At 35.3% G+C, this 72,089-nt stretch overlaps 7 protein-coding genes across 7 annotated transcripts; 4 read left to right on the top strand and 3 right to left on the bottom strand.

Moving 5' to 3' along the window:
- The first annotated feature begins 685 nt into the window (after nt 1–685).
- On the top strand, nt 686–2,107 carry LOC119665984 (uncharacterized protein K02A2.6-like). The gene has a single exon (XM_038075244.1). It carries the CDS (start codon nt 686–688, stop codon nt 2,105–2,107), a length of 1,422 nt encoding a protein of 473 aa, XP_037931172.1.
- A 17,686-nt stretch (nt 2,108–19,793) lies between these two features.
- On the top strand, nt 19,794–21,935 carry LOC119665983. Its single transcript, XM_038075243.1, has 2 exons — nt 19,794–20,126; nt 21,577–21,935. The coding sequence occupies exons 1-2, from the start codon at nt 19,937–19,939 to the stop codon at nt 21,933–21,935; spliced, it is 549 nt and encodes a 182-aa protein (XP_037931171.1). The 5' UTR covers nt 19,794–19,936.
- Nucleotides 21,936–49,388: 27,453 nt separating this feature from the next.
- LOC119665982 lies at nt 49,389–50,987 on the top strand. Its single transcript, XM_038075242.1, has one exon. It carries the CDS (start codon nt 49,389–49,391, stop codon nt 50,985–50,987), a length of 1,599 nt encoding a protein of 532 aa, XP_037931170.1.
- Nucleotides 50,988–56,376: 5,389 nt separating this feature from the next.
- On the top strand, nt 56,377–57,927 carry LOC119665980. Its single transcript, XM_038075239.1, has one exon. The coding sequence runs from the start codon at nt 56,377–56,379 to the stop codon at nt 57,925–57,927; it is 1,551 nt and encodes a 516-aa protein (XP_037931167.1).
- Nucleotides 57,928–60,408: 2,481 nt separating this feature from the next.
- On the bottom strand, nt 60,409–61,635 carry LOC119665979 (uncharacterized protein K02A2.6-like). The gene has a single exon (XM_038075238.1). It carries the CDS (start codon nt 61,633–61,635, stop codon nt 60,409–60,411), a length of 1,227 nt encoding a protein of 408 aa, XP_037931166.1.
- A 12-nt stretch (nt 61,636–61,647) lies between these two features.
- Nucleotides 61,648–64,241, bottom strand: LOC119665978 (uncharacterized protein K02A2.6-like). Its single transcript, XM_038075236.1, has 3 exons — nt 63,434–64,241; nt 62,285–63,295; nt 61,648–62,228 (listed from the first exon to the last, which is right to left on the bottom strand). Exons 1-3 carry the CDS (start codon nt 64,239–64,241, stop codon nt 61,648–61,650), a joined length of 2,400 nt encoding a protein of 799 aa, XP_037931164.1.
- A 3,514-nt stretch (nt 64,242–67,755) lies between these two features.
- LOC119665977 lies at nt 67,756–68,184 on the bottom strand. The gene has a single exon (XM_038075235.1). The coding sequence runs from the start codon at nt 68,182–68,184 to the stop codon at nt 67,756–67,758; it is 429 nt and encodes a 142-aa protein (XP_037931163.1).
- Between the last annotated feature and the right edge of the window lie 3,905 nt (nt 68,185–72,089).

Here is a 72,089-nt window from a genome sequence, read left to right as displayed (position 1 = left end):
CCCTACTTGAAAAATTTAACGTGGAAGCTGATCGACTAGTGCAAAACAGTATTTGGAAACCTGTTAAGTTTAGCAATTGGGCTTCTCCAATCGTACTTGCACCAAAGCAGGACGGCAGTATTCGTATTTGCGGGGACTTTAAAGTAACTATTAATAGTCAAATCGAAATTGAACGGTTTCCATTAAAGCGCTAATGGGTAAGATAAACTATTATTACAATTACATTCCAAACATGTCGCAAATCGCTGCTCCGATAAATTAGCTTCGCAAGAAAAATATTCTTTTTAATTGGACACACATACATGAAGATGCGTTCAAGTCCTTAAAGAAGCATATAGTGAATGCTACACAATTAGTTCACTTTCAGGAGCACTTACTAATAATCCTCGCTACAGACGCTTCATCATCAGGTATTGGTGCAGTAATTTCGCATATCTTCGCAGATGGCAGCGAACGCCCAATTGCATTCGCATCAAAGATACTCAACGTTCATCAAGTAAAGTACAGTCAAATAGAAAAGGAGGGGCTTGCGATTGTATTTGGCGTTCAAAAATTTCATCAATACTTGTATGGCCGTAAGTTCACTCTATTCACTGACCACAAACCACTGGTGAGTATCTTTAATACAGGAAAACACTTGCCAACAACGACTTCAAATAGACTACAACGGTGGGCAATAATTCTAATGGCCTATCAGTTCGACATAAAATACAAACCTACAGCACAACACGGGAATGCTGACGCCCTTTCAAGACTACCAGAAGGCCCAGGTAACAACTTTGATCAAGAGAACAATTGTTTTGCAGTCGAAGAGCTGGATACCCCAATTGATGCAGAGGTTATCCGATTTCATACAAAGAGGGATGTAACTCTCATGAAAGTTCACCGGTTCATACAACAAGGGTGGCCTACATTCGTAGGACCACAACAAGCAGATATACTACCATATTTCCAACGTAATACTGCTTTAGTTATTATTGATAACATTATTTGCTTACAGGGCTATTCAAATCGGGCTATAATTCCAAAAAAACTGCGCCAACGCGTCCTTGAACTGTTGCATGAAAGCCACTGGGGCATAGTTCGAATGAAACAATTAGGTCGAAGATACTGCTGGTGGCCGGGCATCGACAAAAATATCGAGACACTCGCATCGTCATGCAACATATGTAAAAGAACGTCAGCCAGTCCACCAAAGGAATTTAGCTCGTGGCCCGAAGCTATACGTCCGTGGCAACGTGTCCACATTGACTTCGACGGACCGGTATTCAATCACCATATGTGGCTCGTATGTGTCGACGCATTTTCACAGTATCCGTACATTGTCCAATTGTCAAATACAACCTCTGCTGATACAGTAAAGGCGTTAACATCAATTTTTGCCATAGAAGGTTTGCCGGAAACGTTAGTAAGTGACAACGGTCTACAACTTACATCCTCACAGTTTAAGGAATTTTGCTTGAAAAATGGCATTCAGCATGTCACGACAGCGCTATTTCACCCGGCTTCAAACGGCTTAGCAGAGCGTTTCGTGCGTACTTTTAAGACATCGGCGAAGAAAAACCTTGATGACAGTATGCCAATTAGTGAAGCAGTTATCAAATTTTTAGTGACCTACCGCTCTATGCCAAATACTAACAATAAGTCTCCTGCAGAGTTGCTACACGGCAGAACGGTTCGAACGCTTCTTACACAGATTTTACCGGTTACAAAATCATCAAAAAAGCAACCAGTGACGACAAAATTCGGCAAGGATTGCAAAGTTTTTTTACGCAACTACAGTAGCGGTCCTAAATGGGTCGAAGGAATAATTGAGAAATCTTTGGGAAACAGGGTCTACTTAGTTAAGACACTGACTGGTCAATGTAAGCGTCATCAAAATCAACTTCAAGCGCGCCAGTCAACACCGCCGCAACCAACTGCCTATAAACCATCAAAACAACATCAGCAGTCAACCATCGATGAACCATTAAAACAACAGCAGCAGTCAACCATCAAGGAACCGTCACAACAAGAAACAACTCAAAATTTTCAAGAAACAAATGCAGGTCAACAAATTCTAGAAATACCCACCTCTGTGCGCAGAAGTGAACGCACACGAAAATGAGTATGCCGATTTCAATCAGAAGATTTCAGAACTTAAGGGGTGGATAATGTTATGTATTTGAATTAACCAATTACATACACCAAATCAAACGCCACTGCAAAATCAACCTCACTAGCTAATCACCACGAAACAAGCAACAAATTTCTCTCGCTCTCTATTATATTATATTTTGTAGTTTTATATGTTTTAAATAAAGTTCAGTTCGCTGCAGACTGCATTAATGGTAGCACGTAAATATAACACCTTTAATGACGACAACAAGGCCTTTACTACTCTACTCTTTACTACTCTTACTATTTTAAATTATGTTAATTTGTTACTAAATTGTAAATACAGTCAAACTTCTATAACTTGAATTTTCTATAACTCCAAGGTTTTAGAGAGCAAATTACATTGAATTCTGCGTCCATAACTCGAACTTCTATAATTTGAATTTTTTTATAGCTCGACCAAAAATTTTGTTTCGTGTCGACAGGAATATGGGAAACTACATTCTATAAGTCGAATTTTTTTAAGTATAAATGCATTTTGCTGTTAGGGGAAGTCCTTTTTTCCGAAACAAATGTTTAATGTTTTCTTTCTTGCGCTGCTTCTTTGTGCAAATGCCAGTCGCTGGCAGCATGGTTTAAAGTAAATAAAACATTTTCCAATGCTACTCTTAAAAATTATATTCAGCTTGACAATGAAATTTGTATATCAAGCTTTTCTACAGATGACGATATTATTGAGCACTATAACTCTAAATTACTGGATCCAATTCTAAGCGCAACGAAAAGTATTTGATTGCATTCTTAAGGTGTCATTCTTAAGGTTTTTTTTTTTTGAAATCCATTTATTTTATTACAATCTGTCAGATATAAATAACAATAAGTAATATATATTAATATAAATCGTAATAATAGTTATTACGATCTAAAGAAAGGCGCGTACGGACTATGCCCAGTGACATATTCATATGTATATAAAATAGAAGTGTGTGACCTACATATACATATTTAAAACGTCTCTCGATGTTTTCCTTCTCAGCCTTGTAAAAGTGGAAGGGGACATTAAGTGTGTAACCAGTGGGTTTGGGTGCATATATATGCGATGAGCGTAATTCTTTAAAATACCATACTAGCTATTTCTTCCTTGATTGTCCGAACCTGTAATTGTTTATGCAGCTGTTCATTTATTATATATTAAGGTGCATTTGTGATCATTCGTAGTGTTTTAGATTGAAAACGCTGGATAATTGCCAGGTTTGAATCTGCTGCAGTACCCCATAATTGGGCCCCATAACTCCATATAGGTTTTAGTACAGATTTGTATTAAGCAGTTTATTGTCGAGTGACAGTTTAGAATTTCAGCTGACAAACCAAAATAAGTTTCGTAATTTAAGACCCAGGGCTTTACGATTTTTGAATATGTGTGATTTCCAGGTTAGCTTACTATCCAGATGTGTGCCCAAGTATTTTGTTTCTATAGCTTGTGGTAATTGAGTATTGTTTAGTAAAACAGGCGGGCACGTAGAAAATTTTGTAGTAAATGTTACCTGGACAGATTTTGATTCATTCAGTTTGATACGCCAGTTTTTCATCCAGAGAGCAACATTGTTAAGGCAGGTTTGAAGTTTGGTGGAAGCACGGATTGGGTCACTGTCAACTGATAAAATAGCTGTGTCGTCTGCAAATGTACCGATAACACTCTCATCAGTACGGAAAAGATTCGTAGTATATAAATGATAAAGCATTGGTCCCATAATGCTACCTTAAGGTACTCCTGCTCCTATATCATGAAGTACTGTAGTTTCGTTTCCATACTTAATGAAAAAGTGCCTTGCCAAGAGGTATGATTTTATAAAAATGAAAAAAATAAGAGGTAGGTTCAGTTTATGTTTGAAAAGAAGGCCCATATGCCATACTTGATCAAAAGTTTGTGAAATATCTATAAATGCCGCAGTGCAATATTTTTTACGATCTATTGCACTATGGGTATGTCTGACAAGTCTATGAATTTGTTCCATTGTGCTATGTTTTTGGCGAAAGCCAAATTGATGGTCAGGGATGAGTCTGTTTTGTTGGATAATCGGTGTAAGGCGCTTTAGAAACAGGATTTCCATAATTTTCGACAGGATCGGAAGTAGACTTATTGGACGATATGATTTGACATCTTCTGGGATTTTCTCTGCTTTCGGTATCATGGAGATTTGCGCTATCTTCCACTTTGGCGGAATAAACCCCCTTATTAAATAGATGAATGAGAAATACAAATTCTTTTGGTGGAAGCTGCTGCAATACCATGCCTGTGATTACATCGTGTCCTGGAGCTTTTTTTTGCTTTTAACTTCGTTATTACATCCCTAACTTTATTAATAGTATATCTTTTAACTGGAAGTTCAAGTCAAAGTCATATCGCCTGCTTTAGTTTGTACAACAATGTTTGTTGCTGAATTTCATTCGAGCAATATGGTTTTACTTCATAATGTTTTATCGATTTCCTTATGAGGATCGCAGAGCCACCATTTCCTTTATCATTGGGATGCATTCTGTGATAAAGTTCCTAGTTCGGAATTTTAAAGAAACTACGCGTCGTAAAATGGGTTTCTGATACCAGCATTATGCCGACCTGGTTTATTTTTAAGAATTCTTTTATTTCGACAGTATGTTTTGATAGACCATTGGCGTTCCATATGACTACGACTAAATTAAGAATTTTGTTTAGTCGTCAAGTTGATCAGTAAATTGGTCATTACTACGATTGTTGCATCATTTGCTTCAACAGCGTTGTCATCTCACGGAATTCTTCCACAAAATTATTTGGAATCGGTGAAAGCTTCTCCTCTGTCGCTACTGATGCCTGAGTTCACTATTTGTGCGAATGTTTGTGATGAATGAGAATTCTTGATTTTTGTTTAAAGAAGGAAGAGGATTTTCTTGAATTTGCACTTCCGGCGCCCTAGACCTCATTTGGGGACACATTTTTTTTTTGCAGGTTTTTGTATATTTGACATCCTTTGTAGTTGGCAAATTTCTCTCACATAAAATACATCACTGACATCATTGTATCTGCTTTTCCTTTCGCAATTTACAGAAGCATGGTTTCCAGCGCACTTGATACATTTGGGTTTGCGGTGACAGTATCCTTTTGTGTGCCCATACTGCTGGCAGTTTGCACATTGAGGGATTTCACGTTTCAGGTGATGTTGTTGTGAATTGGAGAACTTTGGTAATTGATATTGAGATATATTAATATTGATATATTAATATAGTATTAGTATATTAATTTTATATTGTAAACCGCCCCTAGAGTTGGTAGTAACGGCTGTATGGAGTGATATTTGCATGCCAATAGAATTGTTGTAGTATTAGTATATTAATTTTATGTTGTAAACCGCCCCTAGAGTTGGTAGTAACGGCTGTATGGCGTGATATTTGCATGCCAATAGAATTGTTGCTAGTTGTTTACACCAAATTTGGGATCGGTAAATATTCTAAATTTGGGGTAAGGCATGCGGTTTTTGTTTTTGAGAAAGGTAGAACAGTTGGTTTTGATTCAGCACAAAAGAATGAGTAGAGATTTTTATAAATTAAAAATAAGTGAATTAATTTAATAATATTAAAATTGGATTTAATATAACAATATTGTTGAGAAGAACAATTAAGTATAGTTTATAAATTAAAAATAAGTGAATTAATTTAATAATATTAAAGATTGGATTTTGATATAACAACATTGTTAAGAAGAACAATTAAGTATAGAATATAAAATAGAAATAAGTGAATTAAGTGAATTAACTTGTAATATTAAAAATTGGATGTGATATAACAATATTGTTGAGAAGAACAATTAAGTATATTTTATAAATTAAAAATAAGTGAATTAATTTAATAATATTAAAGATTGGATTTTGATATAACAATATTGCTGAGAAGGACAATTGAGTATAGAAAATAAAATAAACTAAGTGAATTAACTTGTAATATTAAAGATTGGATATTTATTTAACAATACTGTTGAAAGAACATTTAAGTATAGATGTTATAAATAATAAGAACAAATAAGTTGATACTGGCAATACTATTCTTTCTCATGCATATTGTGCATTTTGTTTTCTTATACCTTTTTTACTTTTAGTCTTAATAAACGATTCAACTTAACAGATTATGGGCCTATTGACACGCGGATAAAACAAAAATGCTGAATACTTCGGGTATTTATATTGAACAACTAAGGGGTCGTGAAAAATTTTGATGTCTGGAAAAGACAAATGAAATCGAGTCTAATTATTAAAAGATACTGGAAAGTGGTGTAACATTAGAAAAAGATGATGATACAAACGATCGTGCATTAGCAGAAATCACACTTATGGTGGACCCAAATAATTACAACCACATTGCAGCGGCAAAAACAGCAAAAGATGCTTGGTTTGCGCTTATGAACGCATATGAGGACAAAGGTTTAACAAGAAAGGTAGAATTATTGAAACAACTTGTATATACAAAATTAGAAAACTGCAAATCAGTGCAGGAATACCTAAATGAAATAATAATGACGGCTTTGAAAGTAAACAGCACTGGACTCAATATTGATGATGAGCTCACAGCTTCTTTAATACTTGCTGGTCTGCCTGAAGAGTTTAAACCATTAGTGATGACTGTCGAAAATTGTAAACACAAATTAACAGTCGATAAAGTCAAAAATTTATTAATGCAAGACTCCAAGTTTGATAATAATGAGACAAATTCGGCTTTGTATAGTGGTAACGTGCATAAGAAAAAATTTGTGTATAAAAACACATGCCATAATTGCAAAAAAGAGGGGCATTATGCTAAAAACTGCCCAAATAAAACAACATAGTACAGAAAAAATAAACCGAATAACGGAAGAAAAGGAGACGATAAAATTTTATTTGCAGTAAAAAGAGACAATATCCAAACGTGCATTAAAGCTGTAAAATTGGAATGCGAAAAAAATCAAGAACACATTTCGAAGAATTGGTATGTCGATTCTGGCACGACTAACCACATGACAAACGACGAAAGTTTTTTATTTAATATTCGAAAGATAAAAAACCAATCAATAGTTGTTGCAAATAAAAGTGAAATGCCTGTTAAGAGCGTAGGTGATATGAAAATAGTTCTCTTAGGTGAAATGCAACTCTTAAGAATGTTGAGTATGTGCCAAATTTATGTGCGAATATTTTGTCAGTGCAACAAATAATAAAAACATATAAAAGAATAGTGTTCGAAAAAGATACATGTAAAATTTTTGACAGCAAACGCAATTTAATGTCCACTGCGGTAATAAACAATGGTTTATACAAATTAAATTGCGTGCCATTACGTACTAATAAAAACATGAACAATGTTAAATCACTGATGGTCAAAAATGATTTTAACGTTTGGCATCGCAGAATGGGACATATTTGCAACCAAAGTTTGGCTGATGTCAAATTGCTTTGTAATAATGTTAATTTCGATAAATTCCCATCCGAGAAATGTGTGGTGTGTGTAGAATCAAAACAAACCAGAAAGTTAAATATAAATGAAGGTACGCGGGCAACAGAATTATTAGAACTAGTGCACTCCGACGTACTTGAACCCTTACATACAAAATCATTTTCTGGTTTACGATATTTATTAACATTCATTGATGATTACTCAAGAAAGTTATTTGTATTTCCAATTAAAGAAAAATCCGACGTTTTCAATAAATTTATTGATTTTGAAAATATGGTTGAAAATCAATGTTCTAAAAAGATAAAAACGCTACGCACGGATAACGGTCGCGAATACATTAATAGAAATTTCTCGAATTTTTTAAAAAAATGTGGAATAATTCATCAAACAACAGCACCATATACACCAGAACAAAACGGAGTCGCGGAAAGAATGAGCCGTACAATTGTTGAACGTATACGCTGTAAGTTAACGGTTTAAACGAGCAATATTGGGCAGAAGCAGCTATGACTGCCACATATATTATAAATAGAATACCATGTCGAGAAAAACAAAATTGTCCTGAAGAAATTTGGAGCAATAAAAAACTAACTCTCAAACACTTACGTGTGTTTGGATGCCTAGCTATGGTGCATATACATAACGAAAAGATCACTAAACTTAACCCAAAATCAATAAAGTGTATTATGGCCGGATACTGTGAAAATAGTAAAGCATATCGATTAATAAACCCACAAAAGAAAAAAGTTATTATCAGTAGAGACGTGATTTTTTTTGAAAATGAAAAATATGTAGGAAAAAGTGATTCCCTAGATATATAATAGTTGTTCCTATTATACAAATTGAAAATAACAATTCTGGACAGAATAAAGAGGAGTGCGAATTGCCACTTAAAAATAATGAAAATGAAACCAAAAGGTCTGATGAACACTACAAAGTAATAGATAATACCTCTCCGGAATGCTCTGAGATTCAAGTAATATCCAACGAAGTGGAAGAAGAATCTGACATACGACGTTCGAAGAGAATGGCAAGCAAAAATTTACCATATAATTTTTGTGCTTTAGATTATATATCAAACGATCCTTGTTCATTTGAAGAACTCTGATAAATGGAAAGCAGCTATGCAGAGTGAAATTGACTCGCTTTTACGGAACAAGACATGGAAACTTACTGAGTTGCCGGCTGGTAAAAAAGCAATTCCATCAAAATGGGTTTTTAAAACTAAATTAGATGCTCAAGGTACTCCGGTTTGCAGAAAAGCCAGACTAGTTGCAAAATGTTTCGAGCAAATAGAAGGCATTGAGTACACAGAAACATTTGCTCCGGTGGTAAGATATGAATCAATAAGGTTTCTATTAACGCTCGCCGCCAAAAATGATTTGATTATACACCAAATGGATGCTGTTACAGCATATTTGAATGGAGTTCTCAATGAAGAAATATACATGAAACAGCCGAAGGGTTTTAACGATAGCTCAGGCAAGGTATGTAAACTTTTACGTTCAATATATGGTCTCAAGCAATCAGGACGCGTTTGGAACGAAACGTTAAATCGAGAATTAGATGCAATGGGGTTAAAAAGAAGAGAAGTTGACCAATGTATCTACTACAAAGTAAATAGTAAAAGTATAATATATGTTTCAATTTATGTAGATGATATTCTAATTTTTGCAAACACTCTCAATGAAATTAACACTCTAAAAAGAACTCTAGCCAGTAAATTTGAAATGAAGGATATGGGGGAGGTTTCATCAATTTTAGGTATGAACATCACGCGTGAGAGTGATTGTATTAGAATCGATCAATCAAATTATATAGAAGATATTCTTAAAAGATTTGGCATGCTAGATTGTAACTCATCAGCGATTCCAGTTGACTACAATCAAAAACTTTGCTCTGATATGTCACCAAAAGACAATGAACAAAAACAACAAATGGCTCAGACTCTATACATGCAAGCTGTTGGCTGTTTACTATATGCTGCTCAAATTACGAGACCTGATATAAGTTATGCAGTCAATCTTCTAAGTAGATATAATTCAAATCCAGGAAAGGCTCATTGGGAAGCAGTAAAGCGTGTTATGCGTTATCTCAAGGGAACCACGAAAATTGGACTCGTGTACAAAAAGGAAAAGGATGGTGTAATAGTAGGTTACTGCGACGCAGACTAGGCCGGTGATGTAGATGATCGACGTTCAACGAACGGTTACGTTTTCACCTTTCAATCTGGTGCTATATCCTGGGCTACTAAACGTCAAAAGACGGTTGCGTTGTCTTTAACGGAAGCGGAGTATATGTCACTTGTCGCCGCTATACAAGAATTTATTTGGCTTAAACGACATGAATCCGAACTTGTATTAGGCAATACAAACCACATAGTCATATAATGCGATAATAAGGGCACAATTCAAGTAGCAACAAACAATTCACACTCAAATCGAACCAAACATGTAGACATAAAGTCAAAGTTTGTTCGTCAGAAGATAGAATCAAAGGAGATTGAAATAAAATATTTGCCAACAAACCAAATGATTGCAGACATATTAACAAAAGCTGTTACGACACAAACGCTGAATTTTCTGATGAATGGTTTTGGTCTTGAATGAATTTATGGTTTAATAATATTGTAAACAACATGCATGAGCAAGACAGGAATTCTTTGTTCAGGAAAGGTGTTATAAATAATAAGAACAAATAAGTTGATACCGGCAATACTATTCTTTCTCATGCATTTTGTGCATTTTGTTTTCTTATACCTTTTTTACTTTTAGTCTTAATAAACGATTCAACTTAACAATAGAATATAAAATAAACTAAGTGAATTAACTTGTAATATTAAAGATTAGATAATTATTTAACAATACTGTTGCAAGAACAATTAAGTATAGAATATAAAATAAAATTAAGTGAATTAAGTGTGTTTATAACAAAAATCTAAAAATATTAAAACTAATAGTTTCTTTGCATATAAATTGGTCCTATTGATGACAAATAATTAGCAAAAATACATATTTCTATTGCAAGCAAAACTAAGATGTGATAAAAAATATATTCTAAATATAGAACAAATAACAGTTTGTGTAGCAAAACTAAGATGTGATAAAAAATATATTCTAAATAACAGTTTGTGTAGCCTTATGTCAAATATTCGCATTAATCTTTTTTTTTGTGCTAACTACCGTTTGAGGAAGGTTAGGATCATAACAAGGTGATTCAAATGTAACTGTAGTATACAAGAGTTTCTTAACCAAATAAATATCCTTATTGTTTAGGTTTGGTGCAAGTTCAATAATAAATTCTTATGTTCTTAATTCTTAAGGTGCGCTCACAAAAAATATCACCGCGTATTTTGATGTTCTTTTTGGAAGTTTCTAAAGCAGAAAGTAATATAAACTTATCACAAATAATCGAGACAGTGACTCATTACAAAATTTATAAAAATAAATGTGCCCGACTTAACGTCAGCAAAAATATTTTAATAAAATTATATTATTTTTATGTAAAAAAAGTGAATTTTGGCTTTGTTTTTGAATTTGTTTATTAGTCTCAAATTCACACACATTTACAAACAGCTGATAAAGACAGCAAATAAAGGTCTAAAGCTTAAAATAATGTTGGAAACAGTCAAAAAAACTAAAGCAATTTTAACTTACAAAATCGTGTAATTATGCAATAATATATCTAAATAATTAACTTATGCTATATAACTAAATTAATAAACACAAGAAAGGACGCTCAAAACATTTAATAAATCTTAAGGTAAAAAAAAAAATATTTGAATTCAAACAAAAATCAATTAATTTATTTATAAATTTGAAATTTTAAATAACTAAAAAATAATAAAATAAACCAACTGTAATTATATTGTAAATCAACTGTATGAGCGATTGCGAAAGCGTTTTACGTCGGCACTCTCTAATAAGTGAAAATGGCCTAAATGGCTATATAACACTAAACATAGACAACACTAAAATAATAGATCATTCTTCAACCAAACCTTTAGAAAAAAAAAATTGAAACAAGTATAATGTAACGACACACTTTCTGTCGCTGATGATGCTGAGGTATACTCAGCCGTCGTCCAGGGGTCGTTGCAATATAATTTATTTTTTTTCCAAATCAAAGACAATTTAATACATGTGATTTCCTGATTTATTTATAATTATAATTCAAAAAAAAAAAAGAAAGAAAAAGAAATGTTACAATGTAAATATTATGATGAATTGTACTGTCCTCCTATGGAACCTTCGGGGTTTGACTAAATGATCTCGGCGTTGTATAGTATTTCCGGACAGATGCCGCTCTACTTGGAATTCAAACTTGGAATTTTATTTCGGATTACAGAACATCAAGCTACCTTATAACTCACTACTCGTCAAGACGTATGAACTACCTTGACGTTTATACGATGCTACCAGTCAAGACGTATGAACTACCTTGACGTTTATACAAAACTACTAGTCAAGACGTATGAACTACCTTGTATGAACTACGTTTATACAACACTACTAGTCAAGACGTATGAACTACCTTGACGTTTATACAAAGCTACAAATTTCTAATTCCTTGTTTTCGCAAAGACGTATAACTGCCTTCGAGAGTTTTCCAACAAGTGCCCCTGCTTTTACAATGCGCGTTTATTTATACTCAAACGACCGAAGCTTTTCCTGTAGCACATCGGTACATTTGCCGTTGGTATTTTTGATACTTGTTGTATTTTGTTGCTGTTGTTCGCCTAGGTGTAATTTCTGTGCTTTGTGTTTTCGTGCGTTCTTGAATTCGCCGTGCTTTGTATTTAGTTAAACCAAAGCTTTCATGCTTTGACGTTTCTTGTTTTGTTTACAAACGTGTTTTTTTATATAATGCCGGTGTTTGTGGTTTTATTATTTATATTTATTTATTAATAAATAAATAAAAAAAAGGATTAATAACAAATAATAAAAACAAATAAAAATAAATAAAATATATATATAAATAGTGAATAAATAAGGTGTGTATATTCTTCACTTATTTAAATACATTTTTTTGTTAATTATAATAGTAATTTCAGATGTATTCCGTATGTTACCGATGCAGATGCGGGGTATTACTTGTGAGTTATTTTAATATAATATATATTAAATAAAATTAATCTATTTTATTTTAGATCATATTGAAAATTCTTAGTTTTTTTTTTTTTTTATATAACTTTATATCTTTATTGAATCGCTTTAAATTAAAGCCTAACAATAAGTTTTAGAATCTTAAAGACTAATAACATTACATTACAAATTATTTTATATAAGCATACTATAATGATACATGTAATGTTTTGTAAATTATTTCAAGGGGCCTCTGAATAAGTAGCCAGGGCTTATTTACCAGATATCACGGTGTATAAGTTGAATTAATCAGGATGATCATTAGGAAAGTAGGATGGCGGGTCTATCGTTCCGTTTTAGTCTAGAGGAAGTAGTCATATTAGCAAGAGGTCTAGCCAGCGGATTTACATGGTTTTCAAGATTTGAAATATGTTTCTGCCTTATTCTCTCGAATTCGACTTTAACTATCGGAACTCTTAAATCTAAATGTACGTTTTCATTTCTGATATACCAGGGTGCACCAGTTATCATTCTTAAGATCTTTGCTTGAGCTCTTTGCAGGATTTCTACATTTGACGAACAGGCATTGCCATATAGCTGTAAGCCATACATCCAGATTGGCTTAATAACTTGGTTGTATAACAAGACTTTGTACTCTAAACATAAGGGAGACTGATGACCGATTAGCCAGCAAAGGCTTAAAGCTTTGAGCTTCATTTGAGTCCTTTTTGCTTCAATATGCTTCCGCCAAGTTAAGCGTTTGTCAAGGTGATTACCAAGGTACGTCACTGTTTCTGTTTGCGGAACTACTATTCCATTGAGAGTGATAGTTGGTGATGAGGATCTGTTAAGAGAGAATATTGTGTGACGACATTTTTGCTCATTGACTTTTATTCGCCATAGTGATAACCAGCTTTCAATGGAGTACAAATGATTTTGCAGTTGACTGGAAGCGATTGCGGCATTCTTATGTCGGCACAAAATAGCGGTATCGTCAGCAAATGTTGATATTACTAAAGTGGTATTTGTAGGGATATCTGAAGTAAAGATGAGGTACAAGAATGGACCAAGAACGCTGCCTTTTGGAACTCCTGCAATTATTGGAAAGTCATTAGTTGTGTCCATATTGTACTTTACCTTAAAAGATCTGCCTATCAAGTATGATTGAAGTAGTGCGTGTGAGTTTTGCGGAAGTACTTGTCGTATTTTGTGTAACAGGCCCTCATGCCATACTTTGTCGAACGCTTGTGCCACATCTAAAAAGACACCAGAGCAATATTCTCGATTTTCAAAAGCACTTCTTATTTCGTTAGTTATTCTGTTCACTTGCTCGATAGTACCATGGTTTTGACGAAATCCAAATTGATGGTTTGGGATCAAGTCTCTATCTTGGAGGAAAGGCATAAGTTTTGCAAGGAACACTTTCTCAAATAATTTTGACAGACAAGGCATCAAACTTATAGGTCTATATGATGCGGCTAGTGTTGAATCCTTTCCGGGCTTTTGAACCATTATAATTAACGCTTTTTTCCATTTCGTCGGGATATGTCCAAATTTTATTATGGCGTTAAAAATCTTTGTAATGACTGAGATTGCTACGAAGGGCAGATTTTTTAACATAATTGGAGTTATAGAATCATGTCCAGGTGCTTTTTTGCAGACAAGTTTTTCTTTGATGGTTACCTTGACATCGTTTGCAGAGATTTGTAAGTTTATAATATTATTGTTAATATGTTGAGCTGGTAAATTCAAATTATTGGAGAGATTTGGTTGAAAAATGTGACTGAGATGATTAGCAAATACATTAGCTTTTTCTTCGTAGCTTCGCGCCCATTCACCGCTGGAGTTTCTTAACGGAGGCACTGCTTCAACAGGTGTTTTTATAGTTTGATCAGCCTTCCAGAGTGATCCTTTGTTAGCCGTGTTTGGGGACTGCTTCTTAATATATTCGTATTGTTTGTTTTCTTTGTCTCTTGCAAGAGCGCTCTTTAGTCGATTTACGGCTTCTTTTAATTTAGATTTGGTTGATGGGGATCTATTTTGTTGCCATTTTCGACGAAGTTTTCTTTTTTCGGCTAGAAGTCTTTCGATTTCACTGTTGCTAAAATGCTGCTTTCTTAGCTGAGAATGTAAATTTTGTGGTGTAGAAATTTCGGCAGCTGATGAGAGAATCATGTTGAATACTTGTACTTCATCATCTACCTGGTATTTGTTTTTAATTTTATAATTGGTATGAACGTGAGTACTTACGTATTTCTTAAATTTCAGCCAATTGGTGTTTTGAGTTGTAAGTCTTTGTGGACCTTGAATTAGTTGGGGTTATTCATAAACTATTAGGAAGATTGGAGAATGATCCGATGATAATTCATAACTTGTGTACACCGAAATGGAGTCACGACGAATACCCTTCGTTACAGCGAAATCAATAAGATCTGGGATTTTGTTGTTGTCTGATGGCCAATACGTAGGATGCCCGGGTGATGCGACATCTAGATTGTTGTTCTTGTTTGTTACCACGTTAAAGAGTTTTTGACCTTTAGGATTGCAGAGCCGAGAGCCCCAAAAAGTGTGTTTTGCATTGTAGTCTCCTGCAGCAATGAATTTTTCTCCCAAAGTTTTAAAGAATTCAAGGTACTGCATTTCGTTTAGTATAAAGCGAGGGGGGCAATACACTGCTGATAGGGTAAGATTGTAGGTAAAGCATTGTATGCACACTGAAGTAGCTTGAAGGAAATTTTCAGCACATGAGCTCACAAAATAGTGTTTTAATTTTCTTCGGACTAAGATTCCCGTACCTCCATGTGCTTTGCCGTCAGGATGATTTGTTTTGTAAAATATATAATTCGGTATAAAAAAGTAGTTTTTATTAGTTAAGTGAGTTTCAGATATGAGCATCACATCAACTTTATTTTGGTTTAAAAAATTAAAAATTTCTAATTTATGTTGGCTTATGCCGTTTGCATTCCATGCACATATTTTTATGCTACTCATTACCTGACTAAAATCGCTGACATCAATTGCTATTGCATTTGTATTATTTGGTTGAACATAGTTTGCATGGTTTGCATGAACTGTGAAAACATCATTTCAAAATTACTGCTTGGAGCTTGTTGTACTGGAGTTTGTTGAACTGGGACTTGTTGTTCCTGCTGGGCATTTAACTTTAATACATTCGCATATGTGACGCCTTGAATCGCCCTGTTTGAAGAAGAATCATTGGAGACAGCAGTGTTTGTTGAGAACATATAATTTTTGGGGTCCCGGAGGGCTTGTCTTTTGTAGAGTAGACTTTGTTTAAGATGTTGATAGACTTGACACCCTCTGTAATTTGCGGTATGGTTACCATTGCAGTTACTACATTTTACTACCTTTTTGTCTTTATTATCTTTTTTTTACATTCTGAAGTATGGTGAAGTTCACCACACACAACACACATCGGGCACAGCGTACAATAGGTTTTTGTATGGCCAAACTCCTGGCAGTTGGCGCATTGTACAGGTCCATTCCGTGGGTGAGGGGGTTCCACAGAAACTCTATAGTTTAACAAGTACCTTAATTTGTAGATTGGATGATCTTCATTCTTCTTTAGTTTTGTGACATTTGGCAGCAGCTCAACCTTATACATTGGTTGTGGAATTTTGTCCCTGTTATTTATATTAATAACTGACTTGGCATGAAATCCTAGCACACCAAGAGCTTCTTTTAACTCATCAGTGTTAACGTTAGGATCGATTCCTTTTATGACCACAGAAACACCCTTACTGCTTTTAAGTTGGTACGTGTAGTAGTTCCTATTTTTAGCTTGTAGGTCTCTTACAACGTCACGATAGTTTGCTTCGTTGTCTACTTGAATTTTAGTTTCGTGCACATTACCTTTTGTAAGAGGTACAATATAGAAATTTTTATTTCCTACCAGTTGAGCTAAGTACTCAATAAGTACTTTTGAGCTACGCTCGCGCAAATAAATTGGTGGGGGTTTGAGTGTTTCAGTTGTGGGTTTACTGCTAGTACTTGGTTCATTCTCATTAGCCAGCAAGGAGAAACGATTGTTTCTGAGTGGGGTTGTTGAGGTTTGATCTTCTTGGAATTTGGTGACTTTGTTCACTTTTGGCTTTTCAGGAGTACGCTTTCTTTTGCTCATTATGTTCACATAGCGATCCATACCTGTCTGCATTGCCTGTTGTCTTATTTTAATTTCATCTTTTCTTTGCCTAGTGTTATTTTTGTTGTTTATTGGAGTAGCGTTTGAGCCTGCAGTTGCCTTTTGAGTACTTGCATTGAATCCGTTAACGCGGAGTGTTACATTTTCTTCATTGTATAGGTTTTCAAGCTGCTGTTGAAGCTGGCATATTTGTTGCTGTAAATACTTTGCTTGAGCTACTTTTGGTGTTTCCCTGTTTGGAACACCTGAAGTCGTGTTGGTTAATGGTTCTTTCGAGATGCTTTTTGTTCCATACATTATTGGAACTTGTTCTTCGATTGGTAAATTGTTCTTTAAATTGTCTTTTTTATTATTATTTAATTTAATTTTGTTTGCAATTGCTATTTCACTAGCTATTATTGATACATTTGTTTCAGTTGCTGGTTTATTTAGAGATTTGATTGCAGAATGATCATTTGTTATAGCGTCTTCTGAATTTATCATTATATAGCCATTTACGCCATTTTCACTAACCCGTCTTATTCTTTCACAATCGGTCATACAGTGTTTAGTGATGTATTAACAGTTCTATATCTAATAAAATCAATAAGATTTAAAATATTTATTACTATTTAAAGCGTCCTTTCGAGTATTTATTAGTTTTATTTATTTAGCATAAGTTAACAAGTTAACTACACAATTTACACGATCACTCGAATTACGATATCGTGAGTTGCAATTTGTACAAATTTTTTTTTTTTTGTTCTATTTCCAACACTTTTATTGTTTTTTATTTTAAGCTTTAGAGCTTAATTTGCTGTCTCTATCAGCTGTTTATAGAAGTGTGTGAAATAAACAAATTCAAAAACAAAAGAATTTTGCAAATAAATTCACTTTTTTGCATATCAACAATATAAATATATTAATAATTTAATTTTTGACTTTAAGTCGGGCACTAATATTTTTATAAATTTTGTAAGGAGTCACTGTCTCTATTATTGGAGATAAAAATTTTAAATTACTTTGCACGTTTTGCACTTGAAAAATATCAAAAATACGCAGTGATATTATTTTGCGCGCGCACATAACAAAGTCAATTCAAAAAGGGTGCATATTTATTAATATAAATACCAAATTAAATTTAATAGAAAATATCTCTGTAGATACTATGTAGGTATAATGGCAAAGCTAGCGACGTTAGCGATGATTCTTAAAGTGAGTGAAATTATTTTATATGTTGCGTGTTAAACATAGTGTATTGTGATGTGTAACTAAAATGTCTTTTGAAGTTACTAGTATAGTGTTGGTGTTGTTGCTTGCTTGTTGTTATATTGACACTATGTAGGTTGGAAATATGTGAATATTTCTTTCCTTACAATAACAAAAATAGCTAGTGAAATTGACACCGCTAATAAAATGAAATCAATCAATAATAAAAACGAAAATTTAAAATATAGTTATTCAAACCTACACGCAACAATATTAAATGAAACTAACATAAGCACACGACAGGCACCAATCATACATTGAATCAAACCTCTAATAGATCTATTAAACAAACATGCGCTTAATCAATTCAACTTAAAAGTATTAAATCTAAGTCAAGTAAGAGTTCAACCTACTACATCTGATTCTTACATCAGATGTAAAACAGTAGAAGCTCAAAAATACAGAATTCTACACTTACAAACCGAAAATTGAGCGAAACATTAGTCATATTAAAAAATTTGCATCACTCAACCGATATTGATGAAATCAAAAACGCACTTCTGGAGCTTGAATATACGACTGCATATGTTTGGAACATTAAACGTAGAAGGCCTGGAGAACCTCTTCCCATGTTTATTATCGAACTTGCTCCAAACCTAAACAATAAGGATATTTATTTGATTAACAAACTCTTGTTAATTTACTTTACGCTACAGATATATTGGAACCACCTCACCCGAAACGCGAAGTCCCTCAATGTCCAAACTGCCAGCAGTATGGGCACACAAAAGGATACTGTCACCGCAAACCTTAGTGTATCAAGTGCACTAGAAATCAGATCCAGTGATGTCAAATGTGTTTTATGTGAGGGAAATAATCCTGCCAACTACAAAGGAAGTCAAATATACAAAAACATGCAAAAAAAATGTGTCCCCAAGTAAGGCCTAAGGCCTTCTGGAAGCAGAAATACTGCATCTACCAGTCGGTATGTTGCCTCTTCTGTCACGGCCAAAAGCAGTGACCAGTCAGAACCTAAATCCACAAGGAGAATTCCACCCTCTAAAAAGGCCCATAACGACCGCCGTATGGCTACACGAAAAAACCAAGAGGTTACAATGTACTGGTACGACCGTACAGTGAGGTTGCGAATGACAATCTCATTATAGGTGTCCTGGATAGGAGTGCCGAGGAGGGGAGAATCCCCAAAGACAAATGGAAATGGGTGTCGGCCGCGCTGGTAGACATCTTCCTCCAAGTTTTGGAAGAAAACCCAGGACCTGCTACCTCCTGCGAAGACGCGGGCTGGCACCAAGGACAAGTAAAATTGGTAGCTTGCAAGGATGCGAGATCGGTTGCCTTGTACAAGGCAGCTGTCTCTAAAGTAGGAGAGATCTGGCCTGGAGCCAGACTTGAAGCGGTAGACAAGAAGGATATTCCATCTCGTCCTAGGGCCAGGGTTTGGATTCCAACTAAACAAACTGACCCGAAGCAAATTCTGAAAATAATCAGGATCTGCAACCCCAACCTTCCAACTGGAAATTGGAAGGTGGTAAAATTAGAGGAGCCTGTTGGACCGACCAAACAAGCTGTCCTTGTATTAAATGCGGAGTCATTGAAACCGCTCTCCGAAGCTAAATACGTAATCTTCTATGGCTTCGAGAAACTAAATCTCAAGGTCTATCGTACCGATGCCACGGAAGAACCGGAGAAGATTACGTCTGATCAGCCCTTGCTGGAGGAACCAGCTAAGAACCAATGCTAAGACAGCAGAGTTGTGAGGAAACACAGAGTGAAGACCTCCCAGATCAAATGGAGGTGGACTCGCTCTCTCTGATGTCTGAAGACAAATCGGATGCGGGCTCGGTGACCAGTCTGGGCAACCTATTCGATGAGAGTGGGCTCCTGGACTCGGATGACGAAGCCGATAAAACGGTGGTAGAGGTTCAAGTACCTGATGAAGGTGCTTCAAATTAATCTCCACCACTCTAAAGCTGCTTCAGCAAACCTTCTAATCCACCTTGCACAGGGTGGAGCCGATATTGTTCTGATTCAGGAACCATGGATACTGGAAAACCGGATCTGTGGAATCGGAACAAATGACTATAAACTTATCAGCAACACAGACTCAGGTAGACCTAGATCATGTATGTTAGTTAAAAAGTACATTAATTGTTTCCTTTTGAATAATTTTAGTGATGACGACCAGACTAGTGCTGTTCACATTATTCGAAGTTTTTAAAAATTCGAAGTTCTTCGAATATTCGAATATTCGCATTTCAACGAAGTCTTCGAAGTTGGAAAAAACTTCGAAGTTTTTGTGAATTTTTGTTCTCGAAGTCTTCGAAGTTTAAATGTAGTGAAAAACTTCGAAGACTTCGTAAGCAAAAGGTGAAGTGAGAGCGCACAATGCAAACAAACGTGCATCACACAAATTATTTGAGGGATGAAAGCGTTTGCTTTGTTTGTACGGTTTTATGTTTTTTGTTGTTATTCTATGCAGAAAATTAAAAACATGTTTTTTTGTTTTATTTTATTACATAAAATTTATTTTATTATTTTATTATTAAATATGTATTATAATATATATTATTTTTAAATATGTTATTATTAAATATTTTTTATATTAAATAAAAAATTCACATTTTAAATAACTTATATTTATTATTTATATTTAAAAAATTATATGTATTTATGAAAATTTTTAATATAATATAAAATACATGAAAATTTGATGGAATTTCTTTTATACAATTTTGCTTATACACTAATTTACATTTTATTTAAATACTTCCTTATAATATTATGTATTTCTTTTCCTAGAATAAGGGATTTAAAAATTTTCCATAAACAGTAAAATAACTGTAACTACAACAAAACATTCAAAATTTTATAATGCAAAAATAAATTTGCGCTTACCTGCGTGATCATCACAGCTCATACAGGTCAAATAATTAGGCATTAATGAGCGAAACTCATTTTTCCATAACTAATTTTCAAGGTTTTAATTTGTGATTTTCTTTTTAAAGGAAAATGAAAATTTTTATAAAATTCCATTACTAATAAAATCCATCAATATCAATATTTTCATATTATTACGTATATATTTTATATTATATTAAAAATTTTCATAAATATAATTTTTTAAATATAAATAATAAATATAAGTTATTTAAAATGTGAATTTTTTATTTAATATAAAAAATATTTAATAATAACATATTTAAAAATAATATATATTATAATACATATTTTATAATAAAATAAATTTTATGTAATAAAATAAAACAAAAAAACATGTTTTTAATTTTCTGCATAGAATAACAACAAAAAACATAAAACCGTACAAACAAAGCAAACGCTTTCATCCCTCAAATAATTTGTGTGATGCACGTTTGTTTGCATTGTGCGCTCTCACTTCACCTTTTGCTTACGAAGTCTTCGAAGTCTTCGAAGTTTTTCACTACATTTAAACTTCGAAGACTTCGAGAACAAAAATTCACAAAAACTTCGAAGTTTTTTTCAACTTCGAAGACTTCGTTTACTATTCGAATATTCGAATTTCTTCGAATACTTCGTAAATTCGAATATGAACAGCACTAGACCAGACTGCAGTGAGTTTGGAAATCGACGGCAAAACCGTATGGGTGGTGTCATCATACATGGCCCACGACCATATAGGAAATCCACCACCGGAAATACTTAAGCAGCTCGTGATAACAGCAGCAGAAAGAATGACTGGTGTTGTGATTGGAGCCGATGCAAATGCTCATCACACAATCTGGGGAAGCTCGGACATAAATGAAAGAGGTGAGTCGTTATTCGATTTTATTCTAGATTATAATCTTCATATATGCAATACAGGAGTAGAACCTACTTTTATTATTGCAGGCAGAAAAGAAGTTTTAGATATTACATTAACTGTTGAAAACACAGATCTTGAGATTAAGGATTGAAGAGTTCTTGATGAACACTCATTCTCTGACCATCGTTATATTCAATTCTATATAAATCTACAATGTCCAGTTAAGAAACCTTATCGGAATTACCTTAATACCAACTGGAGTAGATATCGAACCAATTTACTAAATCTACTTCCTCTATATCCTATTGAAGAAGTAGAGACTCCTCAATCGCTAGATAACGTTGTGGAAACCTTCACAAAAGCTTGCAACATAGCCTTGGACCGTTCTTGCCCGCTAAAATCACAGAGGGGAAAGAAAAAGCCATTGTGGTGGTCCGAGGAAATAAGAGATCTTAGAAAATCAAGCAGAAACTTGTTTAACAAGGCCAAGAGAAGTAATCTTAACACTGACTGGGACATCTACAAAGTCAGTCTAAAAATATATAAAAATGAAATAAAAAGAGCCAAAACACGCTCCTGGAAAGCCTTCTGTGAAAGCGTGGAGGGTTGTCAAGGAACAGCAAGGTTTAGGCGCATTCTCTCGAAGAAACCCTCTAATCTAGTCTACTTAAAAGACGAGGTCAATGGGTGGACACATAGCAGCGAAGAATCGGCGGCATTGTTACTGAATATACATTTCCCAGATAGTGACATACCAAATAACCTTGGAATAAACCAGGGGTCTACATGTGACTCATCTGTGGTGAATAATATTGTCACCAGAAGAAAAATTAAATGGAATATAGATAGCTTTCTACCATACAAATCACCGGGCCTGGATGGAATTATACCAGCCCAACTTCATGAAACAAGGGACATCTCTTGCAACTGGCTCACACCAATCTTTAAAGGTTGTCTTTCCTTAGGGCATATACCAGAGAAATGGAAATTGACAAAGGTCGTTTTTATTCCTAAAGCTGGCAAAAGCTCCCATATTACGCCTAAAGATTTTAGACCGATTAGTCTATCCTCTTTCCTCTTAAAAACTTTAGAAAGGCTTTTGGAGCATTTCATTAGGAAAGAGATACCAGATGAAAGGCTTTCAAAATCACAACATGCGTACTGTAAAGGAACTGGGATGATTGAAAACTCAATACAGCATAAAGAATACTCCTTTTGCGCTTTTCTTGATGTGAAAGGGGCTTTCAACAACATCCTTCCTCAAGTAATCGTCAACTCGTTAAGAAAACTAGGAATTGACAATAGAGTAATCGAAGTCATTACCCAACTGCTGGTTGATAGGACAATCGTAGCGCAGTGGAGGGGAACGCTAGTAACTAAGAAAGTTAATAGGGGGACTCCACAAGGAGGAGTACTTTCCCCCCTCTTATGGCTAACTGCAGTTAATGATCTTCTTGTTGATCTAGATAGCGCAGGTTGTCAGGTGGTCGCGTACGCGGATGATCTTTCCTTGATTGCAAGGGGAAAATTTCTGAGTACAATTAGTGAGGTAATGCAGGGTAATCTAAATAAAGTATCCCAATGGGCCCATTGTAGCGGATTATCAATAAATCCAACCAAAACAGAACTAGTGCTCTTTTCTAGGAAATATAAAATTCCGGAATTCACACTACCTATTCTAGGAAGTCAAACTCTGACTCTGAATGATAAAGCCAAATATTTAGGTCTTATAATTGACAGAAAACTGAATTGGGGACCAAATGTTGTTGCACGTACCCAAAAAGCTATGGTTGCCTTTTACTGTTGTAGAGGCGCTATAGGCAAAAGATGGGGACTCTCACCGAAGTCCATTTTATGGATATATAATGTGGTGGTAAAACCAATTCTCTTGTATGGAGTGTTATTTTGGAGAAATACTCTGAATAGGTCAACACTATGCAAGAAATTGGAAAAGGTTCAAAGGACTGCACTGATCACATTAAGCGGAGCGTTAAAATCAACGCCGTCACTTGCCCTGAATGTTATCTTCAATATCTTACCTATCGACATCGCGGCGAAAGGCGAGGTAGCTGGGGCAGCTTTACGTATAAGAGAACTAGGAATTGGAAGCAGTTGTGGATGAATGCAAGACTCCATCCTCAGAGAAATTGATTTCATTCCGGATATAACAGACTACTGTACTACAATTACAATTGTGGACAGAAATCTTGAATTATTTATTCCTTCTAGGGAGACATGGGAAAACTACTCTGTAAAGAGTGATAATCGCCTTAACTTCTTTACAGATGGCTCAAAGTTAGATGGACAAGTAGGAGGAGGAGTATACTGCCCTGAACTAGATCTCAGTATGAGTTTCAGGCTACCGGATCACTGCAGCGTTTTTCAAGCTGAAGTATCTGCTATATTGGAAGTTTCAGATTGGCTGAAACACAATGTCTCTTCCGTTAAATTTATAAACATATTTACTGACAGCCAGGCAGCTATAAAATCCTTAAACTCGTCAACCTTCAACTCGAGGTTAGTACTGAATTGTCTTACATCATTTATGGTGATGGCTGAATATTTTCGGATACGAATTATTTGGGTCCCTGGACATAGGGACATCCAAGGCAACTGTATAGCAGATGAATTAGCAAGACATGGTACGACAGCACAAATTCTTCTGGAAAAAGAAAGTGTGGGTATACCAGTTGCTTCTTGTCGGCACCGAATAAAATTATGGACATACCAAATGTTTGAAAGAAGATGGTCAACAGTAACCAACTGCATAAAAACCAAGGAATTTTGGCCAAAAATAAGTAAGAAAAAATCGGGGGAATTAATCAATCTATCCCGAGCAAATTTATCCAGGATAGTGGGAATTATTACGGGACACTGCCCGTTGGGAGGACATGCCGTGAGACTCAACATCAGGACCTCCTTACATTGTAGACATTGCATGGAGGATGATGAAGAGGAATCACCAACACACCTTCTGCTACAGTGTCCTGCCTTCGCAAGACATAGACTATCCTACTTAGGGTCGCACTTTTTCTATTCATTAAGAGAGCTAGATTCTATTTCCATAGCTCGTGTCAATGGCTTTGTAGCCAATACCAAGTGGTTATAGGGACAGGTGTCAAATTCTTAGGGTATCACAATGGACCTCATGGTCTAAGTGAGTCTTCGGACGGCCCCAGTAACCTAACCTAACCTAACCTAAGGCCTAAGGCACCGGAACTTCAAATTCAAGAAAATCCACTTCCTTTTTTAAACAAAAATCACATCAAGAATTCTCATCCATCACAAATTTTCGCAAAAATAGTGAAGTCAGACATGAGTAGCGAAACAGAGCAAAGCTTTTACCAATTTCAAAAAATTTTGTGGAAGAATTCCGTGAGATGACAACGCTGTTGAAGCAAATGATGCAACAATCGTAGTAATGACCAATTTACTAATCAACTTGACGACTAAACAAAATTCTTAATTTAGTCGTAGTTATATGGAACGCCAATGGTCTATCAAAACATACTGTCGAAATAAAAGAATTCTTAAAAATAAACCAGGTCGACATAATGCTGGTATCAGAAACCCATTTTACGACGCGTAGTTTCTTTAAAATTCCGAACTAGGAACTTTATCACAGAATGCATCCCAATGATAAAGGAAATGGTGGCTCTGCGATCCTCATAAGGAAATTGATAAAACATTATGAAGTAAAACCATATTGCTCGAATGAAATTCAGGCAACAATCATTGTAGTACAAACTAAAGAAGGTGATATGACTTTCTCATCACTCTACAACCCATCGCATCACAGTATTTCGAAGAATATGTACATATAATTTTTTCAGTTGCTTGGATCTAGGTTTCTAGTTGGCGGAGATTTTAATGACAAACACTTAAAATGGGGTTCCCCATATCTCCAAAAGGAAGACAACTTTTCGAAGCAATTAATGTGCTCAATCTCTACATAATTTCAACAGGTGAACAGTGAACCCACATACTGGCCAACGGATAGAAGAAAAATACCTGAGTTAATTGATTTTGCAGTATCAAAGGGGGTATGTATCGAGACAACTAACAGTAAGTCCAATTTCAAATTTTCATCTCACCACTCGCCAATAATAATAACTCTAAATGACTTGTAAAATTATGGAAAAATGTATTCTTTATAACAAAAATACTGATTGAAACAGTTATCGTCAACTAATTACAACTGGTCTAAATACCGAAGTCCAGTTGAAAACTGAATTTGATGTGACTGAAGCAGTAGAACATTTTAACTCATGTATCCAATGGGAATTAACTCCTCCGTTTTCGAAAAGTGTTAAACAAGAATATCCATTTAACATTAGATACCTAATCAAAGAAAAGCGTAGGATGAGAAAACATTGGCAAAAGATGAGATTCCCTGCGGATAAAACTCGCTTATAGGGACAGTAATCGCATGTCCCTATACCACCAAAACCTAAGTGCTTCATGTAATACAAAATACTCCCTCTGAATAGCCATAAAAGAGAACAACGGACCGATTGCTTATCAACCACTTATACGCAAACTAGACAACTCATGGGCTAAAAGCGATATTGAAAAAGCAGAAACATTCGCGTTACATTTGGATCAGGTCTTTAAACCAAATGATAATCAAAATATGCCAGATATCATGAAACAAAGGATAAATTTTTTACAACAGCCTTACCAGTTAGAACTTCCAATTTAAAGATATTCTTTTAATGGAGTTAGGGATGTAATAGCGAAGTTAAAAGTAAAAAAAGCTCCAGGATAAGATTTGATCACAGGTATGACCCTGCAGCTGCTACCACCAAAAGGATTTATATTTCTCACTTATCTACTTAACGCTGTGATAATAAAAGGGTTTATTCCACCACAGTGGATGATAACGCTAATTTCCATGATACCGAAACCAGGGAAAAACCTAGAAGATGTCAAATCATATCGCCCAATAAGTCTACTTTCGATCCTGTCAAAAGTTATGGAAATCCTGTTTCTAAAGCGCTTACACCGATTATTCAACAAAACAGTTTATGTGCTTATGTAATATTAAAAAAAATAAACTAATAATTTATGAAGTTAAAAAAATAATAATTTGAAATGTAAACTATATCTAAGCTAGTATTCTTTAAAAAGTTAAACATAACAAAAAAATATCAGTAACAATAAACTTTCACATGGCGATCCTCTATCCTCTACCTCCACACATCTCTATTCAAACATAGCTTATTATTTTATGAGCGAACGCAACACATTTGGCTAGGTTTTAATTCATGCGTACGAAAAGAGTCCAAGACGAATTTGATTTTTTATGAGATTTAGTACCGACCTTATACAAGTATATTAGGTATCGCTATTAAAACGGTGTTGTCCACAACTTAATGAGATCAAAAATAACAATTTCATCGAAATCAAACTTTTGTCGTTAGCAAATTCGTGCTTACATCCCACAGCACACATGTATTTTCAAAGCTGTTGTTTCATCCCAGCATTCGGGGTACAATAAAAAAGCAATTCCAATTCGCGATCAAACCGCCGAGACTATTGCAAACGCACTGATGACTCAGTGGATCGCTCGCTTTGGTGCACCGTTACGTATTACAACAGATCAATTCAGAAAATGTGAATCTTTCTTGTTCAATCAATTATATGAAGTTATCGTTTACGAACTACGAGTTACTACCCTCAAACCAACGAAATGGTAGAACGCTTCCGATGTACATTAAAAGAAGCTTTAATACATCATCAAAGAACTTCTTGGACAGAAATTTTACCGACTGTATTGTTAGACTTAGGCACAACTTTTAAATCAGACATTGGAGCTTCTGCTACAAACATATTATACGTTAAAAGCTAAACTTGCCTGAAATGATAAAATGATAAGCCACCTTAACAATGAAAGCATAGATCAACACAGTTTCATAGCGAAGCTATAAAAATTAGCATCGCATCATACAGACCGAAATTACTACATACAACCAGTTTTAAACTCAAACGTATTTATACGCAACGATAACGTAAAACCTTTTATACAAGTGCTAAATTGAAACAAGAAATTTAATGTACTGATAAAAAACAAGGAGCAGAACATAAGTATAGACTGTCAAAAACAGCTTTTATAGGTCCCAACACAGACATAGATCTTCGCAATAAATCATTAACAGTCTTCAACACCAAATACAATACTAAAATATTTGACATCAAAAAAGAGAAAACTAAGCGTGTATTCTCGTGTGTGTGCATTATACTGTATTAAATACTATAGAATAAATACAAACTACAAAAATTAAATTTATGTTTTTCATTGAACTTGAACTTGAAGTCCTACCTACTCCCATGTAAGTTATGTTCCCCGTTGTTTATTGCTGTTTCTTACTAATTTCGTTCTTTTGGTTTTGATGCTTATCTTGCTTTTATCGTTGTTGCTGCTATTGTTGTCGCTACTATTCGTTTAAGAATTGTAACTGACGTTACTGCTGCTCACGAATTTGGTATTAATTTGTTGTCTAATGTTGCATTTAAAGTCTGTGGGATTTATTTTAACATGTGATCACTTTTCGATTTTTAATCTCTTTTTATAGTTAAATAAAACTAAAATTTAAATATTAAGGTTAATTTTTTCTTGCCGATAATGGCGTGTCCTTTTATGACGAAAGAAACTATTTAAAAGTTAGACGGATTCGAATAGCAAAGAAAGGACAAAGACAAAAATTTTTTATTTTTAATTTATTGAAATTTGGCTGACCATACAACACTGTTTCGAGTATTGCCAAGTACTCTTCATCAGTGGTGTTTGGAAATAATCGAATTTTATTTAATTAGTTTATAGTCCGTATATAATTTGTTCGGACTGCAAGTGTCAGGCTTAGAACTCGTGTCTGTCAAATTAGAAGCGTTGACTAATCATGTTTATCCACAAATAACCAAGGCTGCACAAACTTTCAATGCTCAAATTCCAGGTTTTGTCACTTATAACGAGCTTATAAACTACAGCTTTATTTGGAAAAACCAACCAAAGCACTTGCCGTGCTTTAAATTAGAACGAGCTTATAAACTACAGCTTTATTTGGAAACACAAGTTCGTTCCAAATAAAGCTGTAGTTTATAAGCTCGTTCTAATTTAAAACACGGCAAGTGCTTTGGTTGGTGTCACTAATTAAATAATAATAAGTGACAAAACCTAGAATTTGAGCAATGAAAGTTTGTGCAGCCTTGGCTATTTGTGGATAAACACGATTAGTCATCGCTTCTAATTTGACAGGCGCGAGTTTTAAGCCTGGCACTTGCAGTCCGAACAAATTATATACGGACTATAAACTAATTAAATAAAATTCGATTATTTCCAAAGACCACTGATGAAGAGTACTTGGCAATACTCGAAACAGCGTTGTATGGTCAGCCAAATTTCAATAAATTAAAAATAAAAAATTTTTGTCTCTGTCCTTTCTTTGCTATTCGAATCCGTCTAACATTTAAATATTTTATTAAAATTATTTAATAATCAGTTTGATTTAGTTTTGAATATTTCGTTTAATAATGATAATAGTTTTGTCTGTTTCTCACTAATCTTTAATTTAACTTCATGATTTTCACGACAATAGTTGTACAATTCAATTTTATTTTACTTTAATTTGATTTTATATTATTATCGACTTAATCAACGATCACCTTTATTAATGATAAGAGTTTAGTTTAAATTAGTTTAACTATTCTTAAGTTTTACTAAAATTTACCAGCGACCGAAAACTTTCACTTAAAAACTACACTTAAAAACACCTCTTGTGCTCTCCCGAACCTGAACTCACTCCACTTGCGACTAGAACTTAACACTAACTGTTTTCTTCTAAAATTTCCACACATATTTTCTACTTTGGAAACTGGGAAAATATTGATCATATGCTTAATGCATGATCGGAAATTTCCATTATTTTTCTGGTATTACGCAGAAAAATAGAATGTAAAGTATTATCCTAATTACATACTGGTAACTGCCAATATTTGGAAAATATGCAGTTCTGCATATAATAAAAGTTGAATTCAATGGCTGAGCTCAATCATATTTAATAACAAAGCTTCCGCGTTGTTTGCAGAATTGACTTTAGTATTTTCTTACGTTATATTACGCACCAAGAAAAATGGTGGAAAAAATGGTAGAATAATGGTGGACTCATATTTTCAGGAATGCCTAATTAAAACATTCCACACATACGATGATTTAGAATTTATATGATGAGCAAAACCAGGCGAACTCTGCTAACCTAGAAACCCATCTCCGAGCGCATTATTACCGCACAATTGAAAAATATATATTACTAAAGCCTTTAACTTCTAGGAGGAGCATAAGGCCGCAACAAATATCTTCCATTCAGTATGATTGGTGGACAGTAGCTTCAACTCTCCACAGCTTTTTAACATTGTGTGACATTTCCATGTCAATTTCCCCTCTCCAAGTGTGTGCATGTCTGCCCCTTCTTCTGCTACCCATCGAGTTCCACTCAGTCGCCATTCTGTGGTGTCACCAGTCAGTATACGCAAAATGTGACCGACCCAGTCCCATTTGCGTTTTTTGATTTCGGTTCTTATAGATGTTTGTTGAGTTAAAATCATAAACGTTCAATTGGAATTGTATTTGACCAAAATACTTTAACGTCATGACTGATTTACGAAAACTTTTAGTGCATTGATGCCGTTTGCCGCAGCATTCCAAGATTAACATCTATATAGTAGACAATATTTTATGTTGGAGTTAAATATTCGTATTTATTTATCGTATTTATATTAATTTAAGCAACCAAACGCTTGTTTTGTCTTGTTTTGTCTTATTAGGTTCTCGATGTCAGCACTAGACTCACCATTTGTTGATATGATGCTTCCAAGATAGCAGACAGACTCTCCATCCTCAAGACAGCAGTTGTTTATAATAAAAGGATATTGGATGTTAGCATTAATGCATATAACTTTTGTTTTGGTAACATTGATTTTAAGTCCCCCTCTGAATGCCGTAGTTACTAAACGATTTAGGTTGCGAGACATGTTACTATATCTGTGTGCCAGCAGACACAAGTCATCGACGTAATTGAGACCACTCAAGCTATCTTGAAGACCACAAGTTATTCCGCCACCTAGGCCCTATGCCTTTGCCAAGATTACGACGATGTTAAACAGCATACGGTAACATTATGGACCCCTGATGAACGTCGGTTTTTATGAGTATTTTGTCGCTTAGATATTTCCCGTGTAGTGCCCGGCAACTGGCAAACTCATGTAGGGCATTGATGAGCCTGATGATCTTTTGCGGCACACTGTTAGGAGCAAGCACGTTTAAAATGACGGTATGACATAATGTATCAAAGCCCTTTTCGAAGTCTATAAATAAGAAATGTAGAGATTTACACATTCTACAGACTGTTTAACGAGTACTCTTAGGCTGAGCCCATTGGAGATTGTAATGAAACATGCGAAAACGTACATCGCGAACTAATAAATACATGTACAGAAGTGCTTGGATTCAAGCAAAACAGCACAGCCGAATAGATGACACCAGAGTGTTGGGTGTTGATTGTAAACCGACAAATTGTAAAGGAAAATGTCTAAGCGAGAGCAGTCTTTACCAGTTAACGCAATACATGGCGCAATATAAAATATTAACAATACGCATTAAACGCCAAGTCAGAGAAAAAAATAATTACTACAAAAACATGGAACAAGCCGCTCAAACTGCCGCAAACATTGGAATAACAAGAATTGCACGAAATTATTTGAAATATGACCTTTGATAAATAGACGCATAGCAAACCAATTTTTAACGATAGCGGCAACCATGTAACAAACAAAGACGAGCAAATCGATATATGGAAAAGGCATTTCGAACACACCCTTAATATCGCGCAAAATTAACCCGAAGGAGACGAATCGTACTTAGTACTTAGACGTCTAAATAGCAGCAGAAATATAGATAGAAGCACCCACTGTAGCCGAAATTGCAGCTGCTATTACTAAGCTTAAAAACAACAAATCCGTAGGCTCAGATGGAGTTCCAGCTGAATGCTTTTAACTTGACCCAAATGCAACAGCTTGACTACTGCACCCATTATTTGCACAAGTCTGGGTTTCTAAAGAACTTCCTAGGAAATGGAAGGAGTCGATAATCTTCAAGCTACCAAAGGAAGGCGATCTAAGGAGATGCACCAACTGGCGTGATATATCCATAACACAGTCTGTTACGAAAAACTAAATTATTTTGGATAAAATTGCAAAATATCTACATAATCTCATAAGTAATAAGCAAAAGGATTTTACTCCTGGCAAATCTTGTGTAGATCATATTAATACCCTGCGTATTATCATCGAACAATCACCCGAATTAAATGCGCCACTCTATATCGTTTTCGTAGATTTTGAAAAAGCGTTTGACTTGATTTGGGCGTTTTTTATGGAAAGCTCTTGAATCAAGACGTATACTATACAAAATCATTAACCTTATAGCTACGTGGAAGGTACCAGTAAAGCTCTACAGAAAGGCTAAACGAACCGTTCTCGGCATCAAGCGGGAATTTGAATACCTAGGTAATAAGGTTGCAACTGATAGGGGAGCCAATGCAGACATTAAAAAAGGAATACGCAAAGCCCGATCATCTTTCACTAAGATTACAATATTGAACGCCTGTGTTAAATCAGTACTGTTGTATGGGAGTGAAACGTGACTTTTTACGCGAGCATCTATCCAAAAACTGCAAAGCTTCATCTACAGATGTTTTCGGCAACGGAAATATAGGTGGATTGGACACCCGTTACGCAAAAGCACAAACGACGTAGCACATGCGGCCCTGATCTGGAATCCGTAAGGCAGCAGAACCCGAAGACGCTCACGGAATTCTTGGCGCAGAACCTTAAACAATGAAACGAATAAATCGATAGGTGAACTGAGGTATATCGCCCGAAGTAGGCAAACTTTGAAAACTTTTGTACAAACTATTTGTGATTCGGCTAAGTTCATACAGTCAAATATTGTACAGAACATGTTACAAGGGCTGCACTATATATTTCTGGCCTAGGCAACACTAAGTGTTCCCAGGTGCAATCTGACATTTCCATTGGAAAGATTAACATTTTTCGGCATAACATCACTTAGAACGTGTTGTCATTTAATTGTGAATTGTCTTATTTACAGAGACTCGAAAAATTCATCTCTGCTAAAAAATGGAATCAACACGTGAACATTTCTGTGAAAAAATTTTGAAATTGAATAAAGAAATATCAATTTAAAATAAATAGAAAATAGAAAAACCCCAGTTTCTTGTAAGGAATAACAAATTTTGAGATTAATTTATTTATAAATTCATTATTTTTACAAATAAGCGACAATGTTTTATTTTTATATTTTAAATACATTATTTAGCCTTCGCTTCGGACCTGGACAATCCCGATTTTGGGTGTATTGGACATTAGATTGCAAAATTAGAAAATGATCCAGGTGAAAGTGTGTGCCCTAATGGGGAAGTGGAGAAAACACATATCCCTTTTTAATTGTCAACATCATCAACTCGTGCTGCATTTTGTTTTCGTAGATAAGATTCTGGCGACTGAATACAGGCGGTATATTTTCAATAACTGTTGGAGAGGAAACAATTCAATTATTAAACAGCAAAACTAAGGCAGGTTCGCAGACTCAGTTTGCTATCTCAGTACCGAGCTTGCGCTCATCAAATGGGCTCCGTTTTCTGACAGAATTATATCTTCAAGATTTCGAACACGCGCACGTGACGTAACCTGCATTCAGTGTTATGCCCCAACAGAGCCAGAAGACCATGCCGTTAAAGAATAATTTTATGATGAATTGGATGTGCGCGACAAAAAACTTAATTATTGGCAGCACACTGTTTACTCACAAAAAAGTACATGAAGCTATCTGCGGATCGGCTGATCATGTTACTGAAAACCTCTTAATAATAAAAATGATCCCTACTTTATGTTAGCAGTGGCAGGGGACAGACATCTCAAGTGGCCATCATCTTGTCGCCGGAGACATAATAATAAAAGTAACGGCTATCAGAAATAATAATCTAAAGTTAAACCATCGTTTTGATGTACAGAAACTTAAGAAGCTGCAGTTAGAATCAGCTACACAAATGCAGTAAGCAAAAGTTTTAGCACAACACCGATCAAGCAATGACAGAACTGGGCGACTATACAGCGCACCTTTCTTTAATCTGCTCAATAAACTATTGAGTTAGCAAGGAGAGTACGAGAAGAGTAGATTTTTGAGGAAACCTGGAAGGAATTTGAAAAAGGAAATGCAATAAAATTAAACCTCATTATCGTCAAAACCAAAAAAAGCAAGGTAACAAACCCAAGCTCAATACCGTACCGAAAATAAAAATGTAAAACGTGTAACGAACCCCTTTCGCCGAGATTTAGCTCGCCGGATTTTAGGTTCAGTCCTACAATAAATTTATTTGATAAGAGCAGTGGAAAGTTTGGGCTGGTATGACGTATGAGGTAGACAGTGGTTTTGCTAGATTTCTCTGCTGTGAAATCAATGAATTCGTGGTAGAAATTCACATTTCTACCACGCCTTGTACAGTTACTAACGAAATGTAGATTTCGTTAGGCATAAAGAAGCAAAATATATGTGTTTTTCTATTACTTTATAAAAAGACATAGGAATAGCAACGTAAATTTCTATTCTACGGAGCTACTAACGAAATGTTGATTTCGTTAATAATAAATATGCAATAGAAATGTGTATTTGTATTACAAACCGAAATGTAAATTTCTATTCCTGATGCTTTAGCACGTATGTCTGATCTTGGGTTAGAAATGTGGATTTCTAAAGCGCTTGAAAATTGCTTTGTTTAAAAAATGTAAATTTCTTCCTTGCATTTAGGCAACACCATTTATACGATCTGATCGTAAGCTCGCTGTGGTGCTGACTGTCTCGATTGCGATTTTACTGTTACTATCTGTTACATCACATAGTGCCTTGACGTGTTGATGTGGAGGTTTAACACCGTCTTTGCTAACCGTTATACCCAGAAATTTTACTTGCAGTTTTCCGAATACACATTTGGATGGCTGCATGATAATGCCGTGCTCTTGTAGTTTGGCTAAACTTTTCTTAGGTGCGAACGGTATTCGTCAGCGTTTCTCGAAGATATCAATATGTCATCCAGACATGCCCAGGCAAAATTAAACTCTCTCAAAATCTGATCCACGAAGCGCTGAAAAGTTTGATTCGCATTTCTAATAAGAATTGGATTTCTGTTTTCGCTGCATCATATTTATCCGGAGCTAGACGGCGTGGCTTTGCATAAACCGGAGGACGTTTAGTTACAATATGATGAGTAATATCTGGCATCATTTTAGTCAAGACATTTGCAGGACTAACTATGCTGTCAAATTCACGTACAATTTCGTAAAACGGATCATTGCTGTTGATTTTTGATAATTTATACACTGGATTATTGATATTTATCAGCATGCACGAACTGGTTAACTTAGTTCACTCGTCAATTAGTTTTCGCCTATATAAATTAACAGAAATATCAAAATGTGAAAGAAAATCTGCATCTACTATGGGTTGCGATACGTTGGTTACTATAAACGTCCATGTAAATCCATGTTTTGTCGCCATATGTTTGTATAGGTGATTTATTTGCCGCATACAAATATAAATCTTTGTCTGGATACTTTTGTTGACTATTGCTTGGAGGTAAAACACTGACGTCGGCACCTGTGTCTACTAACAACTTCATTTTGGTTCAATTGTCTTTTATAATAAGGCGACAGTTCTTTTCACAAAATCTGTCCGATGTCGCAACCTCTGACAGAAGCATTAGTTTAAATTATAGTTGCACGACTCGCGACACTTCTTGGCTTTCTTGCCAAATTTGTGGTGAAACCGACAAATGCCGTTATTATCGTTGTTACGAGGTTGAAACTGCGAACTGTTGCGAAAACGTGGTCTTCTAGCACTACGTGACCACTCGCAGTGCAGCAACTTCCTTACTAAGCGCGCTTATCTGTTGCCTGAGGTCAACTTCAGTTGTGTCGCCTGCTTGTATGTATATCATTTATTGAACATTAATGATGATGCGTCGCTTTTTGCCTTTTTTCTATTACTGCTTTTTTTACTTCTCATCACAACGTTCATATTCTATATTTGGATGTTCGATATGTCAGGGATGTTATATGACCACCACATATTAATCGCATTCAACATGAAATAATTTTTTTAGAAAATGATCTAGTCTTAAAAAAACTTTCCTTATAACAACAGGTAGGTAATTTGGAAAAAAATGAATAAAAGCAGCAAAACACAGAATTGTTTAAGTTTAGAGAATATTCGCGTAAAACCTACAATAATTATTTATAGAAAGTTAATCAAGCTTTGACAGATTCAACAATTGCATCATTATTTGTAAAGGAACATCTAGTTAACTAAACGAAATATAACGGGAACAATTTCTTAACTATAGAATTCAATAATATACTTTCCTTTAAGATCTCGATTTAAAGGCATAAGGATCAGTAAACATTCAATAAATTAAGAATATATTCCAAAAAAATAATAAATGGGTCAGCTGTTTCAAGGCAATTCCAATAATAAAAACGCAACTGTGAACAGTGTCCACCCACACGTATCAAATCCTTTAGATTGAGCAATTAATTACTTCGGCCTATTCAAATTACCGTTTTCGGTGATAAATCATACTAGACTTAGCAAAATAGACCATTTTCGAATCAAGGTTCCGTTAATTTGGAAATTAAACCTTAAAAAAGAGTGCAAGTTTAGTAAGTCGAAATATGGTAAAGTCGGTCATATAAAGTAACGAACATAACATATCACTTAATAAGTCGTGTGACAAACTAAGAAAAACAAATTTTTTCTGCCAAAAATCGATTTTACTACTCAATATAATCTCCTTCAAGGGCAATACAATCATTCCAACGCTTTTCTAACTTCTCGATGGCGTGCTTGTAGAAGAATTTGTCTTTTACCTCAAAATATGCTTCAGTTTCACCAATTACTTCTTCATTTGAGATGAATTTATTACCATCGATCTTTTTTTTTGAGATCACCGAATAGCCAGTAGTCGCTTGGGGCCAGATCTGGACTATATGGTAGATGAGGAAGCAATTCGAAGTATAATTAGTGCAATTTTGCCATCGTTTTTATTGACTTGTGACATGGTGCATTGTCTTGTTGAAACAAAGTTTTTTTCTTCGCTATATGCGGTCGTTTTTACACAATTTCTGCTTTCAAACGATCCAGTAATGCCGTCGTGTAGTAGTTACTATTGGTGGTTTTTCCCTTTTCGAGATAGTCAATGAAGATTATACCATGTGGATCCCAAAATACTGAAGCCATAACCTTCCCAGGTGACTGTTGTGCCTTTGGACGGTTCGGACGTGGTTCACCGGCTGCGGTTCACTCAGATGATAATCGTTTTGATTCCGGAGTGAACTGATGGATCCATGTTTCATCCATTGTCATATATCGACGCAAAAAATCTGATTTATTATGTGTAAACAACACCAAACACTGATCTGAATCATAAAATGTTGTTTTTGATCGACTGTGAGTAAACGCGGCACCCACTTTGAAAAGAGCTTTTTCATGGTTAAATGATCATGCATAATTGTAAACACACTGCCTTCTGATATCTTTACGGTCTCAGCTATCTTACGCAATTTCAATTTACGATCAGATATAACCAATTTCTCCATCATCGGTGTCTGTACGACTACGTTTAATTTCAGCAAATTAATAACAAATGCTTCTTTTCGATTCTTTTGAAAATAACAAAAGTAGCTTAACTTAAACGGCTGTCACTTTTTTCTGACTAATCGAAATGTCATTAAATTTTACAGTCTTTTGAAGATTGGTACTTCCTAAACGTCATATGGATTTGACAGTGGCAGTGCCATCTGTGCGTCAGTTACACGACTTATTGACTGATGTATTAGTATGCTTGTGAAAAATAAAAATTTCCTAAAAAGTAAGCTGGAAGAATTAAGAGAAAACAAAAATACTAAAAGCAAGGAATTTATTGCGTTTAAAAAGCAATAGAATTGTGTTCCGCAATAGAATTGATTTTTTTATTTTATTTTTTAATTTTTAAAGTAAAAATAATAAAAACAAAATATAAGCGTAAAAAACTGCATTAATTTTTTTTTTAATTTTTATATTTCGTTTTACCATTGTTGCAACATTTCATAAAAAATTAGTTAATGTTTTTTTGACCGCTGTAGCAGTCAGATAGGTGTTTAACCAGAGTCTTGTAATTAAGAAACCAAATGTGGTTTCAAGAAAAAATAATACAAATATAAAAATTGTTTGATATAATATAATGAACATAAAAATTATACTTATGTTTTCGCAATATGAAAATTTTCTAACTTTAAAAATCTGTTCAAAAATTTTAATACATACTGAATAAAATCCATGAAAATTTTGTAAGCTTAACCGACCAAGGTTGTTTTTGTTGGTTTAATAAAAATTAAAATATGTTGAAAATTAAGCAAACAATGATTATTGCAGATGATATTGAAATATTAAAGATATATTAAAGATTAATGAGTTCCTCGTGTATTCCAATCAACAATCAGAATAAAGATTTATGAAGTGAGGACATTAACGCAAGATTTAGGGAAGTTACCCAAGATCTAAGCAAATCTGTCAAATAATATTAGTAATACACAAAGATTCTTGAGAATTATTAATAGTTTTGTTTTCCAAAGACGAGACCTATATTTCCTACAGGGAAATTTTCCGTAGAACTTTAACGTCAGAAGTTTTTTCCTGTGTAGCGTTTTCGAATTATTTGTGAAAAATATTTTGACTTTTCTGAAAACATCACCCTGCATTTACCGCCATAACTTTTTTTGTGAAGTTACCTCATACAGCGTTGTATATCAAATTAAAGGTGAAAGTTGTACGAATATTTTAAGCTACATAACGTTATTATAACTTATTTAGTTCAGCTGTTATAGCTAAAAATGCACAGGTGAAAAATGTTTAATTAGAATAATTAAATAGTTTACGACAGAAACGTCTAAGAACTACAATTACAATAGGTATTTTGTCGCTATAATCGCTTTTAAAATTTTTGGATATCCAAAAATGTTCTAACTTTTACACTTTATTAGTCTAATTTACAGACGATAAGTTTGTTAGTTACCTTTTTGAAGGAAAATTTTATAAAGAGCCCTAGTCCAAAATATTTTCACAACGAAAATTTTTGTGCATATAAACATGTTTTTATTGTTGTTGTTGCACGTAAGTTGCAAAATAAATTTTTTTGTTGTCACTTAGTTTTATCTATGCAGAAGAAAATAAAAAAATAATTGGAAAGAAAACTGTTCATTTGACAAAAATTCAAGCAAATGCACTGATGCTTATTAGTTGTCTAAAGTATTTACACACATATTTTTCGATTCAAACGAATTTACACAATGCAAAATAGCATTTATTTTGGAATTTCCTTTAAGTAAGTGCAGCCATTAGCTTTTGTCACAGACTACACCAATTTACAGATTTTAAAATTTTAATAATTTCAAATATGAGTTATAATTTAACGTCAAATTTTCCAGACGAAAATGACTATTATATTTCAATAGTAGTAACAAAATACCAGAAAAATATGCGAACAACAAAAAAAGTCAAGTACACCATTGGATCAGTTGGTTAAGGTGCGCTGTTTCTGAGCTTCAAATTTGGTAGGACCCGAGTTCGAGTCCTGGTGCATGCAGTCTCAAAAACATAATTATTTACGAATAATTAAAAATAAGAATTATTTCCAAGACCACTGATGATGGGTATTTGGCAATACTCGAAACAGCTGTATGGTCAGCCAAAAATTCAATTAATTAAAATAATACAAAAAATAATTTTTTTGTTGTTGTAGTTCACTACTGTTCGAAAAAACCTTTAAGAAATTTTAAATTAAATTTTTATTTTTTTAGTTAATTATTTTCTTTGCAGAACCAAATAAAAAAAGAATTGGAAAGATAACTGTTCATTTGACAAAAATATAAACAAATGCACCTAGCTGGAATTGATTCAATCAATTGGCAAATAATTTTAGACCGAATATCCCCTATTTCAATTGTGGTATCACCACGTTTTGGATTTTTATCAAAAACATGCTGTTTTATAAAGCCTCTAACATTTTCAATGATATTAAGGTCAAGGCTCTGTGCAGGTTATAGAAGAACGGCATTCTTTTTTACGTCTTTTATGACATGGTGTATTATTATTTTATAGAATCTAGTTTTTGATTGGTAAGGATCTATTTTCTGACGTTTTTATAAAATACATGGTTTTTTAAAATATCAATATAACCGGACTGGTTTAGAGTGTCATTTATCGGTATTATATCTCCAAATTCATAGTTTGATACACATCACCAGAATATTACCGTGTCACCTTCCAATCTATTAAGTGGCTGCACTGCTTTGTTTCTTTGGCGTTTTCGTAAATGCGTGGAATGCTTACCAAATGAACCCTAGAAATGAAGTGCAGAGTCATCTACCCATAATGCATTGTACCAAGACTATATAGGTTTTTTAAAATACTTCAAAGCAAATAAGAGACGATTTGATGGAATCGTTGGAGTAATATTGATTATTTTGTGCACCACATAGGCATTGATATTAAAATCTTTCGATCTGCGATGCAGTGTAGCATCACTAATAGTCTTGTCAATCAACTTTTCCGATGAAGCTACAATTTTGACAGGACTTGTAGGATTTTCTGCGACTGCTCCTTATAATCTTTTACATTCTCTTTGATTCATGGCAGGTTTGCGCCCAGTTCTCTTCAACTTTTTCAAATTTCCGCATATCTGCTTATTTTTAAATAGATTTTACATCGTTTCAGGTGAAATTTTGTATAACTTTACTAAGTCCGTCACCGAAATACCTCTTACTTTAACAACCAATCTCAGATCGAGTTTCACCTGGTAATTCCTTGTTACCATTTTCCTTAATTTCTAAAATTTTAAAATCACTAAATTGGTGGTCTGTGACAAAAGCTAATGGCTGCTTACTTAAAGGAAATTCCAAAATAAATGCTAATTTACATTGTGTAAATTCTTTTGATTCGAAAAAAATGTGTGTACATACTTTAGACAACTAATAAGCATCAGTGCATTTGCTTGTATTTTTGTCAAATGAACAGTTATCTTTCGAATTCTTTTTTTATTTTCTTCTGCTTAGATAAAATTAAGTGACAAGAAAAAAAATTTTTTTGCAACTTACGTGCAACAACAATAAAAACATGTTTATATGCACAAAAATTTTCGTTGTGAAAATACTTTTGACTAGGGCTGTATACAAAATTTTCATTGTAATAGACCATTCTATGTTTTTAATGCAAAGAAAAATAAATATATGTGTCATAAAAACGGATAGTATAATATATTAAAATTTATCAATTAACTTTATTATATTTATTTTGAAAATAACAAAAAGATTTTGTCGTGTAGCCGTATTTATCGTAAAAAGTCTGTGTACATATTAAAAGAATTTTGATTAACAGTAGATATAATTCCGAGGACACAAATATATCGTATTAATGAATTTTGTGAGTGTATATATTGTAGGTTTATAAAACAAATTATTTATCAGTTGTGTAAGAAAATGTCATAAACCCAAACGCAAATTGTATATTAGATAGAGATAACCACAGGTAATATAGGTGACTGATTGACGTTCAAAGATTGTGGACACATCTCACCAGCTAGCTTTCAGCGAATTAAAGAGTTTAGAAGAATAGATGACAATTGTTCAATTGATAGCTACCTAAAAATCAATTCTAACGTTCTATAATTGTTAATTATTTATAAAAACACGTTATCTCAAAGTTCTAGATGAAACGTATACAAATGTATAAAATACACATACATATCAAAGATTTTTAACAAATTTAAATGTTATTACCTCCGCGATGACATTTTTTCTAAAATTTTTACTGAAACTATTAAAAATTTCTTGTTCCACTTTCTGAAATTTCTTTTTTGGTCCAATCTTTACTTTTATTTGTGGTTTGACCAATGTTAAACAACGTACGAAACAATAGAAACGAAACGACATATGTGATATAATATACAAGGATAGACACTCCCACACACAATTGTATTTAATCATTTATTCTACTAATCGTGTTTATCATAGGGTATTAATAACAAGTTTTTCTAAAGTTCATCAATTTGAACACAAATTTAGTAATTCCCTTGATTAGGAAAATGCTAGTATAAAACAGTCTCAATTTTCCTATATTCTACTTTCGATCTAAAAACGAATAACGTGAAAAAGTTAGGATAGGAAACTATCAAATTGTACTCTACAACACTTATTTGGTCAGTTTTTTAAGTGGTTATTTGAACTCATAAAAAACTATTATATAGTACTTATTTTTGATATATTTAATAAAGTTCACTTTGATATAAATATTTTAAAAATATTTAAATTTATAAAATATTTATAAATATATATACAAATTTATAAATATTTATATTATAACTGTCCTTTTTTTATGTTGACAATTATATATGTGAGTACACACGTATTATAGTTATCCTCTTTTGTGTTGACAATTAACACAACCATCATTCCTTGACTTTTTCGGGTTACGGTGGTAAAGAGAGCATTGATTCTACCTGTTGTGTTGGTGATGGAGAAGCAAACTTGTTATTTATAATTTCTTCACTCTCAAAAAATACCACCTCAAAGAAATCTGATTGCTGATACCGTAGAAACAAACAGAAATTATTGCTATTAATATGTACAACAAGAAACATGTTTTTTATTTACCAGAATGCCTGCTTCAGAAATATTTTAATTCCCATCTACTCCGTGCTCTGTAGTCAATGCTAACACCAATTTCAATTCATCACATTCAGTGAAGTCGAGTACTTCATACTAAGTCACATACTCGATGTGAGATATTGACTCTGTTTATATTATTATTAAACAATATTAATATATTTAATATGTATTTAATAAAAAAAACAAGTGCATTTTTAACTTTTACTAAAATAGTTCGGAATTTTTTAAATTTTCAACTAATAAACGCAGTGATTAAAAACGTGTTTGTTTTTAAAAAACAATTCGTCATAATACTACTTTGTAAATTATGCTTAAGAACTCAGCTTTCAACAACTTCGATTTTGGCAGTTTGTGCCCGTGATATAAGTTTATAAGATAAGCTTACGTGAAAGCGTGATATGCGGGATGAACTATAAATCCATGGCAGCTTTCAACACTGTCTCGCGTCAACTTATAATAAAATTGTTAAGTCGGCAGTGCATTCATTCGTTGTAATATCCTTATTAATTTTTTGTAAGTGTTTTAAGAAGAAGCACAACGTATTTGTTTCGATTTCGATATTAGTTTCGATATTTTTGCACTTTACAGAACCTGCTTGAGGACGGTTTGGTGTGTTTATTATCTTCTTCCTTTCGATTAAAAAAAAATCGTACAAGGAGGAGGTTTTCAGTAACCATTGAACTTATATTGATCATTATTTGCACAACAGCTGTCATTCTCGGTGAATGTTGTTGCCAAAAATTAAAAAAGAAAAACAAACAATTTTTTTTATTACTCTTATTTATGCATATATATTTGTATTATTTATTTACATTTGTACTTACTTATTGTATATTTGAAAAGCCACAATTCTTATAGTATTCCATAAGCACTTTAACTTATTGAATATTGCTTATTGGTTATAGACTAAACACTTGAAACTTACTGTATATAAAGCAGAATTAGGTTATCAACGAGAATCAAAGAATAGATTTCATTGATGGATTAATTTCTTTATTGTTTCAATTTCTTTTACACAATTTTATGTGCAATAATATTATCAATATTAATAAAATATCAGCAACAAATTAATTGAAACACGGTAAAAGTGCATAATGCAACGTTGCATATTTCACCGTTGCTCCAGTTAAGATTTTGCCTCAGCCTAACATAAATATTCAAAATACGTTATTTCACATTTGCTAAATTGTCTAAAATCTGAATTGAATGACACAATTTAGCAATGTGAAATAATTTATATATTATCTATATTAATGCTTTAATTCTACCTTACACTTATCATTAATATTTATATTTGTGATTATATTATACTTCTTTTATATTTATATTTGCATTTATAATTATAATTGTATTTACATTTTGTTTGTATTTATATTTATTAGTATATTTGTATTATATTATATTCATAGCTTCATCTGTATTTGTATTTATATTTATATTCATATTTGTATTTATATTGTATATTGTATATATATATGTAATCAGTTATGTAAATACTAGTGCTGTTCACATTATACGAAGTTTTTAAAAATTCGAAGTTCTTCGATTATTCGAATATTCGCATTTCAACGAAGTCTTCGAAGTTGGAAAAAACTTCGAAGTTTTTGTGAATTTTTGTTCTCGAAGTCTTCGAAGTTTAAGTGTAGTGAAAAACTTCGAAGACTTCGTAAGCAAAAGGTGAAGTGAGAGCGCAAAATGCAAACAAACGTGCATCACACAAATTATTTGAGGGATGAAAGCATTTGCTTCGTTTGTACGGTTTTATGTTTTTTTTTTGGTATTCTATGCAGAAAATTAAAAACATGTTTTTTTGTTTTATTTTATTACATAAAATTTATTTTATTATTAAATATGTATTATAATATATATTATTATTAAATATGTTATTATTAAATATTATATTATATTAAATAAAAAATTTACATTTTAAATAACTTATATTTATTGTTTATATTTAAAAAATCATATTTGAGAAAATTTTTAATATAATATAAAATATATACGTAATAATATGAAAATATTGATATTGATGGATTTTATTAGTAATGGAAATTTTATAAAAATTTTCATTTTCCTTTAAAAAGAAAATCACAAATTAAAACCTTGAAAATTAGTCATGAAAAAATGAGTTTTGCTCATTAATGCCTCATTATTTGACCTGTATGAGCTGTGATGATCACGGCGGTAAGCGTAAATTTATTTTTGCAATATAAAATTTTGATTTTTTTATTGTAATTACAGTTATTTTACGGTTTATGTAAAAATTTTAAATTCTTATTTCTAGGAAAAGAAATACATAATATTATAAGAAACTATCTAAATAAAATGTAAATTAGTACATTAACACAATTGTATAAAAGAAATTTCATCAAATTTTCATGTATTTTATATTATATTAAAAATTTTCATAAATATAATTTTTTAAATATAGATAAAAAAATAAGTTATTTAAAGTTATTTAATATAAAAAATATTTAATAATAACATATTTAATAATAATATATATTATAATACATATGTTCACACATTTAATTATTATTGTAAAATATTATTATTATTACTATTGTTATTATTGTACAATATTTGTAAAATTTGAACATATATGCTGATGTTAGCAATATCCAAACTTTGACTTTCCTTTGCATTATTTAATTTGGTAAAATGCAGTGGCACTGAACTTGAATATTTGCGTTATATTTTTTGTTAAGTGCAGTGGCACTGAACTTTGAATATGTAACATATATCAAGGCCAGTGCATTGGCATTAATTTTTGGTTGTTAGACACAACAAAGAATTTGGTTGCATAATATATGCTGAGCTTGCACTTTGGGCAAGAAGACGGTAAAGGAAAATAATAAAATTTAGATATTGTTATTGTAATAATTTGTAATAATTTAGTATTTAAGGCAAAATTTAATTTAATTCTGAATTTAAAAATTCAGATTGAAATCAATATTCGATCTCTCACTTTCATTTCCAGAGTTTCAGTTCAAGTGCTGAAAACTCAACTTTCAATTAAAGAGTTACAGTTTAAGTGCTGTCAATTCATTTCCTTAGGTGTTAATTCATTAACATTTAATTTGGTGACCCCGACGTGATTATCAGGTGAATCGCTTGATAATTCAACACGAATTTGACGTAAAGGTGTCCTATGATCACATCAACAGAGGCTTTGGTGTCAGCATCAAAAGAGGACAAAGAACACGAATTTGACGTAAAGGTGTCCTACGATCACATCAATACAGGCTTTGGTGTCAGCATCAACAGAGGACAAATAAAACAATTTTAGTTTCACAAGGTGTGAAATTGGCTGTTAATCAACAAATCAACTAACTGGATAATGGGTTTCAGTTCGCTAGTGGATCGCCAAAAGGCATTGGGCGACAAAATCAAACAATTTATTGGTAATTCCAAAAAGGCTGGAAAACCTCGCAGAACTTCTCAATTCTATACAGACAAGATTCAAGAATTGCAAAGGTTGGGTGACGAATATCATGAAAATCATCAGGAAATCATGGCTTCAGTGGACAAGGTTGACGACCATGAATACTTGGTGAACAGAGAGTATCAGAGTATTCTTAAAATGATTGTCGATTACAACAAGGTTCTAGAAATTGAAGCAATAGAGCTAGAAAAATCATCTTCAGAAAGCAATGGCACAACAATTGAGCAAAACAAACAGATAAATGATTCAAACATTCGGAAACTACTCCGAAATCAGAAGGCACTCATACGTGTAATTGAAAGAACGATAGAGGGAATCATGGTCAACAGGCAAGTTGAACAACCATCTACATACTATTCTATAAAGGCAGCCAGTCTTGAAGGATATATGGTCGATTTAACAGCAAATAACACAACGTTATGGGAAGCTACCGACGAAAGCATCATTGAGGACTACACACTGGAAATGTTTTATGAACTCGAGGAAAAGGCAGGAGCTGCCATGATCGAACTACAACAACATTTGCATAATAATTAGACAATTCGCAACTCAAGACAGACATATTCTCTACCAAGAATATCACTACCAAAATTTGATGGGCATATATGAAACTATATGCGGTGGGTGGAATTCAAGGACTTGTATATGGAATTGGTCCACAACACGGACATCAGTGACAGCAAAAAAATGCATTATCTGACTACATCATTGGATAACGATCCAAAGGGGCTAATTAGACATCTTCCAGTAGTAGGAGAAAATTACAATATAGCCTGGACTTTACTTACAAGTCGTTATGAAAATAAACGACTTCTGGTTACAACACTCCTAAATAAATTAATGGGACAATCCTCCATTAAAAGGGAGTCAGCACCAGCATTAAAATCTCTACACGATGTAAGCAAGGAATGCATACATGGTCTCAAGGCTCAAGGAGTTCCAGTCGAACATTGGGATGTTGTCCTGGTACATCTATTGCTGCGCAAGCTGGATGCAGAAACTCTAACAGCTTTCGAACAAGGGCTAACAGACAACAAACGTTTAATAACCATTGATGAATTGCTAAAATTTTTGGAACATAGATTTCAATCACTTGAGGCTAGGGGAAAAGGTGATTCATCATTCACTCGAACATGTGCTTCAGCTACAAAATTTGGTTTAAGTAAAACCTGTCCAATTTGCAATAAAGACGGTCACATGGTCTACGCTTGCAAAAAATTCGAGACGGCTAATCTATCACAACGGTGGAATTGGGTAAAGGAGTTCAATTTGTGTGTGAACTGCCTCAGGATTGGACATCGAGCTGATGAGTGTAAATCCAGGCACTGCACCAAGTGTTCTAAAAGACATAACACTTTGATGCATAATCCAAAAGGGAATCAATACACAAAAGGTACTGTTCTTCAAGGAAATAACTCAACGCCTCAACAAACAGGTCAAGCTTCAGTTTCAAACCAATCATCAAATAAAATAACTCTTTTAACAAACAATACCAATAAGGAATCTAATTATGTCTTATTAGGGACGGCCAGAATAAGATTGCTGGCATCAAATGGAAGACAAATTAAATGCAGAGCAGTATTGGACTCTGGCCCTCAAATCAATCTCATAACAAACCGCCTGTCAAAAAAATTGGGCTGCAAGCCTAGGCCAACGCTTATGAGTATGGAAGGCGTAGGAGCAAATGAATCAAAAATACGTCATCAAACAATAATCCGAGTACAATCAACGTTGAACGAATTTGTAGCAGAGATGGATGCACATATCATACCAAAAATCGTTTCAGATCAGTCAATGCAGTATTTGAATATCGAATCCTGGGATATTCCAAAGGAATTAACTCTCGCTGATCCAGATTTTAACAAACCTGGCCGAATAGATTGCCTGTTAGGAGCAGAGATCTTTTTCAAGTTACTTATTGAAGGTCAAATAAAACTAGCAGGTAGTCTTCCAACACTTCAGAATTCTATTTTTGGATGGGTTGCAGCTGGCAATGTTGAAACTTCAAATTCAAGCACGGCAACTTGTGGCATATGTACTACTAAGGAACTGGAAGAATCTACAAGGTGAGATGAAAAAACTGCAACCAACTTCAGACTGCTGTCATTTCTAAACCGCTCGTCCCACAGCTGTCAGATTTATTCTAGTGACAGCTCATTATATTGTTTACAAGCGCACAAAAGCATTTTGGTGGGAATTTTTCAAAAAAAAAGTTATTTGTGATGGAATTCAAGCGTGATAGTGTGATTGCTTTGCATTTGGCTGGAAAACCACAAGTGGCTATCGTTAGAGCCCTCCAGCATTTAGAAGTGAATAAATGTTTTGTGTCTCGTACCATCGCTCGTTACCATGATACTGGTAGCGTAGCCCGACGTCAAGGAAGTGGACGAAAAAAAACAGCAACATCGGCAGAAATGGTTCGAAAAGTGAAAAAGCGAATTGAACGAAATCCGCGTCGCAGTGGACGAAAAATGGCTCGTGAGCTGAACATATCGCAATATGCCATTCGGCAAATATTGAAAAATGAGCTTGGACTAAAGCCATTCAAGTTCCAAAAAGTGCAAGATCTTACTGATGCGCAAAAAAAAGTTAGACTCGAAAAAGCTAAAGAGTTGTTTCGCTTGGCCGAAAGTGGTGAACTGCCGAATTTGGTTTTCTCCGATGAGAAACCATTCGTTATCCAGCAGTTTGTAAACAAACAAAATGATCGTGTTTACTTGCCAGAGAGGTCAGCTGAAAATTTGCAACTTCGGTTGGCCATCACAACTCAAAAGCCGGCCATGGTGATGGTGTGGGCCGCCATAACAGCCGATGGTCGCTCGCCGCTCGTATTCATCGACCGTGGTGTCAAATTAAATGCGCAAATCTATCGCGAAAATATTTTGGAGGGAGTTCTGAAGCCCTGGGCACGCAAACATTTCGGCCGCAGACCTTGGACATTCCAACAGGACTCAGCACCATCGCACTCAGCACGCGCCATCCAAGAATGGTTAAGAAATGAGGTTCCTCGCTTCATTTCCACCGCACAATGGCCACCAAAATCTCCGGATGCCAATCCGTTGGACTATTGTGCCTGGGGTATTTTGGAAAGCAAGGTTGGAACTAAAAAATACCAAAGTGTCGATCATCTCAAGCAAGCGCTTCGCCGAGAATGGGACAAAATACCGCAGAGCCACTTTCGGGCCAAAGGTGGCCAATTCGAACAAATCTAAACCGATTCTCAAATTTGATGTTATTTCCGACATTTTTTGCTTTCATTCAATAAAATTTAAAAAAAATGAAAAAATTATGGCGTTTTACTTTGTTGCAGTTTTTTCATCTCACCTTGTATATATGGAATCTATATATATATGGGAATCAGAAGAAATTCCAGATTCAACTTCGGAACTCACAGAAGACGAATTGCGTTGTGAGCCACATTTTTTGCAACACACTTTTCGAGGAAGTGATGGCAGATTTGTTGTGAAACTCCCACTAAAGAATCATCCATCAGTGTTACCAGATACAAAAGGAATCGCTTACGAGAGGTTCAAGACAATCGAGCGCCGTTTCATTCAAAATCCTGATCTAAGGAATCAATGTGTTTCATTTATGAGGGAATATAAAGCATTGGGACACATGACAAAATTCAGCGGTAGCGAAATAATATCTCCCCAATATTTCATCCCTCACCACTGTGTGCTACGTCCAGACAGCTCAACATCAAAACTGCGAGTTGTATTTGACGCATCAGTACACAAATTATCAGGGCCATCACTAAATGACATAATGTTTAATGGTCCAAAAGTTCAAGACGAACTGTTTTCGATTTTGCTCAGATTTAGAATGCACAAATATGTTTTAAAAACTGATGTGGAAAAAATGTACCGTCAAATATGGGTTAACATAGATGATCGAAATCTGCAACTGATAATGTGGCGAGAAAATCCCACAGAACCACTTAATTATTATCAGTTGAACACAGTTACTTATGGCACAAGAGCAGCGCCATATTTAGCAACACGCTGTCTAACAAAATTGGCGGATGAATATCAAGGAAATTATTTATATGGCGCCACATCTTTAAACAGGGATTTTTATGTTGACGACGGTCTCATAGGAGCTGATACCATCAACGAAGCGTTACTAATTCAACAACAATTAATAACAATTCTAGACAAGGCTGGAATGAAACTAAAAAAATGGTGTGCAAACAACCCAAAACTTTTACATGGAATCGCTCCAGAAGATCAAGAAGTAAATCTCAATTTTGATTCCAAGGAAACCCAATTCACAAACACGCTGGGTCTTTTATGGTTACCAAAGTCAGATTCATTTCGTATCAAGGTTAACATTCGAGACCATAGTCACACAACAAAACGATCTATGAGCTCCGATTTGGCACACATATATGACCCCTTGGGTCTTATTGGTCCAATCTTGGCAAGAGTTAAACTTGATCAAGGCTATCAAGACAAAGCAACTTACTTATGGACACATTCACAAATTGTGCTTTCCTGGATAAACAATCATCCAGGCAAATTACCCGTTTACGTCGCCCACCGAATTGTAAAAATCCTTCGGTTAACAATTCCAGAACAATGGAGTCACGTCCTGTCAAAACAAAATCCGGCAGATATCCTGTCAAGAGGGCTTAAACCGCGGGAATTTTCATCTTGCTACATGTGGTTATATGGTCCACTATTTTTATATCAGCCAAAGCCGCTGTGGCCAGCTCCCTTCAAAAGGGAATTAATTGTTGAAGATAACACGGTGGTGCTTGCTTTATCAACACAACAACCTACTAATGAGCATCCATGGGTCTACTCGATTCATTCAAGAAATTTATTTACACATGTCCAAAAAGTTGTTGGATATGTACTTCGTTTCACAAAAAACGCACGGAAACCAAAAGAATCAAGACCAGAGACCATGCAGCTTTCACCGATGTAGCTCGACGTAGCACTTAAGATAATAATACGTCAAATCCAGGCCTCCGATTTTTCTGATCTAAGGAAAATGCTAGTTAAGGACGAATTTGTGCCAAAAACTCATAACCTCAGTTCTTTAACTCCGTTCGTAGATGAAGAAGGGGTAATACGTGTTGGCGGACGGCTAAGCTTTTCAAAACTGCAATTTGATGCCATTCATCAAATGATTTTACCAAGCAACGATCCACTAGTAAAGTTGCTGGTAGAAAAAATACATAAATACAATTATTATTGTGGCGCCCAAGCATTGCTGGCACAAGTGAGGCAGCGTTTTTGGCCCCTCAAAGGAAAAAGCTTGATGAGAGCTGTAATACAACAATGCTTAAGATGCAGAAGAGCAAGGCCAATTGTGTACAATCAAATCATGGGATATTTGCCTGGACACCGTGTGCAACCAGCTCGACCATTTCTCAGCACTGGAGTTGATTATTGTGGCCCAATATGGGTTCATTACAAAACAAGAGGCAAGCGTCCACAAAAGGCGTATATCGCTGTCTTTTGCTGTTTTGCAACAAAGGCCGTACACTTAGAACTTGTGACTGATTTGACCACAGATGCATTCATTGGAGCATTAAAACGCTTCATAGCAAGACGAGGACGCTGTAAAACGTTATACTGCGACAATGCGACCAACTTCGTTGGAGCGAAAACCAAGTTGCAGGAACTTACTGACGTCATCTACGCTGATCGAGCGAGGGAATCAATTGCAGGAATGTGCAGTACGAAAGGCATAGAATTTCACTTCATTCCACCAAGGTCACCACACTTCGGCGGGTTATGAGAGGCAGCAGTAAAATCTGCCAAATATTTGCTGGTCAAAAATGTTTCAACAGCATCACTTACATATGAAGAGCTTGAAACTGTCGTTATTGAAGTTGAAGCAGTGTTGAACTCGCGACCCCTTATTCCTAGCTCATCAGATGCAAACGATTTGAACGCAATAACTCCAGGTCATTTTTTAATAGGTGAAGAAATCACTTCAAGCGTTGATGTGCATGCACGTGACTCTAAAGAAAAATTACTTAAACGCTGGCAACTGGTATCAGAGCTAAAACACAGTTTTTGGCAGCGCTGGACTAAGGAGTATCTAAGCGAATTGCAACAGCGCCACAAGTGGAAGGGTCCCATCACCAACATACAGACCAATACGATGGTAATCCTTAAAGAAGACAATGTCCCAGTTCTGCAATGGCCTTTGGGACGCATCATCAAAGTTTACAAAGGCGAAGATGGTTTAATGAGAGTTTGTGACATTCAAACAAAAAAGGGAGTATTTAAAAGACCGGTGCATAGATTAGCTCCATTATTTCCTGAAGACGATAAATTAGAAGATCCAACCTTTGAAAAAACGATAATGAAGATGCGGGTCCTGCTTTGCAAATTTTATATGGTACTAAGGTAAAAAATATATGTACGAATTATATTGAACTGCACAATAAAATAAATCCAAAAAACTAGTAAATATTTCGGAAAGCTTTGGCACAGTAAAAAAATGCCAAACAACACAGCCAAATAAAATTAAAAAAGTTTCTAAAATTAAACATTCCGTAGATTTCAACGACGAGTCAGCATTACAGGGCAGCTTTAATCTGAACATATTATCATATAATGTAGCCGGTCTAAAAAATAAAACCTTACACAGCCAATTTTACGAATATATTTCTTCATTCGATATTATATTTTTATTTGAAACATTTTTAGAAGAAAAATTAGAAGAAGTAGTAAGAAAGTTACATAATTATATTATAGAATGGATACCTGCTAAAAGAACAAATATTTGCGATAGAGCTAGTGGAGGTGAACTATATGCAATAAAGAAGCAAACACATTTTACAAATAAAGCTAACTTTATCGAGTCAGGTAGAAGAACACTTGTTAAATTAACCACGACTAACGGAAGCCTGCACATTGTGCCTGTATATATAAACTGCAATAACTGTCAAAGCGATTTTGAAAACTTTCATGATTTCCTCACAGATGCTGGACTAGAAAATGTTATGATTGTTGGTGATCTTAATGCAAGAATTGGTGATAAGCAAGTTTACGAACATAATCCGTATACGCTGCAGATGCTAAGAGAAAGCAGAACTTCGAGGGACAGTATATGCGATAATAAGGGGAAAAAACTGTGTGAAATGTGTGAAAATTTCGGCCTATCTGTAGTAAATGGCAGAACAGATAGCGACAGCTTCGGTGAATTTACTTATGTAAGAAATAATGGTCGTTCTGTAATAGATTACTGCTTAATTAAAGGACTATGGTGGCAATTAGTCAAAAACTTTAAAGTTGTCGATTTAATTTACTCAGACCATATGCCAATAGAAGTAAATGTCTCGGGTCAGTTTTTCAGAAACCCAGAACAGGTGGAATTAAAATTACTCCCCAAGCTGTTATGGTCAGATCGAAATACACATAAGTTTGCGCTTAATTTAGAGCACAAGTTATTTTTAATGGAAGACAACCAACTAACAGCTGAAAATGGAATTGAATTGTTATCTCATTGCATTAAAAGAGCGGCACAACCCTTACAACCAAAACACTTACAAAGAAAATATAAGCAAGCATGGTATGATGCAGAATGCGAGTCAGCACGAAAGCGATCATTTTATTTACTTCACACTGCAAAGCGGCATGAAGAAGTGGAACTCCGACAGTTATATACACGTGCAAATAAAGAGTTTAAATTACTTTGTAAACGTAAAAAAAATTTATATTACTCGCAGTTAGCTAACTCCTTAAGATCAGTTAATGATAGCAAAACGTATTGGAATATGTTGCGAAAATTAAATGGACAAAAGTTCACCAAAAGTACAGAGTTAAATTCTACCCAGTTGTCATGTTACTTCTCAACGCTATTGAATGCTCAAGTTGGGTATGCGTTTAGTTTCGCCATATCAAATATTAAAATAGATTTGTTGGATAATGTAATCACTACAGAAGAAATTAATAAAATTTTAAGGAACAGCAAGTCAAATAAAGCGCCGGGAGAAGACAGAATCCCCATAGAGTATTATAAAAATGCACCGTCAAATTTTATCGCAAAGTTAGTAATGGTTTTTAACAAAATATTAGATGCCGGAACAACACCTAAAGATTTTAAAACTGCAATCATTTATCCGCTCTTTAAAAAAGGAAATCCGCAGATTGCGAATAATTATAGAGGCATTTCCTTTTTAAACTCCACTGTCAAATTATTCACAGGAATCCTTCTTGAAAGGCTAAAGGCTTGGGTAGCAGAATATAATTTACTCAGTGAATACCAGGCAGGATTTAGGAAAGGATACTCAACAATTGATAATATTTTTTGTCTTACAAGTATAGCCAAGCAGTATACGGAAAAAGGAAAAAAGCTATATGCATTTTTCGTCGACTTCAAAGCAGCGTTTGATTCAGTAAACAGAAACGCTTTATTTTATAAACTCAGTAGTATTGGCATGTCCACCAAATTTATCAATGTTCTATCCAATTTATATACCGAAAATCGTGCTGCTGTATGGGATGGGGAACACTTGTCAGAGTGGTTTGCTACTGATTCAGGAGTTAAACAAGGTTGCGTACTCAGTCCGATTCTATTCTCAATTTATATAGACGATGTGGTTACACATCTATCTGGAGGCGCATTTATAAATGGTGTAAATATTAAAGCTCTTTTGTATGCAGACGACATCGTTCTCCTAGCAGAAAGTCCCAATTGTCTACAAATTATGATAAATGAGCTACACAGTTACTGTAAGCTATGGGGATTAACAGTTAATATTGAAAAGTCAAAAGCACTAGTATTTAAAAAACATCACAGGCGGTATACAAATGAAGAAGTATGGACATTAGGCGGAGAAAATGTAGAAATCGTTAAGGAACACAAGTATCTTGGAACATGGATGTATTATAATGCTACATTTAATAGACACTTAACTGAAAAATTGAGAGAAGCTAAAAAAGCTATTAACTGCTCTTGGAAAAATATATTTGAAAATAAAGATATACCGTTCAAAACAAAATTTCAACTCTATGAATCTACTACTAGATCAATAATGTGCTATGCGGCTCAGGTATGGGGAGTGCTACAATATGAGGAAGTTGAAAAACTTTTACGATTTTTTGTAAAAAAAATATGGAGATTACCGCTTAACACACCCAACCGAATGATTTATTTGGAGACTGGCTTGTCACCTCTGTACTTGTACACTTTAGAAATCCACTTCAAGTATATGTTAAAAGTTTGCAACATGGAAAGCTCGCGGTTACCTAAAATATTAGCTATATCTCTAATGCAGGAGAAGAGTCACTGTTTTAAAACGTGAACTGAATTAGCATCGGTTCACCGTGAACCGCTGATAATCGATAACATACATTCGTGGAAGCATTGGCAGCAAAATATATTAGTAAAAATCGGTATTACGTTTAGAGAAAAGTTCGTAGCAGAAAGTCGACAAAGCTTAACTCGTGTTTTACACAGGCAACTTTATTATGACTTAGGCAACAACAGTTACTTCGCAGATCGCTTTAGTGCTGAAGCAATTGGATATATTTTCAAAACTCGAGGAGAACTGCTAAAGCTCAACAGCGCTCCCTATATGAACTCGTCAGACCCGAGATGCACGCTGTGCAATACTGGAGAAAAGGAAGATGTAATACATTTTCTTAGTAAATGTCCAATTTTAATGGAGCTATGGGTAAATTATTTTGGAAAACAAACGTTAGATATTAACGAATTAATGAGGCTGCTAAATGGTGAAAACTGGCATATGTTATCGATCTATGTGAAAACGGCGTCTCGTTATAGAGAAAATATTATATTAGAGGCATTTTAACTCTCATAAGCTGAAGTTCGTAAAAAAAAAAAAACACAAATCCAAACCCGATTGACGGCAAATGCCATAATCGTATAAGGATAGAATTAGATACTATGTAAATGAAGTTAGGTTTTTCTTATTAGTTTTCTTATAATTATTTATAATATTTATGTTTTATATATTATAAATTATTGAAAATGTTAATTTTGTAAATGTAAATATAACCTAAATTTAATAAAAAGAATACTACTACTACTACTACTCTTGAAAAAATGACTGAAAGAAAAATCGAATCAGAACAGACTCAAGAAACTCCAATGTCACCTCCCGTGTCGCTTATCGTAAAACTTCCATTAAATCGCATCAGAAAACCTGAATCATTAGTCAATGGGTTAACTCCAACAAAACGATCATGTCTGAACCCCGGGTTGCTGCTCACCATTATTACTCTACTCATTTTGCCACTTGCACTATGTAGTCCCGTCAATATAACAACCTTCAACAACAAACCTGGCATTTATTTTGGTATATTTTGACCTTTCCCCATACCAACAACAAATGAGTATTTTAGCTGATGGAACAAAAAGGTTGAACAATTTATGCGACAAGGCATTGGATAACACTACTTGCAAGGTATTACTCAACTATTTTGACCGTATAACGGAGGAACTGCAAATGGAACTTAATCTTCTCTCTGTTAGAAAAAGAATAGCAAAAGGAGCTATAGACATTGTCGGAAATTTTGCCAATTCATTGTTTGGTGTCCTAGACTCAAATTACGCGGCACAAATGTCAAGCACAATAAATGGTCTTAAAAGGAACGACAATCACCTGGAACAACTCGTTAAAAACCAAACTTCACTTGTTGATTCAACTATCAATATCTTTAAGAAGAACCAATTAAACATGCATGACAAATTTGAAGAAATTGAAAAGCGCATCAATAACTTGTTGTATACAGATGAGTCAATAAACGACATACACGTAACACAAAACATGCTTATGTTGTCAATGCAAATGCTCATGATGGTATCCAACCTGCAAAGAGTTCACTCATCAATTATGGACGTACTAATCGACAGTCATCACGATAAAATAAATCCTTTTCTGCTGACTCCACAACAGCTTAGTGAGCAAATAATGATGATTAGGGCACATCTTCCATCACACCTACAGTTACCTATCCACCACAATAACTTACTCGAAGTATATAGGCTCATGAAGATCAACGGAATCCTGGCAAAGGGCCATGTCATTTTTTGCATCGACTTACCTCTCACGGATCCAAGAGAATTTCAACTGTTATATCTTGTTCCAATTGTGGCAGCTCTAAATAACACACTTTTATCAGTGAAACTTTCAACAGAATTTCTAGCCATCAGTCCGCATCATGATGAATTTCGACTAATGACACAGCATCAAGTGGACGCATGCATATCGATAAGTGACGAAGAGTTATTATGTCCAAACATACAAGCAACAATTCATGAATCGTCAAACGTCAATAATTGTGAAATTGACTTATTTAACAATCAAGCTGAACCAAGATGCGATATGTATCAGCTCAAGGACTGTATGGTATCAACTGTGTGGTATCAACTAAATCATCCGAATCAATGGATTTACGCAACCATAAGTAACATCAAAATGAATGCAGTATGCAATAAGAAAGCATTTCAATTAACTTTAGTGGGCAGTGGTTTGATTAAATTAGAACCTGAATGCATCATCAAAAATGAACACATTACGATTCAAGGTCATCAAAAAATGGTTACTTCAATGCAGGCATCGATCACCAGATTGAACCTACCTGTAGGATGGACAAAACAATATGCGAGCAATAACATCAGCGTCAAACCATTGTCACCCACAATCCATGAGCTTGAACTTATTCAACGAAAATTAGGCCACATCCAGAGTTCCAGTTTTCCAACTGATGCTATTAGTCCAGGGACACATAGTCTAATAACCAGCTACGTTGCAATAGCAATGTTTCTATGTGTCGCTAGTGCACTATTATATATATGGCGAAGGCAAAAAATCACCTATCAAACACCTCCAATACCGATGCCACGACATCAGCAGATGACCGAGGATACAGCATGTTGACTTGCAGCTTCCAATAATTAGAATTGATGTTGTCAATTCAAGGCGGGCAGCATGTTCACACATTTAATTATTATTGTAAAATATTATTATTATTATTGTTATTATTGTACAATATTTGTAAAATTTGAACATATATGCTGATGTTAGCAATATCCAAACTTTGACTTTCCTTTGCATTATTTAATTTGGTAAAATGCAGTGGCACTGAACTTGAATATTTGCATTATATTTTTTGTTAAGTGCAGTGGCACTGAACTTTGAATATGTAACATATATCAAGGCCAGTGCATTGGCATTAATTTTTGGTTGTTAGACACAACAAAGAATTTGGTTGCATAATATATGCTGAGCTTGCACTTTGGGCAAGAAGACGGTAAAGGAAAATAATAAAATTTAGATATTGTTATTGTAATAATTTGTAATAATTTAGTATTTAAGGCAAAATTTAATTTAATTCTGAATTTAAAAATTCAGATTGAAATCAATATTCGATCTCTCACTTTCATTTCCAGAGTTTCAGTTCAAGTGCTGAAAACTCAACTTTCAATTAAAGAGTTACAGTTTAAGTGCTGTCAATTCATTTCCTTAGGTGTTAATTCATTAACAACATATTTAATAATAAAATAAATTTTATGTAATAAAATAAAACAAAAAAACATGTTTTTAATTTTCTGCATAGAATACCAAAAAAAAAACCTAAAACCGTTCAAACGAAGCAAATGCTTTCATCCCTCAAATAATTTGTGTGATGCACGTTTGTTTGCATTATGCGCTCTCACTTCACCTTTTGCTTACGAAGTCTTCGAAGTTTTTCACTACACTTAAACTTCGAAGACTTCGAGAACAAAAATTCACAAAAACTTCGAAGTTTTTTCCAACTTCGAAGACTTCGTTTACTATTCGAATATTCGAATTCTTCGAATACTTCGTAAATTCGAATATGAACAGCACTAGTAAATACCGAAAATATTTTATTGACAAATAATTCTATTCTATTCGTTACAATTACTTCATTATTCATTTATTTATATTATTTTACGCGCAACTAGCGTGTTTCACATTTGTGTGTCATTTCCGTTCTTTCTGTCTCCCTTGCTTCGTATCAACTGTCATTCACCTTTCATGCTGCCTCACAGGGCTGCATTCAGCTCAATATTACTCAGAGTTGCTTTTTTACTGTTACATTCCGCCCTCCCGTGAATCTTCGCAATATTCACTAATCTGACAAGTGGCTAGCTTGGTGGCTGGACGAATTAGGATACCATTCTTTGTCTGTATGCGGGCTGATCTAACCTGACCGGTCTTGGAAGGAAACAGTTCAACGATTCGACCCTTGAGCCATTTTTCTCTTGGTAGCAAATTGTCACAAACGATCACAAAATCCCCAACCCTGAGGGGCACCACCTCCTTACACCATTTAGGGCGTCGAAAAAGTTGAGGCAAGAACTCCGTAGTCCACTGTTTCCACAAACGGCTGTTTATATCTTGGAGGATATGCCACTGTTTACCGAGGCTGATAGGTATGGCATCATTATAGCGTGTCTGTGTACTATTGGCACAGCCTAACAAGAAATGATTTGGTGTGAGTGGCTCCTGCTCGCTGTGCATCAAAAGAATGTCTGTAAGCGGTCGGCTGTTAATGATATTTACAGCTTCAATTAGTGCTGCCCTTAACGTTTCCACCTTCGGTGCTTCTTCTCTGATTGACTTGAATGATAGACGTTTGATCATTCTTATAAGGCGTTCCCAGCAACCACCTGCACTGGGATTCTGCGAACAATTGAATATCCATTCAATTCCAAGTTGAATGGCTTTCTCACGTATATCATTAACATCAAGAAACCTTTTATCAGCACATAATTCCCTTTGTGCCGCAATAAAGTTGGTGCCATTGTCACTACACATTCTGACTGGCGTACCACGACGGTTAATAAAACTGCGGAAACATACTAGGAACGCATCAGTTGACAAGCTACCGACGATGTCTATATGCACAGCACGTACTGGCGGTTTCAAGGAGGCATTCCATACAATTGCGTTGGACTGAATTCAAAAGTGGCTTGGCACCAATTATCTAGAACTTTTGGCGTACGGCGTTGATAATTGTAGCTTGATTTTGATGTTTGTAGGTGTTTTGTTTGAGTTATCTTAATCAACTAACTTTATTTTTTTACATTATACAACATTTACTTAAACTACTTACAGGCTATAGTTTCCAACTTTATATATTTAAAATAATTATTAATATTGTTGAATATGACATCTCGCCCCTTAAAATTGTAATATATTCGAAATATATGTTCTATGTATAAGGTTTAAAGATATATAAAAGTTTTAAATAGGTTAATAACGATTAGGTTGAGCTCGAGTACGAGCGCTTCGACGTGGTATCTGTTCAGTCATCTGAGAACGCTCTTCAGGGTTAGTGTGATTAGTGTTGTTGTTATCCTCCTGCTCACTAACAGGTGTTGGCAACATATATTAATCAGATTTGCTGTTGTTTTCTGCTGACGTTGATGAATGATGTTTTATTTGATTTTGATGACGTCTCACGTAACCGTTGGACGTTTTCACAATATAAACCATGCATCCTAAGTTTTTAATAATGACTGCTTCCACCCACTTCGGACCTGGACCATAATGTTTAATATACACGGTTTCGTTAGGAGAAAATTTAGTTGAACGAGTGACGGGTTTATTGTTGTTTGGTGGTGCTGATAACAGTGTAAGCAAAGTACGTGGCGCACGCCCATGTAACAATTCTGCCGGTGACTTCCCTTCGGCATTAGGAATAGCTCGGTATGTCGCTAGATACTTTATCAAAGCCAATTTAATCGATAACCCATCATCAATATTCTTTTGAACGGATGATTTGAATGTACGTACGAACCTTTCCGCGAGCCCATTTGATGCTGGGTGAAATGGTGCTGTTTTAACATGACTTATGCCATTACGAGCACAGTATTCAGCGAACTGGTCGGAAGTTAGCTGAGGTCCATTGTCACTAACTATAGTTTCAGGTAGTCCTTCTAATAAAAAAACTGCTGACAAAGCTGCTATGGTGTCAATAGTGGTGATAGTTTTAAGCTGTACCACAAATGGAAACTGTGAGAAAGCGTCAACTACTATTAGCCACATAGACTGGAACACTGGGTCAGCAAAATCTATGTGTACTCGTTGCCACTCATGGTATTTTTGTTTCGGACTTGCACCCGCAATTTGACAAACACTGCATTGTGAAGCAAGTTTTTCGATGTCGTTGTCAATATTAGGCCACCAGCAGTGTTGCCTAGCGAGTTGCTTCATCTTAACGATGCCCCAATGGCCGTCATGGAGAAGCTTTAAAACTGACTGATGCAAGGATTGAGGTACAATGACTCGAGTAGCATCTGTCTGTAAATAAATCAAATCATCTCGGATGAAAAGAGCATACTCACGACGAAAATAAGGAAGCAAATGCATGTCGCCATCGGCTAATTTTGTCCGCCACCCTTCCGAAATGAAATTTTTTACACGTTTTAGTATGTAATCGTCTTTGTAGTGCTGTTGTAGCGATCCGACGTTGATAAGTGTGTCATAATTTTCTATTTGATAACAATGCTCCAACCTGTCGAACTCAGGATCTGGTCCACAAGGCAGGCGTGATAAGGCATAGGCATTTGAGTGATCGGCAGTTCTACGAAACTGTATCTCAAACTGATAAGACATCAATGTTATTGCCTAACGTTGCAACCGATGTGTAGACATTGATGGCAAATTTTTGTTTGGACTGAAGATGCTTACTAAAGGTTTATGGTCCGTAACCAGAATAAACTTATGACCAAATAAGTACTGATGGAAACGAGTAACTCCAAATATTATCGAAAGTGCCTCTTTTTCGATTTGGCTGTATCGAACTTGATGAATGTTGAGCGTTTTTGATGCGAAAGCAATAGGGCGCTCTGTGCCGTCTGGATTTCGATAAGCAAGGACAGCTCCAATTCCATATGATGAGGCGTCAGTAGCTAAGACTAATGGTAGATGTTCTTGAAAATGTGAGAATTCGGTTGCGTCTATTATGTGTCGTTTTAAAGCTTCAAATGCTTGTTCCTGCTTAGTGCCCCAAACAAATTTGATGTTCTTCCGACGTAAATGATTGATAGGCGCGGCCAATTGCGAAAAATTTGGAATAAAGTTATGGTAATAATTCACTTTACCCAGAAATGCTTCGACTTCTTTAATGTTTGTTGGGCGTGGCAACTTTTTTACAGCCTGAACACCTTTTTCATCAGGTAAAATACCATTTGCACTAATTGTTCTACCTAAATATTCCAGTTTTTCCACTAAAAATTCACATTTTTTTGTTTGCAACGAATACCGTTCTCAATCAAAATTGGCAAAATTTTTTCTAAGCGTTGACGATGTAGGTCCACCGTTTCAGCCGCGATGATTATATCATCAATATAATTACCACATCCTTCTACACCTAGTATAAGTTGCTCTAAATGTTTTTGAAATATAGCAGGCGCGCTGGCAATTCCATAAGGAAGCCGCTGATATTGGAAAAGCCCTAGTGGTGTATTGACTACTAAAACCTTTTTTGCCTCTTCGTCCAACTCCATTTGCAGGAAGGCATCCTTCAGGTCGATTTTAGAAAAATATTTTCCATATCGGACAATATGAAGTAAGCTTTCTCGCGTTGGTAATGGATATTGATCGACATCGATTTGTTTGTTCACTGTTGTTTTGAAATCGCCGCAAATGCGAAGAGAGCCATCTGGTTTTGTGACCAATACAATTGGCGAAGCCCACTCACTAAATTTTATTGGTTTCCAAATACCACTATCAGTCAAGCGTTGCGCTTCTATTTTAAATTGATTTATTTGAGCGAATGGAATAGGTCGACTTTTACAAAATTTAGGCACGGCGTCTAATTTTAAATGTATTTTTGCTTTAACCTGCTTAATTGTACCTAAACCAGGTTCAAAAACAATTTTATTTCTCATTAATAATTCCGTTAATTGTGAATCATTGCTTACAGAGGCAATTTGGCGAATTTCAAATCTAAATTTTTCAAAAAGGTCAGTGCCAAATAAATTATGTCCATTACGAATGCATACTACCACTAAAGTTGCTGTTTTCTTTGTTTCACCACACTTTAGTTCTGCACTAAACTCTCCAAGTGTCTTTACTCGGTTCTTGCCGTAATCAAATAATTCTTTTCTACATGGACACAACTTTGGTTTATTTAATTGTTCATAAGCATCTAGTGTCAACACCGAAACAGTTGCTCCTGAATCCAATTTTATTTGAGTATTATCTATTAAAACGTCAATAAAAACTTTTTTATTTTCTTGATGCGGTAAATTATTAACACTCAAAACCGAATCTATTTGTGAAATAAAATTATTTTGTGCACTTGTTTTTTGTTGTTCTAAATTATTTACAATATTATTAGCTGACATACAAACAGAAGCAATATGCCCTTTTTTTCCACACTTATTACACACAGCTTTTCTAATCTTACAATTTTGTCGCCTATGTGAAGATCCACAACCAGAGCATGATTTTGGCATGATTTTTTGTTGAGCTTTTTGCTTTTCGCTATATTTGTTGGTTTTATTCATTACTTTAGTTTTGACAACGTTTACTTCTCCTTCGTTGATTACTTTATCTTTAATTTTGTTAATTGTTTTCTCCGTCGCTTCAAAAGCTTCAGCAATGAGCATCACCTCAGAGAGTGGTGGATTAGATTTTTGCAGTGCATTTACACGAACAACATCATGTGGAGTGTACAACATTTTGTCTCGTATCATTTCTTCTGTATAATCATGTCCACATTTTGGCGCACTGCAAATAAATTTGCACTCACAAGCGATTTTTCGTAAATCCGTTATCCATTCTCTGTAAGTCTGGCTTGTAGACATTGTTGTTTTGTGGAACTCATGTCTGGCAGCAACTACATGTGTTTTAGATTGAAAGACTTCGGTTAAGAATTGCGTCAAGTCTTCGAATGTATTGCTTTTCATTTCACTACCACTAAAATTGCTGCGTAATATATCATATGTTTCTGTGACTACCCAGGTCAGAAAAAATGACTTGAATCTCTCCTTTTTTACGGGATAAGCCGAAAAATGTTGATGTAGTTGCTCCAGATATGTCTCCCACTTACGCAACTGCTTATTAAAAGCATGAAATGCAGGCACATTAACACTCTGTCCATCTGCAGTCTGTTGTAATAAAATTTGTTTGAAGAATGCTCGCTGATCCTCCAGCATTTTATTTGTAGACTCTTGTTGTTGTTTAAGCAATTCCTTTAAAGCAGCTACGTCCATTTTAGGTAAATTTTTTTTTTTTTATAATCCTCGTCGCCACTGTTTTGTTTGCGTTATCTTAATCAACTAACTTTATTTTTTTACATTATACAATATTTACTTAAACTACTTACAGGCTAGAGTTTCCAACTTTATATATTTAAAATAATTATTAATATTGTTGAATATGACAGTAGGCAACATGATAGTGTTTCATTATTAGTTCGGAGACGACATGGCGTTTCGGCAATATAATAGGGCATCGAGCTTCAAAGGGCAGATATATGGCTTCGTCCAGGCGACCACTGGCACGAATAATTGCTTCGTTGTCTACGTATGGCGTTAATTTGTATAGTTTGCATTTTTTGTTAAGAGGTTGTTGAAGCTTAAGTAGACTCTTTTCCTCCGAAAAACAATCCTCCTGTATCAGTTGCATTATAAATTTTTCGGCTTCATTGATTTCACTTGGTAATAACGGTAGTAACGACTGCAAATTATTACACTCTTCTATAATAGTGGATCTCGTTTTCTACGGAATATTTGAACAGCTCTTAGGAACCAGGCAACAGAACGTTTAAGTCTAAAAAAAGAACTGAAACGGTTAAATTTTATCAATGTTTCACTGGCCTGATATTGTAGTAATATCGGTGTCGTAATCTCTTCTTCTGGCGTGTCAATATAAAACGAAAATGTAGCATTTGGCCAGCTATTTTGTTCTTGACATTAAAAGGTTGGCCCTTTTAACCAAATGTTGCCATTGTTTATTTTAGGCACCTCTTTGGCTCTTGTTGCAGCGTCAGAAGGGTTCATCTTAGTTGGCACCCATCTCCATTGGTCTTCTTTCGTTGAGGTCAATATTTCAGCTATACGATGCCCAAAAAATGGTTTGAATCGGCGATTTCTTGAATTTACCCAACAAAGAACGGTTTTGGAATCAGTCCAAAATACTATACGGCTTATGTTTATGTCATGTCTGTCCACCACCAGCTTTGATAATCAAGTAGCCAAGACTGCAGCCTGCAGTTCCAACCTTGGCATGGATAGGAGTTTCTTAGGCGCTGTGCGAGTCTTACCACAGACAAAAACTACATCGACTGCATATTCATGTTTAATTCGCAAATACACTGCTGCAGCGAATGCAACTTGACTAGCATCCATAAATATATGGATTTGGACCTCTTTGGCAATGTTGAGATGCGGCGAGTAGCATCTTGGTACAAAGAAATTGCCTATTCTGGCAAATTCGTCCCACCACTAATTTAATCTGGTTTTCCAGCAATAATACTTTGGAAATAAGTAAAAAATTCGCTAAGACGCAAATATAGCCATCACAATTCCTAAAAGTTCTCGCTTTGTTGGAACCCTTTTACCCTCGATAACTTCTTTAGCTATGCGATGAAATTTTGTTAAGAATTGAAACGAATCATTTGTTACGTTCCAATACATTCCCAAGATTTTCTCAGTTTGGCTCTGCCGATTCAAACAGATGGTCTCTGTTTGAATCGGCAGATTCACTTTCACCTGCATTCATGACAATCTGTAGAGTTAACGAATTTGATGAAAAATTACGAAGTTCAAAGCCATAAAAGACCAACCTCATAACGATCATTGATACGGCGTGTTGTAGATTTTACGAGCTTCAAATCATCGGTTGATTCCACCGGCGGTGTTGAATTTTCAATTCCAAAATTTTCACAATTAAATATTCGGCAACAATACGATCAAGACATTTAAATGATGGTTCTGCTCGGGCAAATAACATTGGCGAATGGAAGGTGATGCTTGAACCGGTTGGACCATACGCCACCCATCCAAGTTTAGTTCGAATAGCCACTGGACTAGATGCACCGGCGGTCACTGATGCAGAAGATGCATTTATGTTGGTACAATTTAGGCCCAGCAGCATTAAAGGGCGAACATCGTCATAGTCTTCAATCGGCAAACAATCAAGGTGTCCATAATCTGATTTTTTAAACGATTGTGTTGGCAGTCTTAGATTGGAAATTACGTAAACGTTTTTAATCTCATATTGTTCGCCAGCTTCATCCTTTATGTGGACATTTACCACTCTTCAGTTTTGAGTCACCTTCTCTTCATCATACCACTGCATCGTTAAGTGTTATTTCTTGCCTTTAAGGCCTAACTGACTTGCAATTTTGGCATCTAATATAGTGGTTGACGACCCTTCATCCACAAGTACGAAAATCTTCAGTTGTTCCTTTGGACCCATAATTTTTATCGGAACCAATTTAAAAAGAAAACCGGAATATGGCTTGGCACAACTCAAAACCTGTTGAACTGATCCAGACGTAGGCGGCACTTGTTGGGACTCATGTAGCTAGCAATCTATTATGATTTTTACGGCAACCGTTTATACCGCAGGATCTTTTCATTCGGCACTGTATGACATTGTGTCCTTTCCTCAAACATGAAAAACACAAACGAAGCTGCTGTTGGCCTGCACTTTCAAAACACTTAACTTCTAGGTGATTTTCTTGTTCCATCTCATGGTTTTGTACATACATAGGTTAGGTTAAAGCGGCGATCCCAGGGGGATCCACTAAGGCCCATAGGTCCATTGTGATACCGTATTATTTAGAACCCATGGGCTAAAACCATCCAGAACCTTTAATAAAGCTTACGATGCTACATAGTGGGAGGTCTTGAAGTTCATCAAGATCCTCAAAAAAGAAAGCCCCCAAAAATTTAAGGCGACGCCGTGCATGTGCCGGACACGAAGAAAGCAGGTGAGAGGCACTTTCGTCATCCTCATCACAACTGCGGCAAAAATGGTTGAACGGTAGATTCAATCTCCTAGCATGATTACCTAGAATACAATGACCTGTTAGTAAACCTACTACAAGACTGATATCTCTACGGGAAAACTCTAAGAGAGATTTCGATTTTCTATTGTTGGTCTGTGGCCACATTGCATACAGATGCCTGCATATCGCAGAGTCTTCCCATCTTTTGTTAAAAAGTTCGGCACAGGAAGAACTTAAAATCAATTTGCATGAAGTCAAGGATATGCCCAGATTGTTTAGGTGTTCCGAGTGGTTCCCTGAAGCACCACGTCTGGCTAACTCGTCTGCTTTACAATTGCCGTAAATATCCCTATGACCGGGAACCCAGATTAGAGAAATATTGAACTGCGTCGACATCTCATTTAGAGATGTGTAGCAGTCAAGGACCGTCCTAGATGTGAATTGGACAGAACTCAAGGACTTTAAAGCAGCTTGACTATCCGATAGTATATATATATTCCTTTCAAGTATATTACCTACTTCTAGACAAGCTAAAGCTTCCTTAATGGCAATTACTTCTGCCTGAAAAACACTACAGTGATCCGGAAGCCTATAGAAGGAGGATATATTGAGCCCCTCTGAGAAAACTCCACTGCCTACGCCGCTCCCAGTCTTTGAACCATCAGTAAAAATTTGCAGACCCTCACTCAGGGAGGGACCTCCTAATAACCAAGCTTCCCTGGATGGGAATCTAACGATAAATTTTCTATCAAAGTCAAGAATCGGAGAGGTTAATCAATGTTATTTGGAGTAGGACTGAAAATATTTAGAATCGAGCCGTGCCCGTAGTCACTAGCCCCTTGGGGGGTACCTCTATTGACCCGTCTGTGTGTTGCTGATACACCCATTTGTGCTTCAATAATTCTGCCAGTTAGTAACTGACCGATAAAGCTGATAAGCGCATCTTCAACACCCAGACGCGAGAGTGCGCTAGCTATTGCACTGGGAAGAATATTGTTAAAAGCTCCTTCAATATCTACGAAAGCCACTATACAAAATTCCTTTACTTTAAGAGTTTTTTCAATAGTACAGGTGAGGGCATGGAGTGCTGTCTCTGTGGATTTACCCTTAGTGTAGGCGTGTTGTGTCGGTGACCAAAGATTGGGATCTATAACGCGCCTTATTTCAAAGTCTAAAATTCTTTCTAAAGCTTTCAGCATGAAAGATGAAAGACTAATTGGACGGAGTTCATTAGGGTTAATATGAGAGGTTTTACCCGCCTTAGGAATAAAAACAACTCTAACCTTTCTCCATTGAGTTGGAACATAATTAAAAATGAGACAATATTTAAAAATGGTCAGAAGCCAGTTTTGTATTTGATCCCAAGAGTTTTGCAGCTCAATAGGATGAATACCATCCGGTCCTGACGATTTGTATGACTTAAAGCTAAAAACGGCCCATTTTAGAGTTTGTAGGTTTAACTTGATAGAGTTTACCGGTGCGTAGTTTAAACATTCTGAGGATTCCGCCGAAGCAAAGGATCCAGGAAAGTGGGTATCTAGTAATAAATCTAGTGACTCCCTACTGTTATTTGACCAAGTCCCATCCGGTTTTCTTAGCAACTCAGGGACAGATGGATTTTTAGATAGGATTTTGCGTAGTCTAGAGGTTTCAGAGTCCCTACTAATCTCTTGACGATATGATTGCCAACTAGTCCTCTTAGACTTACGTAGTTCTTTCTTTTAATTCTGCAGAGAGATCTTGTGTTCAGACCAGTCATTTTCATTTCTATTTAGCTTTGCCCTATTAAAAAGTCTCCTGCATTCTAGTGAAAAAGAGTGTCTAGTGGACACTTTCCATTTTCTGATAGACCCATGAATTGTGGCAGTAGTCACGGTAATGTCTAGAACTTCCTGCCTGTTTTTGGTAACAAAAGTCGGCCTATTACCGTCATTACATATAAAGAGATTATTACTAAAAATAAAATCGAAAAGTAACTCACCACGTTCATTCGTGTTTGAGCTGCCCCATATTTCATGGTGAGCATTTGCGTCGCAACCCAAAATGATATCTGCACCAAGTCTCCTAGCGTCAATTGTCAGCTGTTTTAGGCTACTTGATGGCAATTCTTCGTGATCATGAGCCATATATGCAGATACCGCCCATATCTGGCCCCAAGGTCCCTCAATACTTACTGCGGTTAGGTCTTTGTCACTATACTGCGAAAGCATGAAAGCGTTATATATTTTGTTTATTAATATGCAGGATCTAGGCTTACCCTTGTTTACCGCATACATTAAGTCAAAGTTTTTAGTCCTGAGTCCGCATACAAGATCCTTGAAAACCCATGGCTCTTGCACCAGGACCATATCAGCCTCGTTGTTGCTGAGGCATTGCAACAAGCTGGCGGACGCAGCCTTGCAGTGGTGCAGGTTAATTTGTAGTACCCGCATCATGATTTGTTTTGGATGTGGTAGTGTCCACCACTGTTACGTCAAGCGCGCTATCTTCTTCAGATTCATTTTCAGAGTTCAAAAGTTCTTCTTCGTCAAAAAGATAGCGCGTACCAATACTCTCTTCAGATGTAATTGAAGGAGCTGGAGAGGACATAGTCACGTCCATATTTATTGAATCAGAAGTGGCAGGCAATATTTCTACTGGGCCCACTGAGTTTGCGGTAGCAGGTACTATATCGCCCGCTTCCATTATGGTATCAACAGTGCCTTGCGGTGCTGCTGGATCCGTATCATTAGGTAAGGATTGCTTCTCGTCCTTTTTATATACCCTCATTGTGATGGCTGAGAAACCGTAGTTAATAACACCATTTGATTTCGCCAAAGTGGCCAAGGATGCTTTGTCAATCACAAAACTGACCGACCTATATTTACCCTTGACTTCCTCCAGCTTAGTAATCTTCCACGTTAATGTGTTTAACTGTCGGTTTCCTAACTGAATAAGTTCCTGAATCCGCTGAAGAGCGGACTGATGGGCTGGTATCCAGGAAAGCGCTCTTGGTCGACTAGGGATTTGCTCCTTAGTAACAACCTTGAGTTTGGCGCCTGGCCATGCCTCATCAAGTCTGGAAATGGCTTTGCGAAAAAGATCAACAGAACGCTGATCTGCGCAGGCGATAAGTTTCACATGGCCCTGATGCCATCCACTATCGCGACAAGTGGGACAGTCTCCAGGAAAGTCCTTCAGTAGATTGACACAAATGTCAAGGAGCTTGAGCTCAATTAAGTCCCACTTAGCAGGTGTAATTGTGCCATCCGGGTCATTTTCATCAATGACTCCCATTATTAAAGAACCCTTCAGCATGTCGCTAAAGGATTTTGCATTTGTGGCGTTGCCACGAAATTTTGCCTTTTTGGCATCAGGTTTTGAAGCTGACTCATCTAATGAGCGCTGTCGCTTCGTAGCAGGTTCCTGCTAATCCTTCGAGGTATCGAGGACCTGCTTAGCCCAGGCAATCCTGGCCTTCATAGATTCGGATGTAACCGAAATATTACCGTATCTTTCGAGCAGTCTAGTCGCCGCTCGGCGTTCCTTGTAACTCCTCCTCCCTGGAGGGCCCGACCGAATTAGTGGTCTGGAGCGCGTGGATGCGTTTTGTTTATTACTTGGAGGCACCTTTTTATTACCACTAGAAGTCGCGGTAGGTACCTTATTTGGACACTTAGTGTCCGAAGATTTGGAGCTCTGTTTAGCCGAGCTCTCCGCTATAGAATTTTTAGTTTTATTAGTTATTGGTTCATTCATATTTAAACCCACTAGTTGCGGAGAAGGGAAGGTCCATCCAGGCAGAGATCCGCAATACCCGTATAAGGCTAAATTACAACCGGATGGCGCCAGTTATCCGGAGGTCTCCGTTTAAAAACACACTGACGTAGTGCTATTCATCTATCGACACGGGTCGAATAACACCGGAGATTACGGGTTTTATCGAGTTTTCCTCTCTAGATCCATGATGTTCTGTTATGCCGACATGATAGCCAACATGAAAAACAGGTTCACCTCGAGAAGGATGTGATAAAATATCACGCATCATGGTCTTGATATGGCATAGGCTTAAGGTATTTACATACTGTGTTACGCATGACCATATCCAGTTCAGACAAGAACACGAACCCTTGTGCATACATAACTCGGCGCGTATAATTTTGAGTAGCTGGCATTGTAATTTTAGGCTTTTCGGTTTTTGATTGACACAATGGCTGTGGCAAAAGGCAAATTATTTTCACAATCTCACTCAACCAAACACTAAATTGTTTTATTGTGGGATATTCTTTCAGAGTTACAGCGTGACGCTCCCACTCGATTTGTTTACTAGGCGACAGCTTATACACTAGTTGTTCTAATAATATTGGGTTGTTCAAGTGTTGCTCACACTTGCCGGATGACAAAAAGGCCACAACATTTCGCACAAGAGAGAATAAGGCAATTAAACTATCAACGTTCCTCTCCGTCACTCTCTCGAACTGTTGAATCTTGTAAATCTGGGCGGCCAAAACGAAATTCAAGTTCTTCCATAACTGCAGGCACATTTGATGGGTATATTAACAGTGACTGAACGACATCCTTGGCTTCATCCATTAGGCATTTCTGTAGGCGCATTAAATTATGTCTGTTGGTATACTTAAACATTTAGGTGGTGTCCTCAAAACTAACACGAAAAAGTGGCCACTGTTCGGCGTTACCGTTGAATTTTGGCAAATCATAAAGTCGGATGCCTTCGCCTCCTGAACATACGACTTCAGGAGTGCACCGTTCGTCTTCATCTTGATCGATCTTACCTATTTCATCTCTCTTTTCGTGCGTTACCGACTTATCGTTGGCAAGTTGTCCACGCAAATTACTTATGTCTTCCCGATTCGAAACTGTTTCAGCTCGAACTTCATTCACTGTTTGTTGTAGAGCTTGTATGGCTTTTAACACATCTTGCATTGATGTCTGCTCTTGACATCTTGACGACACTGGAGTCTCACATGGCGATTTATTATTTCTGCGACTCATCTTTAATTTACTCACTTTGTCTTTTCCCGAGTTTTTCCCGGCGTCATACATAAATGAATGTTATTTTAACGGAAAGAAATGTGAAAACATGTAATCGGTTATGTAAATACCG

The sequence above is a fragment of the Teleopsis dalmanni genome, chromosome 1, assembly GCF_002237135.1.
Source record: "Teleopsis dalmanni isolate 2A chromosome 1, ASM223713v2, whole genome shotgun sequence".
NCBI classification, from domain to species: Eukaryota; Metazoa; Arthropoda; class Insecta; order Diptera; family Diopsidae; genus Teleopsis; species Teleopsis dalmanni.
The sequence above is the reverse complement of the archived record's forward strand: the minus strand, read 5'-3'. Positions and strand labels throughout refer to the sequence as shown.

Coding starts and splice junctions, on each gene's coding strand:
- LOC119665984 (XM_038075244.1), top strand. CDS start 686: ATGGCCTATCAGTTCGACATAAAATACAAACCTACAGCACAACACGGG.
- LOC119665983 (XM_038075243.1), top strand. CDS start 19,937: ATGAAGGTGCTTCAAATTAATCTCCACCACTCTAAAGCTGCTTCAGCA. Junction 20,127..21,576: donor CTCAGGTAGACCTAGATCAT/GTATGTTAGTTA, acceptor GAATATGAACAG/CACTAGACCAGACTGCAGTG.
- LOC119665982 (XM_038075242.1), top strand. CDS start 49,389: ATGGAATCTATATATATATGGGAATCAGAAGAAATTCCAGATTCAACT.
- LOC119665980 (XM_038075239.1), top strand. CDS start 56,377: ATGAGTATTTTAGCTGATGGAACAAAAAGGTTGAACAATTTATGCGAC.
- LOC119665979 (XM_038075238.1), bottom strand. CDS start 61,635: ATGTCTTATCAGTTTGAGATACAGTTTCGTAGAACTGCCGATCACTCA.
- LOC119665978 (XM_038075236.1), bottom strand. CDS start 64,241: ATGGACGTAGCTGCTTTAAAGGAATTGCTTAAACAACAACAAGAGTCT. Junction 63,296..63,433: donor TTCACATAGGCGACAAAATT/GTAAGATTAGAA, acceptor TTTCACAAATAG/ATTCGGTTTTGAGTGTTAAT. Junction 62,229..62,284: donor GCCAATTTTGATTGAGAACG/GTATTCGTTGCA, acceptor TGGAATATTTAG/GTAGAACAATTAGTGCAAAT.
- LOC119665977 (XM_038075235.1), bottom strand. CDS start 68,184: ATGCTGAAAGCTTTAGAAAGAATTTTAGACTTTGAAATAAGGCGCGTT.